The sequence below is a fragment of the Carettochelys insculpta genome, chromosome 16, assembly GCF_033958435.1.
Source record: "Carettochelys insculpta isolate YL-2023 chromosome 16, ASM3395843v1, whole genome shotgun sequence".
Lineage (NCBI taxonomy): Eukaryota > Metazoa > Chordata > Testudines > Carettochelyidae > Carettochelys > Carettochelys insculpta.
The window spans coordinates 4,255,216-4,309,261 of record NC_134152.1 but is presented as its reverse complement, the minus strand read 5'-3'; the positions used below and the strand labels follow the sequence as shown (position 1 = coordinate 4,309,261).

Below are 54,046 nucleotides of genomic sequence, written 5' to 3'. Positions count from 1 at the left end.
GCTCAGCCCACATCTCAGAACGGACACACTGACTCAGTGAGGGGACATGAGCAATCACATGGCAACCTTTCCAGCCAATCAAGCGAGGTTTTTATGCCTCTCTGCTCTGCTTGGCTGCCTGGTGAGTTACTACAGAGAATTCTTTCCCAGGTGTTGGGCCGGTGGGTTTTGCCAAAAGACTCGCAGTCTGATTGACTCCTTGTTTGGGGTTGGGAAGGAAATTTCAGTGGGTCAGATTGCAGAGGTCGGGCAGGCCAGGGTTCTTTCCTCTGCTGTATGGGGCAGGGGCTTTTTGCTGGATTGAACTACAGTAAACCCCTGAAATGTGCAATTTAAGTTGTGCTTCACTTGTGTTAACACAAGTGAAGCGCAACTCGAAACCACTCTGGGACTGTCTGCCTGCCCAGCTCCTCAGTGGATGGGGGAAGCCGGTCAGACAGACAGCCACGCCTGGCTTCCAGAGCGGCGGAGAGCTGGGAACCAGGTGGCAGCCTGGTTCCTAGTTCCCTGCTGCTGATGGGAGCCAGGAAACTGACCAGCAATATCCTGGTCACTTTCCTGGCTCCCACCAGCAGAGGGGAGCCAGGAGCAGGAGCCAGGCTGCCAGGAGTCAGGTTGCCGCCTGGTTCCCAGCGCCCCACCTCACTGTGGGAGCCAGGAAACTGACCAGGGCTGGTGTCCTCGTCAGTTTCCTGGCTCCCCCGAGTTGTGCAGGAAATTTGACTTACGGGGTGAGTCGGGGGTCTACTGTTGTGTAAATGGCAGATCCATCATAATTTTACATCTTTAAATCATGATTTGAGGACTTCAGTAACTGCATCATAGACCGTGGGTCCATTATGAGAGCAGATGAGGGTCTGTGGCCTGCAACATAGAGAAGGTCAGGCCAGATGATCATGATGGTCCTTTCTGCCCTTAAAGTCTGAGTCAATTAAACCTGTCTTTTTGCTTGCTTCCGGTTCCCTGACCTTAGCTGAGACCCATATCTTTGACTGGTACTGCTCTGACTGCTAGGCATGACTGCCCAAGCTGTGAGGCTAAGAGGGCTTTGTCTGGAGAGGTGGTGGTGGGATGCCAAACAGAAAACCTCCGTCTGTGTGTGTTGGCTGTATCTAGGATGGGGGTGGTGCTGGCACAGCTATGTTAACATAGGCTCTGGAGTGCGGCCACCCACTCAGCTTTCACGTAAAAAGTATTTCACGTCCTTAGGTTTGCTGAAAAAAGGCTGAAAACCTGACCTGGGTGTGTCCTCATGGCTCAGACAGCAAAGACCCATACGAGGGCCCCAAACGAATTACTTACTGGTTTATTCCTCTTTGGGGTGTATGGGGTGTCCAGGGCGGGGTAGCACCTCTGGTGTGGGGACTTGTCGTGTCTCTTCAGGGCAGTTTGTGCACCTTTGGTCCCCACCTGGCACCCAGCTCTCACCTGTGGCTCCAAGAAGCTTTTTTTTATTTGGCTCCTGATGTTGCTCCACCTGCGGTTGGCCGTGCTCCCAGGACGATGAAATTTGCACTGATGTTGCATCTCTCATTGGCTAAGACTCATTTTCGCTCTTCCAGGAAATTAAGGAGGAGATACCGGTGGCAAGAGACTACAGTGGTAATAGAAGGCTGTAGGCTTCGGGCTGCTACAAGTGCCATATAGATACCACGTTCTTGTTCCCGGGTAACTAACAGGTTTCTTTGCACAAAGAAGTCTATAGCCACTGAAAGCAAGATATGCTGGGATTGGTCAGGCAGACCATGCACCTGGGTTTCCCTGGCCATGACCTCCTGTCTGGTCTGCCAGTCTCCTTCCAGACAGATCTCTGAAAGATGAAAATCTTCCCTGAGGATCGACAGCCACTTCCATGGAAGTTGGGGGAAAGGGTCAGCCAAGAACTGTCGGCCGTGTTGGACCTCGGGGTTTGCAGAGGAATCCTGTAGTGCGGCATTTCTCAGCCTGGGGGTCCCACCGCAAAAGGGGGAGGCAATGCGAGTACAGGAGGGTGACTCATAGGGTCTCCATACACTTGGGTTTTCCAGCCACGACCTCTCTGCAGAAGGGAGGCAATACCGCCCCAGGCCGCCCTTCCTTGTGCGCAGCACAGACTTTCCATCTGCCCAGCTTGAAACGTAGAGCCACCACCACCAATGGCAAAGAAAGAAGAGTGACAATACCATGCCAGGCCACCCTTCCTTCTGCACTACCGCTAGCAGTGACGCTATCATCTGAGCTGGACAACCTGCCAGCAGCCACTGCTCTCTGGCCACCCAGCTCAAAAGGCAGCCCCGCCCCCAGCAGCAGGGCAGAAGGGAGGCAATGCCATATCATTCCAACCTTTCCTTCTGTGCTGTTGCTGGCAGTGAAACTGCCATCAGAACTGGATACCCAGGCAGTGGCCACTGGTCTCCAGCCACCCAGCTTGGCAGGCCAGGAAAAAAAAAATCAGACATTTTTTTAATGTTTCCAAAATCTGTCTGGAGGAAGATCTGAGGACTGAAAAAAAAAAGAGGTCACGGCTGAGAAAACCTGGATGGATAGCGGCGCTATTCACGACCCTTGTAGCCCTGCAATCCCCCTTGGGTTTGGGAGCCCCAGTTGGAGAAAGGCTGCACTAGGGTATTCCCCAATGACCCTGAGGTCCAAAACAGCCTAAAGCTGCTGTCAGACTGTTTCCCACAACTTCCACTGAACAGGTCACAGATAGGGCCCTACAAACTCACCCCGCAGTCCGATCTATTTCAGGGCCAGAGGTTTCCAAATTGGTCAGTTTCACGATTTCAAATGATTACAGCTGGTATCTCACAGCCTTCTAACCATGCGGGGCCTCTCCCAAAATAGGACTGTGCACAGTTGGTGGGGGGAGGAGAGGAGTTTGCAAAGTTGTGGGGAGAGGACCCCAAGAAGGCCACCAACACTTGTGTGCAGCCTTCAGGGCAGGGCTACAGTAGGTCCCACCCTCAGTTCTGCCAGGCCTGCCTGCTGTGGAGACAGGAGGCGGCTGGGTTGTATTGGTGGGCAGGAGCAGCTTGGAGACATCAGCTGCCTTTCTACGCCGTGCAGGCAGGAGAGGGGAAGCTGCGTCTAGTCATAGAGGAGTGGGGAGGTGGGTGGAAGAGATGACCTCTAGAAAAACCTTATCTCTGCCCCCACCCCCATTCCGCTGGAAGCATCTCCCATCCCTTTCCTGCTGCACAGAGCCAAAAGGCTGCTGCTGGCCATGTTCTGGTGTGAACCCTGACAAAAATCTGGGCAGGGTCACACAACACCTGTTGTCTTCAGAGTAAGCAGCACCAGGTACCAGGAGAGGCACATCCATCCCAGGGGCCCAGCCAAGCATGGAGGGTGGAGAGCACTGGGCAGGGGAGGCTAGATCAGCTCAGTCAGCCACCCTCATCCCCATCAGAGAAGTGTACAGGAGCGTGTTACCTTGCAGATAAGACGGCGAATACAGAGACTCCAAAGACACCAGCTCTGCAGTGGTTTTTAACAGGGGCTGTCAACTGGAGGTTAGTTTGAACGCTTGTACTGCACCGTTCTGACTGACGGCCCTTGAACTCGCTTGAATATGAGTAACTTTACCAGGTGTCCCGTATTCAGCATAGGGAAATACGGCCACCTTAGCGGGGTTGATAGCACTGGACGGAGAAAAGGGCATCTGCCAGGCGTTTGGGCCGCCTGGTGCCTGTATTGCTGGGCACAGCCCAGCAGGGGGTGTACGCGGGTCACAAGCAGTGTTCCAGGCAGGTGCAGTTCACCTTCTGCACCCATCCATTCAGGGAGGAGACATCGGCTAGGCTCAGGATGGGACCCCGGGGCAGGCCCTGCCCTGTCGCTAAGCTGGACACCTCCCCTGGCATCAGGGCACGGTTCCAGATGGCAAAGCCAGCCAGGCGTCCCACAAAGGCTTCCGAGGGATCAAACCCTCCCCCGACCACGTCCTGCTCCTGACCCAGAAGGAGCGACCCGCCGGGGGGGATCTCATAGCCCTCCTGGAACTTGGAGCCCATCGACACCAGTCTCCTGTCCACGTAGAACCAGAACTTGCCCTGGAGGGAGGACCAGATGACACACACGTGGTGCCATCCGCCGTCCAAGAGCCGCTCCACCGGCAGCTCCCGGAAAGCCGGGTCTCCGATGACGAAGTGGATGGAGCCCGCAGGCTCCGTGTTGCGGCCGTGCAGGACGAGCTTGTTGTCGTTCTCCTCGGTGGCATAGGACAGGATGGTGCCCAGGGAGCGAGAGCGGGCGCTCACCCAGCCGCAGACCGACAGCTCATGCAGGGCAGTTTGGAAGCCCCGGCCGAAGGCAGCGAAGTTTTCGGTGGAAGCATTGGGGAAAAGCAGCATGGACTCCACGTTGCAAACTGGGGACAGGGACGAAAGCCACGGTCACTGCCTGCTCCGTGCACGCGGGGCCATGGGGGTGGGTCAATTTCATGCTGCGCCGACGGCTTTCCAAGCCTCCTCCACTCACCCTCCCATTCCCTGGCACAGGAACGATCCTTCCACCCCACCCTGACAACAATCCCCAGTGCCTCTGTCTGGGGAGCCTCAGGAGCTCCATGACAGGTGAGGCCCAAGCACCGTGAGACTCCCCCCGTCCACCAAGCAGCGCGGGGTTATGCTCCATGATGTCCCAGGGATCCTGAGGCCCAGGAAGGTGAAGGGCCAGTTTCTCAGCGGCGGGAAGTGGGTCCTAATGAGGGCGAATATTCAGTTAGCCTTTAGTTTTCATTGCCACCAGACCTGGAGCAAGTATTTTCAGACAATTACCCACAGCGACTCCCGGCGCTCTTTATTGCTGGGTTCAGCTAATTCGGAACCCCCGCCCCCAACCCGTCATTTTGTATGTACATAGGGGATTATATTTTCTCACACACGTGACTTTTTTGTCACCTCAGAGGCATACGAAGCAGGGACTCCCACTCCATCCCTGCTCCTCTTCCTCAGCTGGAACACCGTGAACAGCTGATCCAGGGGATTCACGCCCTCCAAAAGTGCTGGGAGGAGCTGTGGGGCTCTAGTGCCCCACACACAAGAGGGGCATGGGGAGGGGAGAAGCCAGGGGTCTGTGGACTACAGGTTGCCCACCGCTGGTCTAAGGCACATGGACGGAGGGCTGAAAGAAGTTTGCAGAGGCAAACCTGGTGTTTCCTGACTCGGAAGCGCTGGATTTTGCAGCTGGAATAATGGAATAAAAGGGCTTTTAGCGTCATTTGCGTGTGTCATTTCCTAGGTTGTTTTTAAGAGGCAAAACAAAGTCAGGTTCTATTTTGTGAAGCGATAACGACCTGCATCAGCAGCAGGGGTTGAATCCTAAACCTTCAGCACTACACCACAGCCTGCTGCCATTCGACACTAAGTACTAGTCTAACTGGAGCAGGCTGTCGTCCCAGAGTGGGAGACAGGGGCCGTTGGCACTATCCTGGGTCCAGGGGATGGCCAGGAGGAGTCCAGCTTGGCTTGCTCACTCCTTGGCACAAAGAAAAGGCCTAAGAGGTTCCAGGCTGCTGCTGCTCAAAGGCCTGAGGCAAGCCATGGAGAGCTGAGCTTTTCCCTCCACGCACCCCTTAGAATGGAACTTGGGGGGCAGCACCCCCAGGATAACCCCACCCAGGGAAACGTGCTGAGCAGAGACAATGAAAACAGCCCTACGTACGTGTGCCTGGTTTCTTGGGTGCTGGTGGCCATGGCTGCTCTTGGGAGATCTGGGCCGTGCTGTGGAGCTGCTGCCTGGCAGCTTGTGGTTCAGGCAAGGTGGAGGTCTCTGGCTGCCTCTCTGGGCCAGGGCTCTTATTGCCATGGGGCAGGCTGCTCGTCAGCCTCCTGTTTGCAGCCTGGGCCAGGAGCTGCTGCTTCTTCTCCTCCAGCTTCTTCCTTTGTCTGTGCTTGGCATGCAGCTTCTTCACGCTGGGGCTCTGGCTTCCCCCTGCCTCCGGTTGCTTGTCCTGAGGGATCTGATTCGGCCCCTGCACCGCAGCCAGCTTAGGGGGCTCAGCTGCCAAGACCTCCCTGTGCAGCACGTTCTCCAGCCGCTGCTCCAGCACCTCCAGTTTGGTTGCTTGGTTCCGACTGGCCTCCCGGAGGCTCTCCAGCTCTTTCTGCAGGGCGTTCCTGCTGGCGCGCAGGGCAGCCAGGTCTGCTGCGTGGCCTGCAGTCTGCAGCCTCTCCCCAGAGCTCCGCTCGCGGCTTTGGCTCAGGGACTCAGCCAGCGAGGAGAGTTTCGAAGTCAGCTTCTTGGTTCTTTTCTGCAGCTTCTTCAGGCAGGTTCTCAGCTGGCCCAGGCCCTCCTGCAGGGCGGCGTGCGACGCATTGAGGGCGGCCGTGACGGTGTCGTACTGAGCCTGCAGGTGCTGGAACCTGGTGTCAATGTTGTAGGAGATGTTGTAGTTCCCAGCGATCCCCTGAAGATGCAGCAGCGTCACCTCCTGAAACCGACGAAACTGCAAAACACCCGTGATCCCGGGTCTGAGATCAGGGATCGGTTCTGGGCAGGGCTGCCAAATGCCGGCGAACCAACCCTCCTCAGCCCCCAGGGACTTACGCAAACCTTGGGCTCGGGGGAACTGAGGCACAAGCACCGAGGATTCAGCTTTTACAAGGGGGCCTGCATCAGCGTCCACCCACTTGTGAGCGCCCCTCTGGGGCAGGGGTGCCATGTAAAGTCTCTGCCTGTTCATCCTTAAGGTTCTGAGGCGAGGGTCTGACTAGCCCTGTCCACGGTGCTACCTGTTCTTGTATGAGGCTTGTGGCCAGTCTTTGGCCACTGGCCCTGGCCCTGGCCCTCAGAGCTGCCCATGGTGCTGCTGGTCTCTCAGTCAGTACAAACCTGACCCAGTCACGCTCCTGTAAGGAACTGCCAGGCCCTGGCCCAACAGCTTTTTAAATACCAGCCCGCTGGGTTCTGATCGGCAGCTGCTGCAACAGCCACTCTGTCCTGCTGGAGGACCTCTTTTCTGCTCCTCTCCCTTTGATGGGATGGGGCCAGGCCTCCGGCCTCCTGTAGAGAGCACGGGGGCTTAGTCTGCCTCATCACGGGGCCTCTTGCTGTTGCTTTGGTTGTGGTCAGCTCCCGCTGACTGCAGCTTGGAACTAGCCCCCAGGAGCCTCATCTTGAGCCCTCTAGTTCAGAGGCCCCCCAAATCTGATGCTACTTTTGTAACTATGGACCAAAATCTAAGGGCAAGGCCCTCCAGTGGGGCAGTGGCAGAGCTGGGTCTGGAATCCAACCCTGATCTGCATAACTAGACCTCACCAGCTTTTTCTGCCACTGGGTGAAACACCTGCCATGAGTCTGGACGAACCAAGTATTGCCTTCACACAGCACCACCTGGTGGAGGAGGCTCCAGAACTCAGGTGCACATTAAACACAGAGTCCTGTGGCACCTGAGAGATTAACAAACTTATTCGGTCATGAGCTTGTGCCAGCAGATGAAAATGAAGTGGAAAAATGGAATCCAGGGTTTATATAGCAGGAATGGGGGGAGGGGGAGTTATCTGTCACTAGTGAGCCCAGTTAATGAAGCAAATTAAATAGGGTATGTCTCACTGTGGTGACGATCGAAGGTGGGGAAGCCGCCCTTGTAATGCATAAGCCAGTTAAGATTTTACTCAGGCCAAGCTTAAAGGTGTCAAATTAGTAAATGAATTCCAGTTCAGACATTGCCCCCGCTTGTAATCCCCATTGTCGAGACTGAATCATCTGCACCTGCAACCCTGACTCTTGGCTCCTGCCATGCCTTGGGACCCCTGACATATCCAGTCTGGCCAGATCTTCACAGGACAGAGACATTGTCTCTGCAGTCCTTTCCTTTGAGACTCACAAAGGGCCCCAGGGCTGGCTGTGCCAATCAGTGAACAGCGCATTCGGAGGCACTGTCTCCCCTTTGCTCATTCGGCTCTGGGAAACTCCAGCCAGATTTCCAAAACTCAACCCTCTGCTGCCCCATGGAGGAGAAACAAGTTTGCAAACAGCATCAGGTCCTGGGCATCGTCGTGAACGATTGTTATTTGTACCATTGTAGCATCCAGGACCGTTAGTCCTGAACCCCAAGGTGCTGGGCAGCGCCAAACCTCTGTACATACTTTCCTCAGCAGAGGGCACAACGGTGTTCAAAAGTGAGTCCCTAAAGCCCCTCACATGGTCTAAACAAGTTAGCTGAAGATGGGGTCTGAGTGGCAGTGGTGCTGAGCAGCCACCACTGCCAGAGATCCAGCTGGGACAATGTTGGCTGCCTGTCTCTAACGGCAATCACAGATACTCACACCTCTGCACAGATCAAAGGGGGAAATAAGCCACAGCTCCCCCAGGCTCCAGCCCCGGAACTTGGGGTTGCCAGGCAGCACAGTCCCCGCCAGTCTGGTCGGCCCCAGGAGTCCAATGGCCAGGCCGTGTGGTCCCTGTTGCCCAGGCCAGCCTGGGGCATCTGGCAGCCAGGCAGCGCTGTGGCCACACTCCCCACCTGAGCTCCCCCTCACCCACTGCCCAGAGCTCACACCTCCCAACCTAACTTTCTGGCCAGAGCCCTCTCTCCACTTAGCTCAGGGCTTCTACCCTGTGGTGCAGGGTGGGACGAGGGGCTGCTGCCCTGTCGGGGGGGGCAATCTCTGGGCTTCTGCCTCGCAGGAGTTGCCTGCCAGGCAGCAGGACGTAGCCCCATCTTCCCACCACAGGGCAGAAGCCCTGACCCCAGCAGGCGCGCCCAGCTCTCATACTTCTGAAGATTCTCATACCTGGCTCAGTGGGTGAGTGAGATTGGCCACCTGGGTACAGTATATTACATCCAGACCCCTGTGCAGCTCAGTTACAGCGCTGGGACAGCTGGGTAGACAGGTACCGGGGGGGAAGCACACCGATACCTGCAGACCCTTTGGAGGAAGAGGGATTTGGTTCTGCATGTCCAATGGCAGCGTCAGGGATATTTACCTGCTCCTCGAGTCTCCTAAACCTTTCAAAGAATGGCTTTCTCTGCTCCCCAGTCCCGGCCAGCTGCGACAGGCTCCCTGGCAGACACATACCAGCGAGAAACAGGCAAACGGGCAGCATGTCCCTTGCCCAGAGCATTCTGAAGCAGCGAGTCCAGTGTCACCGATCCCTTTGGACTAGCGGGACAGCCTGGGTCAGCTCCTGTAGCCTCCTCTGCCACGTCCCTCCCAGGTGTTTGTGGCTGATCTCACTGGTTCCCCCTCTGATGCAGGGGCTCATGTCCCTCCCACCAGGCACGAAGGAGGCTCCGGCTTCTCCTCCAAAGAGATGAGATTAGCAGACTCCCTTAGCCTTCCCCAGGCGCCCCATTTAGCAGGAAGCCAGGAGCAAGTGGGGCTGGAGCCGGGACTCTGCCGCAAGTTAGTTCTGGGGGAGGGGTGATGTTTGAACCTGTTTATACCAGCGCTTGACACCCCTTGGCCCAGAGTCAGCCCTGCTGGTTTCTGGCCCGTGCTCAGCCAGATGCAGGCAGGAGACCAGATGGGTTTTGCAGAAGCGCTCCGGGCCAAGCTGCTCCCTTATCCCGCCCTGCTGTCTCCTGCTAGTGCCGCCCAGGCTTTGAGCAGAATCAGCAACGCTTGGGACGATGTCCTCTCAGCACGGCCGACCCAGCCATGAATCACACACCCGGCCACCATTGCTGGCTGGAGATCTTTGTCTTCGCACACCAGAGTGAGGCTAGAGCTGCACCAGCCCTGTCTTCCCTACAAGGTCGATGTGTCCTTCCTGCTGGGCCTCCCACCCGCCTGGGATCAAGGCGCTGGCTGCTGCTGAGCAGGAGCAGGGGGCAGGAGGAAAGGCAAACACCCAGCACTTCCCTGCACAGGCTCAGCCGGCCCTACTTCTGTAGTATTTGGGATACGGGGTATATGGAGGTTCTGGAGGAGGTATATGATGGGTGCTGCACCTGTGTGTGTCTCTACCGGGGGTGGACATCTGGGGTTGCCAGCAGCAGCAGGGCTGACAGCCATCACAGGCCACAGGGCAAGTTGGAAGGGGGACCCAATTCTGCGACCCAGACGGGGCAGGGCCTAAGGCAGTCAGCCCTTAGTGCCACTCAGATCTCAGCAGTAGGGCACCCCCTACCCATAACGGTGCAGCCAGAGCCTTCCTGTCACTCCCTGTCATGGTGGCAGGGTGGCGATGCAGGCCTGGGACACCACCAGCCCGTCCGTCAACACCTCCCTGTAGGCAACTCCCACTCCCCAAGGCAAGGAGCCAGGGTCTGCCCACGTCACCCCTCCTGACCGGGTGGCCCAGCCAAGAGGTGCTTGGCAGCTCAGCTTACCTGGTGGCATGGGTGGCCCCGCTACAGGCATCCCCCATCCCACCCCCATTGCTCGCCTAGAAAGGCTCCCGCTGGCCCATTCACTGAGTCAGGACACCTGCACTTGCTTGTTCACCCACATGGCCGAGTCACCCAATCTCGGAGGTCACACTGCAACTTGCAGCCAGGCCCAGCCACCCACCCCCTGCTTGGGGGAGACCTTGCTCCACCCGGTTCCGGGTGTGTGTGTCAACGGGCTGTCTGTGGATGTGTGTGTGAGTCTATGCACGTGCGTGTGCCTAGGAAGTGTGTCTCTGCAGGTGTGAGTTAAGTGTCAATGCAATCGTAGTATGTGTGTTTGTGCATCTGTGTGGACGGGGGAGTGAGTGCACATGGAGTGTGTCGGTGCAGGTGTGAGTGTCAGTGGAGTTTGCGTACGGGACTGTGCATGTCTACAGAGTGCATGTGTGTCTGCGCACCTGTGCGTCACTACGTGAGATGGTGTGTATACGCATCAGTGTGCTTGTGTGTGTCAATGATGTGTGCCTGTGCCCGTGTGAATGTCTCTGTGTTTGTCTCTTTCTGTGTCACTGTCTTTGTGTTTGGTGGTGTTTCTGTGTGTCGGTACGTGTTAGCTTATGAGTATTAGCACTTGTGTGTGTGTCGGTGACTCTGTGGGTCTCTTGTTGCAGCATCTGTGGGTGTCAGGGTCTGAGTGTGATACTGTCTATGGGTGTCAATGTCTCTGGCTGTTTCACAGTCCCTGGGTAACAGTCACTGCCGGTGTGTCAGTGCCTCTGAATGTCTGGGTGTGTCTGTTTTCCTGTGTCTCAGTGTCTCTGGGTGTCAGTTAGCATGTGGGTGTGTGTCAGTGTTTCTGGGTGTCAGTCAGTGTATGGGTGTATGTTGGTGTCTCTAGATGTCAGTCAGTGTGGGGGGTGTTAGTGTCTTTGGGTGTCAGTCAGTGTGTGTGGAGGTGTCAGTGTCTGGGTGTCAGTCAGTGGGTGTGTGTCAGTGTCTCTGGGTGTCAGTCAGTGTGTTCTGTTGTGTGTTGGTGTCTCTGGGTGTCAGTCAATGTGGGAGGGAGAGGTGTCAGTCAGTGGGGGGGAAGGTGTCAGTATCCAAGTGTCAGTCAGTGTGTGCTATTGTGTGTCAGTGTCTCTGGGTGTCAGTATCTCTGGGTGTCGGTCAGTGTTGGGGGGAGGTGTATCTGGGTGTTAGTCAGTGTGTGCTGTTGTGTGTTGGTGTCTCTGGGTGTTGGTGTCTCAGGATGTCAGTAGGTGTGGAGGGGTGTCAGTATCTGGGTGTCAGTCAGTGTGTCCTGTTGTGTGTTGGTGTCTCTGGGTGTCAATCAGTGTGTGTGTGGGAGGTGTCAGTATCTGGGTGTCAGTCAGTGTTAGTGTCTCTGGGTGTCAGTGTTTCTGGGTGTCAGTCAGTGGGGGGTGTCAGTCAGTGTGTGTGGGAGGTGTGTGTCAGTAACTGGTGTCAGTCAGTGTGTGTGGGTGGGTGTGTCAGTATCTGGGTGTCAGTGGTGGGGTGTCAGTCAGTCAGTGTGTGTGGGGTGTCAATATCTGGGTGTTTGCTGTGTCTCTGGGTGTCAATATCTGGGTGTCAGTCAGTGTGTGTAGGAGGTGTGTGCCAGTATCTGGGTGTCAGTCAGTGTGTGCTGTTGTCTCTGGGTGTCGGTCAGTGTGTAGGTGTCAGTCAGTGTCGTGTCAGTCATCAGTGTGGGGGTGTGTGTGTTTCTGGGTGTCAGTCAGTGGGGGGTGTCAGTCAGTCAGTAGGGGGGTGTCAGTATGTGGGTGTCAATCAGTCAGTGCGGGTGTCAGTCAGTCAGTAGGGGGGTGTCAGCATGTGGGTGTCAGTCAGTGGGGGAATATCAGTCCGTCAATGTGGGGGGGTGTCAGTATGTGGGTGTCAGTCAGTCAGTGCGGGTGTCAGTCAGTCAGTGGGGGGTGTCAGTATGTGGGTGTCAGTCAGTGGGGGGTGTCAGCATGTGGGTGTCAGTCAGTGGGGGAATATCAGTCAGTCAGTGTGGGGGGGTGTCAGTATGTGGGTGTCAGTCAGTGCGGGAATATCAGTCAGTCAGTAGGGGGGTGTCAGCATGTGGGTGTCAGTCAGTGGGGGAATATCAGTCAGTCAGTGTGGGGGGGTGTCAGCATGTGGGTGTCAGTCAGTGGGGGAATATCAGTCAGTCAGTGTGTGGGGGTGTCAGTATGTGGGTGTCAGTCAGTCAGTGCGGGTGTCAGTCAGTCAGTGGGGGGTGTCAGTATGTGGGTGTCAGTCAGTCAGTAGGGGGGTGTCAGTCAGTCAGTGGGGGGTGTCAGCATGTGGGTGTCAGTCAGTGGGGGAATATCAGTCAGTCAGTGTGGGGGGGTGTCAGCATGTGGGTGTCAGTCAGTCAGTAGGGGGGTGTCAGTCAGTGGGGGGTGTCAGCATGTGGGGGAATATCAGTCAGTCAGAATGTGGGTGTCAGTCAGTCAGTCAGTGGGGGGTGTCAGCATGTGGGTGTCAGTCAGTCAGAATGTGGGTGTCAGCATGTGGGTGTCAGTCAGTCAGTCAGTGGGGGGTGTCAGCATGTGGGTGTCAGTCAGTCAGAATGTGGGTGTCAGCATGTGGGTGTCAGTCCGTGTGGGCCGTTGTGTGTGGGTGTCTCTGGCCCCGCCCACTTGCCCTCTCGGCCCCGCCCGCCCAGCTCTGCGGCCCCGGCGCTGGGCGGGGGGCGGAGGCGCCGGCCGGGGAAGATGGCGGCGATGGCGGCGCTGACCCTGGCCCGGCGGCTGCTGCGCTCAGGTGCGGCCCGGCCCGGCCCGGCCTGGCCCGTGGGGAGCCGCCTGGGCCCCTCCCGCGCGCACTGGGCCCGGCCGGCCCGCGCCGCTCACCCGTGTGTGTCTTGCAGGGCCGCGGCCGGGGCTGAGCGGAGCCGGCGGGCGGGAGCCGGGGGCCGCCCCGCGCAGAGCGATCGGCCACGGCCGGGTGGCGGTGGAGCTGGACGGCAGCTCCGGTGAGCGGCGGCCCACGCGCGTGCGTGCGTGCGTGCGTGTGTGCGCGCGCGCGCGCGTACAGCCCCTCCTCTTGTGTGTGCGTGTGTCTGTACATGTACAGCCCCTCTGTCTGTGTGCGTGTGCATGTACAGCCCGTCTGTGTGTGCACGTGTGTGTGTACAGCCCCTCTGTGTGCATGTGTGCGTGTGTGTGCACACGTGCGTACAGCCCCTCTGACTGTGTGCGCGTGCGTGTGTGTACATGTACAGCCTCTCTGTCTGTGTGCGTGTGTGCGCGTGCATGTACATCCCGTCTGTGTGCACGCGTGTGTACAGCCCCTCTGTCTGTGTGTGCGTGTGTACAGCCCCTCTGACTGTGTGTGCGTGCATGTACATGTACAGCCCCTCTGTGTGCACATGTGTGTACAGTCTCCGTCTGTGTGTGTGTACATATACAGACCCTCCGTCTGTGTGCATGTGTGTACGTGTACAGTTCCTCCATCTGCGTGTGCGTGCGCATGTATGTGTATGTGTACAGCCTATCCATATGCGTGTGTGCATGCATGTGCATGCATGTGTACAGCCCGTCTCTGTGTGTGTGTATGCATACAGCCTGCTGCTGGGGTGTGCATGTGTGCATGTGACTGTACAACCCACCCATGTGTAAGTATACATGTACAGCTTGCCTGTCTCTGTGTGTGTGTGTGTGTGTGTGTGTGTGTACGTACGTCTACAGCCTGCCCACCCGTCTGTGTGTGTGTACATGTAGAGCCTGCTACTGCAGTGTGCGTGTGCGCGCATGACTGTACAGCCCGCCTCTGTGTGTGTGTACACTTGTATACTGCGTGCCTGGCTGAGTGTGTGTTACTCTACCACCCATGGTGTGTGTGTACACGTGTGTACTGTGTGCCAGGCCCTGTGTATGCACATGTACAGCTTGCTGTTGGAGTGTGTGCATATGCCTTGTGTGTTGCATGCCTGGCTCTGTGTGCATGTGACTGTACCACTGCTGGTCTGTGTGTACATGAGTGTACTGCGTGCCAGGCTCTGCATGGATATGTGTACAACCTGCCAGGGTATCTGTATGTGTATGTATGCACAGCCTGCTGAGGTGTCTGTTTGTGGTTGTGTACAGCATGCCAGTGTGTGTGTACATGTATGCTGCATGCCTCTGTGTGTGTATATGTGTACAGCATGCTGGTGTGTGTGTCTATGTGTACAGCATACTGGGCTCTTGTGTGTACATGTACAATGTGCTGCGTGTATGTGTGTGTGTATGTGCACACTGCACGCTAGGCTCTGTGTGTATATGTGTACAGCATGCTGGGCAGTGTGTGCGTGTGTGTACACAATGTGTACAGGCTGCCAGTGTGGGTGTGTGCACAATGCTCTGGGCTCTGTGTGCATTTGTGTGTATGTGTGGTGCTCCAGGTGTGTTTATTTTCTGTGTATGGCACTGGTATTTGTGTGTTATCTGTACAACCCTCTGGGTTCTGTTTGTGTGTTTACAGTGCGCTAGGCTGGGTGTTACAGAGCCACGTGACATTTGCTCATAGGTCCCAAAAAGCTGCTGTGCTTGTTTTAACATGCATGTTACTTGTCTCCTGCGGTGGCTTACGCCTGTGGGCTCCTGCGTGGACAGCAGCTGGTTGCAGGAGTAGACCTTCAGTCCTATCAGAGCTGCCCATGTTGATCTTCACAAGCACACCCCACATAAGCTAAACGCCCAGTAAAACAAGCAGTCCTGTAGCACCTTAAGGTCTGACAATCTTACTTATTAGGTAATGAGCTTTCGTCTCACCCGTGAAATTGAAGCCTGATGGGCCACAGGTTGTCCACCACTGATCTAGCACGTTGCAGGCCACAGAACCTCACCCCCCTAGTCCTGCAATAGACACCTAACCTCTGGGCGAGTTACTGAAGTCCTCAAGTCGTTGCTTAAAGACTCCCAAGTTCCAGAGACTCCTCCATTCGCGCTAGTGACCCAGGCTGCAGAGGAAGGTGAACGCTGCCACCACAGCCCCACATCACAGGGCCTCTGCGAATCTGATGGGAAATTCCTACTCCAGCCTCCAGGTCTGGTCTGGTCTGGTCTTGGGAACGTTCGGAGACCTGGAGTTGCTGCGCCTGTCTCCAGGGAGTTCTCATTCTTCTTTGCTGTGGTGCAGGGGTAGCTGTGATGAAGATGGAGAACCTTCCCGTGAACAGCCTGAGCCTGGGCTTTCTCACAGAGTTCCTAATAAGCCTGGAGAAACTGGAGAATGACCGAGGCTGCAAAGAGGTCGTCCTGACGTCGGTACGTGACACGCTGGACGAGGCTGCCTCGGTGTTGTTACGTATAGGGTGTGGGTGCTGGACCTCGGCCTGTTCCTTTGCCTCATGCTGAGCCATATTGCTCTCCAGCAACCAGAGCAGGTGATCCCAAGACGTGGCGTTGAGCCACCTCTGCCTAGGGAAGGGCGTTGCTATGGGGCCAGTGTTCCCAGGAAGCTGAACACTTGGGCAGCCGTCCTGAGAGATTCAGGCGCCATCCAACTGATTAGAAGAGGGCTCACAGACAGCGGCGTGTGTCTGCTGGTGGTGTACACCGGCACATGCCTTGGTACCCATAACAAAATTTATTCCACCCATGGATGGAAAAAAATAGAGGGAACCCTGGATGGGGGCTTCTGAGGATGGAAGGAAGTAAGGTGGGCTGCCAAAGAGGCTGATGTGGGAGAGAGATGCATTTTCCTCTCTCTTCTTTTAAAATCGCTTGGCATTTTCTGTTATCCAACTGGAAATAAACCACAAACGTGGCTACCTAAAACAGAATTTTTGCACAGAAATGAATTTTCCCTTTTTTTGTACGGCTCCTTGTTATTTTTCTGACCTTTGGTTAGCCATTATAACGCTTAGGAAATTGGTGAAACATGTAAAAAGTTTAGAGCCTTGCAGATCCGCAGGTATCTGTGGTTCGGTTTCGCAGCTTTGGATGGGGAGACGTATTTTCTACGCAGAACCCTGCAAATTTGGGAGTATTCCCTTTATATCTGCTGGTATCTGCCTCTGCAGATATGGACGTGGATATCCTCAGTTCACTTCTGCGGATGCAGATCCAAATTTTGCTTCTGCACAGAGCTCTAAAACCGTTGGCGTGCACACGATCAGGTCAGATTCTGCCAGACCATGTTGCTAACAGGTTGGAAGGTCGGTCGTTAGAAATTAATTGTCCGCTTGTTTATTTCCCCCCATCTTAGGGTGCCCCCAACATCTTCTCAGCTGGCCTGGATATTACGGAGATGTGTGGGAAGAGCGTGGAGCACTATACGGAGTTCTGGAGGACCGTGCAGGAGATGTGGCTCAGGCTATACCAATCCAACCTGGTGACAATAGCTGCCATCAATGCAAGTTATCTTCATACCAGACTTCCCTCCTGTCGCAGGCTGGTTCTCTTCCTGATCCTCAGAGATAGGCGTACATGAGGGATTTCGAATTTTCGTTGTTCTGAGATGGTGGTGTGCCTTACACTGAGTGGAAGGGCTTCTGTACGTTAATCATGGAATAAATTGCCTAGGGAGGTTGTGGAATCTCCATCACTGGGAATATTTAAGAGCAGGTTAGATGAAAGCCTGTCAGGGATGATTTAGATGGTGCTTGGTCCTGCCCTGGCTGCAGGGGACTGGACTTGGTGATCTCTCGAGATCCTTTCCAGTTCTAGGATTGTAGGGTTCTATAATGTACTGATGGCCATAGGTTGCCCTCAGGAGGTGCTCAGCACCTCTCGCTCCTGGTCTTACAGGACTTTCTCAGCACCGTAGGAAGCCCATCTGCCGCACATACATTTAGCCTGCTTAGCAACCTGTTTATTTAAAGTGACAGGTCGCAACAGAAGCGCCTGTTGGTCTGTACTGGGGCTGAGGGAATTCCTTGTTTCTGACCTCGCAAAGGGTGTTCGTGGCTCCGAGAAGCTCTGTGTGAGAGCAGGGTGCTGTGTGTACAGCAGAGCTTTGTGGCCAGCTGTGGAGGGCACCACGGTGGGGGTGGCTACTCATGGCGTTGTCATGGTTTTCTCCTGTCCGGAGACCATCTTTTCCTGGAGTCCATGGATTGTACCATTGCTACTTCTTGCTTAATTGTCCCTCATCCAGCTCACACTTACAAGTGGCAGTCTGGTCCGGCATTCACACTGCTAGGACTAGCACTGGCTGTGGGGGAGCCTCTGGCTGCTCCTGCCCAGCCACTGGGCGGGGGTCCAGCCAGCAATGCTGTCATGTTGCCAGGGTGAAGGAGGAGCCAGCAGAGCAGTGCTGAGGGACCAGCCCTCCAAGCTGACAGCTCCTTACAGCCTGAGTTCCCCTGTCTTCCAAGGTACTCTCCCTCCCCTTCAGCTCCCGCAAAGCCCAACCGCTGGAGGAGACGGTTGCCCAGAAACTCCGCCAAATGAGCTCTGACTTGCTTCACGGCTCCTTGCTGGGCTTCCTCTGCAGCAAAGGAGAAGCTAGTCCTCTGTCGCAAAGGGAGGGCAAAGGCAGAGCAGGGACCAGGTGACTACAGTGTGGAGAATTCTTGAAATGTGCTCGCTTCCTAGTTCCTGCTTGAGGAATTGGGTAGGTCATGGTGGCGAACGTTTGTGCTTTGTTCGTTAACACGTTACCCAATTGAGGGAGTGAAATCCAAGGGCAGGCGTTGCAGGGCAGCAGTGGTGACTGAACTCTGCTCTTAGATCCGCAGCAAGGGCCGTTGAGATGCCTGCTAGCGTACGCTCACGTGTGGGAACTGGCTGTTGTTCCTTAGGTTACGTAACCCAACTGGCCATTCTTGGCAAAAGTGGGGCGTGGCATCCAGAATCTGTGTATTTTGACATGCGATTTCTGTGTAGCGGTTGGTCACTCGCTTTCTTTTTCTCACAAAATAACTGCCGGCACCGGCTGAGTCCCTGTGGCTAGCCAGGGCTCTACGCTGTCTGGAGAGGGTGTAACCCAGGCCTGGCAGCCTCCTTAGCTCTGGGGAACCGGCCCTGACACTGACAAGCACTAAGGTGAAATTGACAAGTCCGGACTCCAAGTGGGGAAAACCACAAGAAGTCCGGGGGCACCTTATAGACTAAGGGGTATTTTGGAGCAGAAGCTTTCGTGGGCAAAGCAGGTCTGAAGAAGCGGGTCTTTGCCCATGAAAGCTTCTGCTCCAAAATACCTGTTAGTCTATAAGGAGCCCCCGGACTTCTTGTGGTTTTTGAAGATACAGACTAATACAAGCGGGAAAAGTCCAACCAGTGAACAACCTAAATAGCCTGGAGGAGGAGAGGAGAATTGAAATGGCAAGAGTTTTAAAATTAAACAATAATAATAATAATGTAGGCTTGGAATTTTTTTAATTACCTTCTTTTTCCTCTAACCCCACGTCCCTATAAATCTTCAGAGGGGCGTGTTGAAGCAAAGGACTTCTCCGTGTTTAGGCGGCTGACATTCAGCTTTATTGAATTCAATAAGGCAACAGATCAGCCAAACTGGACGCCAGTCAGACCAGGTCCAGCCAGGCTGCTTGATGCAGCTAACTGTAGTGTTTTATACCCTTACACAAACAATCCAACATCAGAGGCAGCTGGAGAAAAATCAATCGTTTTCAGAGAGAAAACTGTTGTTGGTAAGGAGGAACAGGTATCAGGGAGCAAGAGCCCCAACTCCAAACAGTTCATTAACGCATTCTGCTTAGCTCATCCTCTGTGCCATTCCCAAATAGGTCAGGAAAAGTCCAAGCTCTTGTGTACATGCAGAGGTAAGAAATGTGAAATGACTTGTATATAAGATGGCTTCCACAGATGTGACTTGAACGCTTTCTCCCCCTCTCTGTTCTGAGCACATCCTGCACGTGATAGAATGATGCTGTTATGGTGAGAGGAGCCTGAGAATTTCACAATTGGAGGTGTGTTGTGGAGATTTAACTCGACCGAATCTCTTCCTTCCTGTGCCAGGGGTCCAGCCCAGCAGGGGGCTGTCTGATGGCCATGTCATGTGACTACAGAATCATGGCGGAGAACCCAAAATATGGCATTGGACTGAATGAAACTCAGCTGGGAATTGTTGCACCTTTCTGGTAAGATGGTGGTTACGCTGTAATCAGAGAAGCATATCTATATGAGGGGATGGAAGCAGTGCTGCTGAGAGGTGTATTCAGAGACACTGGAGTCTGACAGGACAGAGCTCATGTATGAGGGGTAACGCTTATAGACTCATTGCGCTGGGCGCTGAAAATACATGGACGATTGACGCAGGCCCTGCCTTGTAGAGCTTACAGCCAAAGCATAAGGCAAGAGAATGGGTGACTGCAGACAGGGGGCCCCAAGGTGACATGTAAGATGTGACTCTGTAAAGCAAGCCCAGTGTTTGCCTCGCCCTTTTGGAGTGGTTTGAAGGTGCTCCAGCCAAGGTGAGAGCTAAGGAGAACAGGATGGTCGCTTATCATCAGCTCTTTATTTTGGGGTCTAAATGCTTCTCCCTACACTTGCTGGTGGGGCTGTGGTTCCCCAGCCTGAGAGCTGCTTCTCTCTCCTAGGTTTAAGGATACAATGGTGAACACTATTGGAAACCGAGCTACTGAGCGTTCCCTGCAGCTGGGGCTCTCATACTCCCCGGCCGAAGCCCACAGAATAGGCCTGGTAGATCAGTTAGTACCAGAGGAGAAGATGCAGAGTGCGGCTGCCGAGGTGATGTCCCAGTGGTTAGCGGTCCCAGGTAAGAGACTTCGGGCAGCTTCGGTCTGTGCTCCTGTCAGAACGGCGCACCCCTGGCCAGAGGGAGCTGCTTGCCTGGTGCGGAGCAGTGTGCATGCTGGAGCAGAATGAGGTGGAATTGGAGAACGTGGCTTAATAGTCCCCAGTTCCTCTGTGACGGTGTCAGAGGTATTGACTGATTGGTGAACAATGGGGCTGAATAATATTGGGCCAGCTCCACCAGCCTGGGGTGGTGCTAGAAGGAAGGCGAATGTCGCAGAGACTCGGGCCATTGGCTATCATACGTCAGTGCAGCCTCTGCAACCCGCTAGCGCTGGCCGACTTGTGAGCGCCTCGGGAGAATCCAGAGCCTCGCAGCCTGGCAGGGTTTGGTTCTGGGGAGTGCCTTGGAGAAGTTACCAAGTTCACAGCCTCAGCCAGCTGCCATGGAAATGGGAGGCAACGGTGCTGCCGGCTCCAGCGAGATCAGGAATACAGACAGTGCAATGAGCATACAGCTGCGGTTCCCAACCTTTGTGAGACGGGGACCCGTTCTGGCAGTTCAGTAAGACTTTGTGACCCAAGGCAATTCAAAACCCTGGGGGCAGGGAGGTTCTCCCTTGGGAAAATGTTTTTTTTTTATAAACCTTGATTCCCCCCACCCCCGGCTTAAACTTCCTCGCAGCCCCAAAACGCTCACACCCTCAGTTTAAACCCCTGGCAATCCCAAAATGCCGCCCCACCTACCTCACGCGAGCGCTGCTGCTGCGCCCTTCTGCTCCTTGGCGCGGCCACTGCTACCTCCTCCGGCGGCTCCCCACAGCCCTCCCACTGCCTTCCCCCACCTGCAGCACGGGCCGTTCCCTGCCCTGCCACGCTGAAATGGGACTCAGTCTAACCGACTTAACAGCTGGATCCCTCCTGTCGGCCCTTAAACCAATTAAATTGCGTTCCATTTCAGTGCGGCAGGCAGGGACTGGGAGCTGGAGGAGCGAGCAGCCGCAGCAGCTGCAAATGGCACTTTAAAGAGCTACATGCAGCTCGGCGCTGCCCAGCTGGCAACGTTTAGAAACTCTAATGGTGCCTCATAGGTTGGGAATCCTTGTCATCCAGGCTTGAGATGCTGCGGGTGGCAGGCAGGCTGCCCCTCTCCCCTGGCTGGCGTGGAGCTCAGACACCCAGCTTCACACAGCTGACCCTGCTGTGAGGCCGGTGAGCTGCTGGTGGGCTGAGCCAGTGCGGGGAAGGCAGTCAGAGCTCTCTGCATGACTTGGCTCGTTTGAACAGTGGCAATTTGCAGCTCAGCAAGAGATCACAAACAAGGCACAAGTCCTTCTTCCGCTCCACTCTGCACTGATTAGGCCTCGGTTGGAGTACTGTGTCCAGTTCTGGGCACCACGTTTCAGGAGAGAAGGGGACAAGTTGGAGAAGGTCTGGAGAAGAGCAAGAAAAATGATTCAAGGTCTAGAAAACCTGAGCAATGAGGGGCGGCTGAAAGAACTGGGCTTGTTTCTTCAGGAAAAGAGAAGGCGCAGAGGGGACACGATCTCAGCTTTCAAATACCTAAAAGGTTGTTACAAGGAGGAGGGAGGAAAATTCATCTCCTTCATCTCCAAGGATAGGCCAAGGAGCAATGGGTTTAAAGCACAGCAAGAGAGGTTTAGGTTGGATGTTGGGAAAAGCTTCCTAATCATCAGGCTGGCGAAGGCTGGGATAAATTACCAAGGGAGGTTGTGGAATCTCCATTGTTGGAGATTTTTAGGAGCAGGTTAGACAGACGCGTGTCAGGGATGATCTAGACGGTGCTTGGTGCCGCGTGAGGGCAGGGGCCTGGATCTGATGACCTCTCGACAGCCCTTCCAGAGCCCGTCTTCTGTGATTCAGGGAGCCGGTGGGAGGAGCGTGTGCTGTCCTACACCTGAACGCCACGGGGGGGATTTAACAGCGCTGAGCGTTTGAAACAGAAGCCGCCTGGCCAGTGGGAGACGTGCTCCGCAGGCTGAGAGAAGCAAGCCAAGCCTGGCCCTTCCCAGCCCCTCCCCCTTACACAAGAGCAGGGCGTAATGTCTAGCTGAGTCTCCCGTTCCCGCTCCTTTGCCTTCTAGAGCTTTGTGATCTGGGGCTGATGGGCAGGTCCCTGGGTTGCTCCCCCACATCCTTGGCTTGGGTGCAGGTCCCCGAGCAGCTCGTGGGCCCTGCACTCCCAGCATGGGGCGGGTGTTGGGATGCCCAGGAGTCCTGGCCCCTTATCCCACTGGGGAGCAAGTCACAGGTCACCTCTTGTCTGTCTGCCTGGAGGCTCCTGTCCACATCTCACCGTCCGCACCCTGGGGACGGACCCAGGACCTGCCCGCGCACAGTGGTTCTAAACTTGCCACACTATGGGTGTGCCTTTCCGAAGTCTGATTTGTCTTGTGTGCCCCCCAAGTCAGGGCCATCCCGGGGGTTGGGAGGGGGGCAGCTTGGGGCACCATCCTGCCCCACGTCTGCTCCACCCGCTCCCTCCCCACTCCTTTGCCAGGGTCCCCCCTCTTCTGCCCCCTCCCCTTCCTGCCCCATTGCCAAACCCCCCTCTCCTCAGTAATGGGAGCTGGGGGGCTGCAGGGGGCAGCAGCCGAGGTCTCCCTTCCCCACGCTAACCGTGGCGGTGGGAGCTGGAGTGGCCCAGCAGCCTGCCCCACCGCCCGCCGCGCCCCACTTCTCCGCAGTACTGGGAAGCAGCGCTCCCCAGGGCCGGGGTGCTCTGCTTCCTGCTGCTGTGGGGAAGCCGAGGGTGCTGGGGCAGGGTTGGAAGCAGGTGGCCAGGGAGGACAGAGCCGAGCTGGGTGCCTGACATTCTCCGCCGCCCCACGCATGTGCCCTCCTGCAGAATGGTTGAGGCAGCAGCTGTGGTGGCCCCGGACTGTCCTGCTCTGAGACAGCTCTGCCCTGGGTTTGTCTCGCTTGAAAAGCGCTCGCTGGCGAAGGTGTCCAGCACGCGGGGCCTGCGAACTCGCTGACTTCCTCGTTCTTCGCCCGCCAGAGAGAGCTTGTCGTTATAGCTCCGTGTGTAGCGGGCAGAGCAGAGCGAGTCCTTCTCTGGGTGAACCTGTATTTAGCACTGACTTTGCAAGGGCTCTTTTTGCAGCCTGTTGTAAACCTAGGCAAATACCTCGATGAGCCAACGTACCCCCTGAAGACCTCGGTATACCACCGGGGATACACGCCCTAGCTGAGAACCTACGGTGTGCGCTACCCAGGGGGCTCTGGGGGTTATCACCAAGAGGTGCCTCTGGTATGTGGGAATCGCACATCGGTTTCTCTCCCATTTTTTTTCTCGGACAAACACCTGGAAAATGAAATACCTGTTGCGCTAACGCAATCACTAGCACTCCGTGCTAGACCGACGGTATCTGCTCAGCCTGTTGCGCCTGGCAGAGCTGATTTGCATTTCCTGACTTTAACGAAGCAATCAGACCCTTGTGGGCATATGTATTTAATTAGCGTCTGAAGATCAACGTGCATGACTGCAGTCTGACTCTTGTGCAGCGAAAGCCAGCGTTTGGTTAGGAGCAGAGGTGGGGAAAGTACCCAAGAAGTTAGTGGAGTAAAAGTACAGCTGCTTTGGTGGGGGAGGGCGTACTTAAGTACAAGTCACCCGTGTCCCTTTGGAAAACTACTTGAGGAAAAGTACACCCCCAACGGCTTTATTGGCCTCGAGTATCCAGAAGTGAAAGCAGCTGCACTTTTACTCAAGTCGCTTTGGGAGTACTTTCCCCACCTCTGGTTAGGAGTATCCAGCACAGCACAAGCAGGTAGCTCCTGCTCTGGTGACAGCTCGGGGTTTGGGAGCGACTCTCGCTTCTGGAGGTCACTTCTGCAATAGGATCCTGCGGCCAGGAGAGCCTTGGGCGGAGAGGAGGTGCTGGGTGGATAATTGCTCTGAGGGAGTCTGTGAAGACCTGGCCGAGGGAGGGTCAGAGGCAGAGCAGAGGAGCTGGACAGCTGTGGAAATGGAGGAGGTGGGCCGCCATGCGGACTCCACTGCAGGGTTTGGTTTATGCAACCGGCGGCAGACAGGCTGATCTCCACCCTGGTCCCTTGCCTTCGCCCTGTGCCGGAGTGGAGATTCAGGGCTGCTTGGCCGTGCTCCCCAGGATCTCTCCAGACCAGAGGCAGGCAACAGGTTGGCGGAGAATGTCCGCGTCTTGGCACAGGCTTCGGTTGCGCTTCTGTGGCTGTAATGACTTATTTTCCTCTGCCAGCGGAGACTCTTCCAGTGAGCACAGCAGTGACTAGTGCAAGATTGAGGCTGTCCTGAGGCGAGGGGGATGAAGGGTGCCCATAGCGTGATGGGGATGGACCTCGTTAATACATCGCCTTCGCGGTGGTTGAAACCATATCCTCCGCGGCTGGTGGAGATTCCTTGAGGCCCATGGAGCACTGCTGAACGTCACCAGCTGGGAAGCTGCTCTCTTGTGCTGGTCTGGCAGCCGATGCGGGGCCGTGCCCCAGGGGATGGGGTAGTTGTTGCTTGTTCATGTGGTTATCGCTTGTGTCAAGCAGTGTTCACAGAGAGCATTGGTTTTTAAAGCCAGAAGGGAGCACAGGGATGTTTTCGTCTGATCTCCCTCACAGCACAGGCCAGAGAGGTTCACCCACTTACCTCCGTCCTGAGCCATCACGTGCATTTGGCTGACCTGTCTCCCCGAAAGGATTCCAGTCTGGTTTTGGGGCAATGGTCTCCCGAACCGTTTCCATCCATGTGTGGAATAAATTTTAAGTGCACAGAGGCATGCGTGGATGTGTACCACCAGTAAAACAACCTAGCTGTGGGCGCTCTGCCAATCAGCTGTCCAGCATTTGAATTTCTCCTGAGCAGCCACACAGGTGCCCAGCCAACAGAGAACGCTGCTTTGAGGACACCGAGAGACAGAGCATCCGCCATTTCCCCTGGGAGTTGTTGAGGTGTTTAATCACCTTCCCAGTTAAAAATTTGTGTCTTGCCTCCAACTGCTTTTGTCTGGCTTCAGCTTCTAGCTATTGGTTCTTGTTCTGCCTTTGCCTTGTTAGAATCAAGAGCATGGTAGGATCCACTTCGTTTTCCCCCACGAAGGTAACTACACCCCAGGGTCCCGCTGCCAACAGGCAGACCTCTGGCTGACCCTGCACAGCCATTATGCTAATTGTCTTTGCTTCACAGAGTACGCCCGTCAGATCACCAAGTCCATGATGAGGAAGCCGACTGCGGACCGGTTGCTTGCCCACCGAGAATCCGACATTCAGAACTTTGTCAGCTTCATCACGAAAGACTCGATTCAGAAGTCTCTCCAGACGTACATGGAGATGCTGAAACGGAAGAGGGGCTGAGGACGCAGCCTGCCCCACCGTCGGCTCGCTGGCCTGGAAGGTTGAAAACCCCTCTGCCGACCTCTGATCACCCTGCTGTAGTGGTAGATCTTTAAAATGAAATATTTTTCCATGTGATTGATTTGATTTCTCCTGGCTGTCACTTTACCTCTCACTCTGGTGCCCCGTCTCATGGTGCCTAATACTGATGCCTTCTTCCTGAAGGGCTGCAGGAAATGTTTGCTTAGATGATCGGAGTAGATAAACGAGTGGTCAGCCTACCCTCAGCTGGCCCGACTTGGTTTCCCGGCCCTCGTCTACGTGCCTTCCCAAACGAGGGGACGTTACAAATGTGAACTGCCAATAAAATGTCTTGAAACGAGGCTGGTTGAGAGAGGGAAGCTTTGTTTGCCGTGTGGGCTGTGTCGGTCCAGATGCTCCTCCAAGCTGGGGTGTGCGGCTGTAACAGCCAGACAGCTACAGGCAAAAGGTTCTCTTTCCTCCGCCTGACGCCAGGAGTTAGTCATTTTGGATAAGGAAACCCTGGGGCCGCATACGCCCTTCCAGCAAGTACTGATTGGAAGTTAGGTCACGGTTTGAATCCGGCCCAGGTTCATGGTGGCGGAAGGTTGTTGTGCTCTGATGGAGGGAGGGCAGGTGTCCTTAAGGGCTGGTTGGTTGAACCCCTCCTATGATGGGGCTGCTGCAGAGGCAGGTTGTGAAGGGGGGAGATGGGCCCGCCGGCTGCTTGTGCTGGCTCAGGCCTGACACACCTGTATCTTTTCGTTGACTTAGGCCCTGGCTGCTGCGGGAGGGCTGGTTTGGCCGGCACAGCCGGCCTGCAGGGACGGCAAAGGCTGGCGCGGAGGGTCTTTTGGAGCTGATTGTTGCAGCTGTTGGGGCTGGGCACTGCTGCGGCGAGGGAGGGCTCTGAGCAGGTGCTGCTGGAGGCAGCCTGGAGCTTCAGGGAGCCTTCAGGGTCACCTCTACAGGGAAGTGGTCACTGACAGCCAGGGCCTGTGTGGGAACAGCAAGTGGAGACACTGTATGGCACCATCAGCAGCAGGAGCAGCAGGTAACTCTCGGAGCCTTGCCCTTCCCCAGCCTCGAGACTGGCAGCATCCCTGGCTGGGCCTGAGGACGGGTGAGGATCTCTCTTGGCCCTACATACGCAGGGCTGGGAACCCCCAGGTTGGAGGCTCCCAGGGAGGCGCCCGACACCCCGATTTTCAAGCTGTTGCTCTCTCAGTAGAGAAGAGCTTGTTTGCAGGGGTATAGATGCACTAGTTACTGATGGATCACTCAGCGATGACCTGGCCTGGTCACTCCCTCTAGAGCACCTGGCCTCGGCCGCTGTCGGAAGACAGGTTGCTGGGCTGGAGGGACTGTTAGTTGGACCCACTGTGGCTGGTCTGATGTTATTCTTCGTGGTATAGTTAGGGACGCCTGGCCGCTAAACACACCTGGTGTTACCCACAAAGGGACATGAAAAATAGTACCCCCAACACCAGCAATTGCTCTCAGACACCGCAGAGTGGGGTGGGGGACTGCGGTGCAGGAGCTCCTGGGTGACCTGCAGGCCTCTGAAACTCCCTGTGATAAAGCCTGACAACCTCCCTTTCTCCTGGCTGCATTGCCAACCTCCCTGTCATTGTTTCAAAATGCTTCACGAACAAGGAAGCCTGGGCCTGCTCAGAGGCCCTGTCTGAGCTGAAGGGGCCCCTAGAGTGACCATCCCCCAGAAGGTAACAGGAAGTGCAGGGCCGTCTAAAGGAATGCAATCTTTGCTCTTTGGTCAGTTTCAGTCCGACCTACCTCCTCTTCCTCCAGTTCGAACGTGCGCTGGAAGTCGTAGACGGCAGCAGAGTTGGGCACGATGCTTTTCTTCAGCTTCGGGCCGCACGCCACAATCCTGGAACACAACCGCACGGCGCTGGGGGTTCAAGCCCTCCACTTCCCGGGGCGCCCGCTTCCCGTTTAGCCACCGACTCCAGGGATCCGGAGTTAGCGTTAGCAGGGTCGAGACAGCGCTCGGTGCCAGGCTGCTCGGCCCTTCTGGTCCCCGCCCCCAAACGCCAGCTGATCTGCCGTTGTCTGACCTCCAGGAGCAGGTGCCTGATGGGAAGCAGGCGCTAAGAACTACACCGAGAAGCCCGCACTCAAGGCTTTTGCCAGAGCTCTCCTAGCTCAGCCACGAGAGGGAATGCAGGCACAGGCAGCCCACAAAGGCTGTGTCCTGATCAGTCGCTCTGTGGAGCCGCTAGCTGGAGAATCAAGACGGCCTCTCCTGTCCCCTGTGTGGAGCGTTCCTGTTGCCCGTGCGATCAGCCTGTTGACTACAGCCGACCCTTCCCCCAACTGGCGTGCACACCCCCTCCCAAACAGCCATCCTCCTGACAGGTGAAACCACTCCGCCTGTTCTGAAACATGCTAACAGCCCACCAGGAAGTACAGCTGAAACCCTTGGAAATATGTCTGCAGGTGGGGTCTCCACCTGTTCCAGGACCCAGATCTTGCCCTGCAGGGTGGGGGGGAATGTCAAGGCAGGCCGGTGCCACGCCGGCCAGGCAAGAGGCCTTCCCATCGCGACAGTCGGCCAGGCGGCGCCTCACCTGTCGTAGGCGCAGTCTGACTTCCCGACGGTGGTGTCCTCGCTGTCGGGGATGAGCCACTCAAACACCTCGCTGGTGCGCAGGCGGATGGAGGCCCAGTCCCTTTTCCTGACGTAGGAGCAGTCGGCGTTGAAGTCTCCCAGGAATATGATGTTCTAGGGAAGGAAGGGCACAGGTGGGCGATGTGATTCACCCAGGCCTGCCAGCACCCGGCCAACCTGGCTCCCTAACACGCTCGCTGCCTGAGCATGGACGCCAGGCCTGCTGGACTGCACGGCAAGGGAGGAGCGCTGAATTTCCAGCCCAGGAAGGGCTAAAATTTCACCGGTTTCGCGTTGAGTTGGGATAAAAAGTCAAAATAACAAAGTTCTCCCCGGCCTGGAAACTCTGAGTGTTTTGGGCCGGATGTTAAAAGGCACATGCCGGAGCTGCTGCTAAGCCTCATGGGAGTTGTAGTTCAGGTGCCTTCTGCCCCCCTTCGCCCTGGGCTGTCACATTTCGGCCGGAGGGGCGGCTGGGGCGTGTCAGGGGAGATGTAGTCCATCTAGGGCAGAATGGGTGAGGAGGCACCTGAACGTCCGCTCCCAGGAGGCCCTGTTGCGGGGCGGACAGATGCAGTTCAATGCCAGACCGCACAAGGGAACGTTTTGATGCCGTTCAGGAGCCCCAGGGCATGTGTTTTGGGTCAGCACGGCTCTGCAGCAGCTGGTTCCTTTCCCTGCTGCTGCAGGAGAAGCCATGTCTGCCCCTCAGGATGCCCCCCGAGGAAGCTGCTGGTTTTGCGGTAAGTGTAACGTCCATCGGAAACACATCTTGCCAGCCACCAGCCTCGCCGAGACGAGCAACTGGCAGGGGAGCAGGGGCTCAACTCTGGCACTCTGCCTGCAGAGGCTGTCCATGCAGAGCAGCCTCCAGGACCGAGGGGAGGTCAGAGTCAATATATCTACTGCCCCGTCGGGGCCCCGCACAACCTGGCCTGCAGGAGATGGTGTTGGCCCGTGGGCTGCATCAGAGAAAGCTGCTTTTTCACAGCTCCTGACGACAGGCCCATGTCGCAGGAGAACGCAGAGGGTGAGTGTCTCCACTGCTGTCAGCGGAGCTGATCCCAGACCAGGGAGCGTTACAGCTTCTCTGGGAATCAGATCTCAGTCGCCTGCCCGGCTGGCTTGTTCCCAGCCAGAGGGGTGCCCCAGAGGCAGCAGCCGAGGGAAGCTGTGGGTTCCACAGGCATGGGATGGTCAGCACCAAGCCACCCAGGCCAGAGAGCCAGGTCCTGGGCCAAGCCCAGTGCTCCCGCCAGGGTGGGCGGGAGCACTGGGCTTGGCCCAGGACCGGGTTCTCCAGCTGGAGTGATGCAGGAGCTCAGACTGGAGGGTCGGAATGGGCCCTTTTAGCCTCAGCAGCTCAAGGCCCTCCCACGGTCACTCAGTGCTGGATCGGCACCCGGCCGCGGCCGCTTACGTCAGTGCCCCACTTGTCGATGACGTCCAGGTAGACGTCGTAGAGGGCGTCGATCTCCGACACAGCCTCGCTGGGGGGTGTGTGCAGCGGCACCAGCACGAACTCCCGCACCTCTGCCAGAGACACAAGAGAGACACACCGAGCTGGCTCCCCCGCACCGCCACGCCCAGCCAGTGCACACGTGTGGTTGTGTTGCAGGCACAAACACCTGCGGAACCTTCTGTGGTTCGCATACAAACACGCAGCTGTCTGCATGTGCGCACACTGCCTGGCACTGGGCCATGACACACCCACGTGAGCACACGCAGAGTGATCATACACACACGTGAACAGCGTGCGGAGCATACAGCCACATGTGCACACCCACAACCAGCATACACACGCGTGCGAACACACAGCGCTGTGACGTACATGCATGTGCGCACGCCCGCAGCCAGCATACACACACGTGTGAACACAGGACCATAACATCCTCATGTGCGCACCCCAGCCATCAGGCACACGTGTGAAAACAGCTGTGACATACACCCATGTGCACGCACACCCACAGCCACCATACACACCCTTGTGAACACACACACTACCGTAACATACAGCTACGTGCACACACCCACAGCCACCATACACACCCTTGTGAACACACACACTACTGTAACATACAGCTACGTGCACACACCCACAGCCAGCATACACACACGTGTGAACACACACACTACCGTAACATACAGCTACGTGCACACACCCACAGCCAGCAGACACACACGTGTGAACACACACAGCGCTGTGATGTACATCCATGTGCACACACCCACAGCCAGCAGACACACACGTGTGAACACACACAGTGCCATAACATACAGCTACATGTGCACGCCCACAGCCACCATGCACACCCTTGTGAACACACACACTACCGTAACACACAGCTATGTGCACAACCACAGCCGTCTCACTCACACACACACACACACACCATCCTGCACCGGGAGGTTGTCTGCCAGCTCAGGTAACGCCCCTGCAGGACTCCCTGGGGGGTGCGGCCGGCCTGGGGAGAAAAGAGCACCCACCAGACCTGTCCTGCTCCCTCCCTTCATCTACATCCACAAGTGTCCTGGCCCCTGGTCGCCGCCACGGCCTGAGTCCCACGCCCCATGGGACAAGTGAGAGCTGGGCGGCGGGGGCACAGCTCCCGCCAGCCCCTGTGCGGCTCTCTCCATGCAGCGTGGCAGGGTCAGGGCACAGGGCCCCCTCAGAGGGAGCCCAAACAAGCAGAGGGGCCTGCGGAGCACCAGCAGGGCAATCCCAAGCAGCTGGGCGGAAGGTGGCTCGGCCTAACTGGGGCCGGCTGGCTCCCTGGCTGGGCTAATGAGAGGCCTTTGAGCGCCAGAGAGCGTGAGCGGCGAGGAGGCCAGAGCAGTGGGAGGGAGCAGGAACCCCAGAGGGGGAACGGCAGCAGCTTGAGAGGGGGACTCGGTACAGCTGCAGCCTGGAGAAATACCAGGGGGAATTGGCTGGGGAAGTGGCCCAGGGAGAAGAGCGGCTGTGCCGAGGGCTAAGGGAGTCACCCCGTCCCACTAGCAGCTGCATAGGGTCCCTGGGCTGGAACCCAGCACGAATGGGCTGGGGCTGGGTCCCCCCCAGAGCACCCCGCACCCCAGCGAGGGCAACTGGGCCCTCAAGTGGGAGCAGTGGACTGAACAGTGGTGAGAGGCCCGGGAATAAGCCTGCCTTTGTCACAGCAGATACCCCAGGCTTGGTCCCCCAGCGGTTCCCGTGGCGGGGGGGGTGGACCCCGCAGCCACACTTCCCAGGCCTGGCAGTCTCCCCGCCCTCCAGCAGCAGGGCCAGAGCAGGAGTGCCAGGCCCCCCCTGCAGGAGATGGTGACCATGCGCCCGGCCTGGGGCCACGTATCTGCCACCCCCTCCGTGCCCCGCACGACCCCAAGAGCTCAGAGCTGCCCCTGCCTGGCTGGTCAGCCTGTCTCAGGCTGGCGGCCACCTCCAGGGCCATGCAGAGTGGGGCAGGGCCCTGCCTGGGGCCAGCCGCTCCCACCGGCGGGCTCTGCTTACTCGAGTTGGGGGACGAGAACTTCACGATGAACGGCTCCCGGCTGAAGGTGTCACTCAGGTCTGGGTATTGGTACGTGGCCACTACAGACACCGCCTGTGTCCTGCAGGGAAAGAGGGGGAGAAAGGGATGAGTGGGGGATCTGGCTGTTCCTGCCACTGGTCTGGTTTGGTAAGGGCGCCGCACGTCCTCTCAGCCCTGCCTGCCTGCCCCGGCTAGGCCAGCCTGGGCTCCCCTCCATGCCAACCCACAGCCCCTGGCTAGCCCAGCCTGGGCTGCCCTCGCCAGTTCTGCTGGGCCCCCTCCATCCTGACTGGCAGTACCCCAGTTCCCAGATATTACAGTGCAGCTTTGTGAGTACTGTACATACAGCCCAACGTGTTAGCAGAAGGAGCTGAAGTGTTTTCATTGTCATGCTGTTGCTGTTCTGTGTTGTTTGACTCCGGAGTATTGCACGGTTACAGCCCTGTGCGGTTGTCTCTAGAGCAGTGGGTCTCCGCCTGTGCTCTACAGCCCCTGGGGGTCCATGGCCTATGTCTAAGGGGGTCCCCAAAGACCAGCGGAGTAGAATTCACCTGTCTGTGGACAGTAGTTTTCCAAAGGGGTCTGCACTAGCCCCACTCTGGTATTACGAGCGTTACCTGCCCTTTGGGCTGAGGAGGCCACGCCCCTCGGCCCTACTGGGCATGCTCGGCCTGGAGACCAGGTATAAAAGGGAGTAGCTTGGCTCATTGAGGGCTGACTGCTGTGGCGGGAGGTCCAGGCTCCCAGCTGTGCTCTGGGGGATACCCAAGCTGCTGCAAGCCACCTGTGGGGCCCCCACCCACTGTGCAGCAGCAGCTGCTGGGCCAGCCCCCCCCGCGACCATCTGACCTGTAGAGGAAGAGGTACATCTCCTTGTAGTTCTCCCGGCCCAGAGGTTTGCTGACCTTGTAGCTGTATTTGTGCTTCGATGCCCTGTGAGGGACACAAGGGCCACAGCGGTGACCTCCCAGGCTGGCCTCACGCTCCGATGGTGCAATGGGGTGTCCCCAGCATACCCCAGGGGAGACACTGCCTGGGTGCAGACCTGCCAGGCATAGCTGGTGCTACCAAACCATGCCGGGCTTTACTCGCCCTCCTCCCTGCTGCCGCGGCTGGGTTCGGCCAGCCCGCCTCTGGGGCACGGAGCAGGGCCCTTTGCCGGGGGCTGCTCCACCACAGCTCCCAGGGCCTTTTGTCAGTAACGGGGACTGAGAGCCGCCCCCGAGCGACAGGTACCTGTTGAGCTGCTCCAGGAGGTTGGTCACAGCGCTGAGGTCGGCGTCCCGCACCTCCTGCACCAGGACGATGTCGTACCGCGAGAGGATCTGTGGGCGGCACAGGGGTCATGGCGTTGTCTGGCCGGCAGGGATGGGAGCAGAGTGCTGGGCTCTGAGGGCAGGGGACGGGCCGGTGCATAGCCCAGCTCCCTGGCAGCCATGGCGAGCGCTCCAGAGGGGCCCGGGCAGCTCCTGTGCCATTCTGGTCAGACGTGAGCAATGGGCCAGCCTCACGTCCAGGGCTGGAGCCCCACTGGGGGTGGACGGAGCCCCCAAGTCTCTGAGCTTGGGAGTCACGGTCCCAGCAGGCGCCGGAGCCCTGCCAGTCTGGCTGGGGCAGAGCTGTCACCTCCTCCCGTGGGGGAGCGGAACAGAGCAGCTTGGCCTCCTGCCGCCCAGCCCAGGGCCCTGCCCAGGCCCCCGCAGAGCTAACGCAGCGAGCGGGCAGCAAGCACCAACCCAGGCCCTGTGCTGGGCTGCAGGCAGAGCCTGGCTGTGCCTGGGCCGGCTCTGGAGCCCAGCCCCTGCATGCATGCACAGAGCACAGCAGTCAGGAGGCCACGGCCCCCCAGGCCCAGATGGGGGGTGGGTTGGGCCAGGCTGCACCCAGGCGTGAGCACAAGAGCGGCTGCGCCTCTTGGGCGCCAGTGCTGGGCCCTGTCCTGCGAGGAGGCAGCTGTCACACGGCTAGGGGACTGAGCGCAGCCCTGGGCACCCAGCTGGCCCACGGCCCAGGCACCTCCCAGCTCAGCGCTGCTGGAGTCAGCGCTGGGGTCGCCTGGCTGGCGGGGCTCCGCTCTCAGCAAGCCGAGGGATGCTAGCGGGTCTGCCAGCATGGGGCCTGGCGCTGCAGGTGGTGGGGTTACCCCACAGATGGGTTTGGCCCAGCCTGGCAGTCTAAGGCCTGGAACCAAGCAAGGGCCTGGCCATCCGCTGTCTGCCTGTTCCCAGCAGGAGACCCTGATCCCTGCAGCCCCGCTGCCCCGTCCACCCTAAATGCCCCCCACTGGGCGAGCGGCCCCAGCAGAGCCTGGCTGGAGCAACTGCCCCCCTTCCATCGCCCTGTCCCATCAGCGAGCGCCCCTGGTGTGAATGGCAACCGGCAGGGCAGGGCCGGGGGCTGCCCACACCAGATCCTAGAACCGGTGTGTCCCCCTTGCGGAGTCCATGCCCGGCGGGAGTGGGCACAGGGTGACCAGCAGAGGGGGGCAAAGTGTCCAAAAAGTTACTTGAGTGAAAGTGCAGCTGCTTTCACGTCTGGATTCTTGAGTATCGTGAGGGGGGGGGTACTTTTACTCAAGTAGTTTTCCAGAGGCGTGCAGGTGACTTGTACTTAAGTACACCCCCTGCAGGTGTACTTTTACTCAAGTAACTTTGTGAGTACTTTCCCCCACCACGTGTGAAAGAAGAGAGGGGGGGTAACAGGCACCTGTGAAGGAAAACCCTCGTCTGCCAGGACTCTCTAAAATCAGGACATCTGGTCACCCTAAGGGGAGGAGCACTGAGCTCCAGGACGGGGGGAGTTTGGGGGTGCCCCTGAACAGCCTGGCTCCTCCCGCTAGCCCAGATGAGAGACTGAACGAGCCCCGACCCTCTGGACCAGAGGAGGGGAAAGTACCCAAAAGGTACTCGAGTAAAAGTGCAGGGGCTGGGAGAAAGAATGTACTTAAGTACCAGTTATCGCTGGCCCTCTGGAGGAGGAGTGGAGGAGAAGTAGGAACAGGTGCGCCCGCACACCTCGCATCTAGACTGTACTCAAGTACCCAGAAGCGAAAGCTGCTGCACTTTTACTCAAGTAACTGTTGGGTACTTCTCCCAGCTCAGCTCTGGCCCCTCCCCACCCCCGGGACCTGCATCGCCCCCCACACAGCCGGTGATCCCCATGAGCTGAGTGCTGGGCGGTGCGCCCTGGAGAGCTGCGGGGGCCGGGCAGCTGCTCGGCCGCAGGGGTGCCTGAGTGGTGCACCCTCCCTGCGCACGACAACATTTCTTCCGCACCCAGGCGCAAAGGGAGAGGGCCCGCCTGCCAGGCCCTTCGGGGCCCCATCCCTGGCTGCCCTCCGGGGCCTGAACCAGCCCCCAGTGTCCCAGCCTGGGCCCCTCCCGGCCGTGCCCCGGGGCAGCCCGAGCCTGGCGCGCTCACTTTGACGATGACGGCCGCGGTGCCCTTGCTGGACAACTTGCTGTCGCCGAAGCTCTGGATGTTGAAGGCGCCGAGTCTCAGGGTGGCGGCGGAGGGCAGCAGGCAGGCCAGGGCTAGGGCCAGCGCGAACCCCATCCTGCAGGCAGGCTGGACGCAGCGCCTGGGGGGCGGCGGAGAGGTCAGGGTGGCAGCGGGAATATTTTATTAATATTCCTGTGCTGGGAAGAACACCGCAGCGGTCCAACACTCTGGCATTTAATTTCAAAAAGGGGAATGACACAAAAATGAGGCGGTTAGTTAAACAGAAATTAAAAGGTAGAATAACTAAAGTAAAATCCCCGCAGGCTGCATGGAAACTTTTCAAGCACACCATATTAGAGGCCCAACTGAAATGTATACCCCTAATTAAAAAACACAGTAAGAGACCTAAAAAAGAGCCACCGTGGCTTAACAACCATGTAAAAGAGGCAGTGAGAGATAAAAAGGCATCCTGTAAAAAGAGGCAGTCAAATCCTAGTGAGGAAAATAGAAAGGAACATAAACACTCCCAAATTAAGTGTAAAAATGCAATAAGAAAAGCCAAAAAAAGATTTTGAGGAACAATTAGCCATAAATTCAAAAAACAATAGTAAAATGTTTTTGAGTACATTAGAAGCAGGAAGCCCACTAAAAAAGCAGTGGGACCCCTGGATGATAGAGATCTAAAAGGAGCAATCAAGGAAGATGATGCCATTGCAGAGAAACTAAATGATTTCTTTGCTTCAGTCTTCACGGCTGAGGATATTACAGAGGTTCCCAAATCTGAGCTGTCCTTTGTAGGTGACAAATCTGAGGAACCGTCCCAGATTGAAGTGTCAGTAGAAGAGGTTTTGGAACTAATTGATAAGCTAAACAGTAACAAGTCTCCAGGACCAGCTGGCATTCACCCAAAGGTTCTGAAAGAACTCAACTGTGAAACTGCAGAGCTATTAATGGTGGTTTGTAACCTATCCTTTAAATCAGCTTCGGTACCCAATGACTGGAAGACGGCTAATATAATGCCAATATTTAAAAAGGGCTCTAGAGGAGACCCTGGCAATTACAGACCGGTAAGTCTAACGTCAGTACCGGGCAAATTAGTAGAAACAATAGTAAAGAATAAAATTGTCAGACAAGTAGAAGAACATGATTTGTTGGGCAAAAGTCAGCATGGTTTCTGCAGAGGGAAGTCGTGTCTAACTAATCTATTAGAGTTCTTTTAAGGGGTTAACAAACATGCAGACGGGGGGATCCAGTGGACATAATATACTTAGATTTCCAGAAAGCCTTTGACAAGGTCCCTCACCAAAGGCTCTTATGTAAATTAGGTGGTCATGGGATTGGAGGAAAGATCCTTTCATGGATCGGGAACTGGTTAAAAGACAGGAAACAAAGGGTTGGAATAAATGGTAAATTTTCACAATGGGGGGGAGTAACTAGTGGTGTTCCCCAAGGGTCAGTCCTGGGACTGATCCTGTTCAACTTGTTCATCAATGATCTAGGGAAAGCGGTAAGCAGTGAGGTGGCAAAGTTTGCAGATGACACCAAGTTGTTCAGGACAGTCAAAACCAAAGTAGATTGTGAAGAACTTCAAAAAGATCTTGGCAAACTGAGTGATTGGGCAGCAAAATGGCAAATGAAATGTAATGTGGGTACGTGTAAGGTAATGCACATTGGGAAAAATAACCCCAATTATACATACAAGGTGATGGGGGCAAATTTAGCTATGACAGATCAGGAAAGGGATCTTGGAGTTATAGTGGATAGTTCTCTGAAGACATCCACGCAGTGTGCAGCGGCAGTCAGTAAAGCAAATAGGATGTTAGGAATTATTAAAAAAGGGATAGAGAATAAGACAAAGAATATCTTACTTCCCCTGTATAAAACTATGGTACGCCCACATCTCGAGTACTGCGTGCAGATGTGGTCTCCTCACCTCAAAAAAAGATATACTGGCATTAGAAAAAGGCAACTCAAATGATTAAGGGTTTGGAACGGGTCCCATATGGGGAGAGGCGAGAGAGACTGGGACTTTTCAGCCTCGAAAAGAGGCGACTGAGGGGCGATACGATAGAGATATATAAAATCATGAATGGTGTGGAGAAAGTGAATATAGAAAAGTTATTTACTTGTTCCCGTAATACAAGAACTAGGGGACACCAAATGACATTGATGGGGAGCAGGTTCAAAACTAATCAAAGAAAGTTTTTCTTCACACAGCGCACAGTCAACCTGCGGAACTCCCTGCGGGAGGAGGCGGTGAAGGCCCGGGCTCTGACAGGGTTTAAAGAAGAGCTCGGTAAAGGTTTGGCGGTTAGGTGCACAGGGGGCTGTGAGCCGGGGGGAGGGATGGAGCCTTTTGTCGAAGGCGGGAGACGGATGGCAGGAGACAAGTCGCTTGATCCTTGTCTCCGGTTCCCCTCCTCTGGGGCACCGGCACGGGCCGCTGTCGGCAGCCGGGATGCTGGGCTGGGCGGACCCAGTAGGGCCGCTCCTCTGTTCTTATCTCCGTGGGGCGCCCTGCAGGCGCAGAGGCCCGTCCCCAGAGCCGCCCAGCGGGGAGCAGGGGCGCGGGGCTCGTCCCGCTTGGCGGTGCCCGGAGAGCTCCCAGCCTGGGCCCCTGCACCGTCACACCCGGCCGGGACGTCAGCCGGGGCCCGTGTCCCGAGCGCGCGTGCCAGGAACCCGAGGCGAAGGGCCCTGGGTCAGCGCCCCAGCTGGGAAAAGAACCCAGGAGTCCTGGCCCCCGCCCCGGCCCCCGGGGGTCTGAAGAGCCCCGAGCACCGGGCGGATTGCGCAGCCCGCCTGGGCCGGGCCCCCGAGGCCGGAGCGCGGAGAGGCGCCGCTCCTCGCCCTGCCGGTGCGCGTCGGGGTTCCAGCCCCCCCCGAGGCCCCCGGCTGGGAGCTCTCCCGCTCCCTCCCCGGTTTCTCCTTCGCTGCCCCGAATGGGACAGGGGCGGCTGCAACTTCCCCTGCGGCGCAGCGGGTGCGGCCGGGTCAGGACTGGACAGACCCCCGAGGAGACAGGGCTGGGGGCGGCCCCCAGGCGCAGCCGGCAGGAGGGGGTGCTCGGGGGGCACCTCCTTGGGGCGGGCGGGCTGCGACCTCTGTGGTCCTCGTTTATCTCGAAGGGCGACGGTCCCCTGTGAGTGTCGGGAAGGTGGGGGCTGGAAGAGACCTTACGAATGCCTTGTCTCCACAGGCGTCTGCTTAAAGGCTTCCCGAGGGCTCAGCTTGCCTGACCCTGCGAGGTAGCTGCCACCAGCTACGAGAGACAAGCCCTCCTCGGACCCAGGCAGGCACCCTCGGGACGCCTCCCTGTGGGGTGAGCCCAGCTTTCCATCCTCCCTTAGGAGAGAGCTTGAAAATGAGCAGGAAGAAGTTAAGCTGCAGCCTGATCACTGACCTGTCAGCTTAGACCTGCATCTACGCAGACCCTTCTCCAGGACACGGGGATCGACTCATTAGCTTTAAACGAAAAAGGTGATTGAGAGTCACTTTGCAGCTAGGGGGAAACAATAAAGCAGTCCAGTCGCTCTTTAAAGACTAATAAAATAACTTACTAGGTGGTGAGCTTTGGTGGGGCAGCCCCACTTCTTCAGCCCAGAGCCAGACCAGAACAGACTCAATATTTAAGGCACAGAGCACCAAAAACAGGAATCAGGGTTGACAAATAAGAAAAAAATATTATCCAGGTGAGCAAATCAGAGAGTAGAGGGGCAGAAGGGGGAGGGGAGGAGTCAAGAATTAGATTAAGCCGTGTGTGCAAACGAGCCCCTATAATGACCTAAAAAATTCCCATCCTGGTTCAAACCACGTGTTAAGTGTCAAATCTGAATATAAAGGAGAGTTCAGCAGCCTCTTTCCAAAGCAGTGTGAAAATTCCTCTTCAGTAACAACAAGAAGTCCTGCGGCACCTTACAGACTAACAGAGATTGTGGAGCATAAGCGTTCGTGGGCAAAGACGCACGAGTGTGGGGAGGGGGTTCAGAGAGGTATTTAAAGAGTGGGGTGACAGTAAAGGGGAGGGCCAGAGCTCACAAGGTCTATTCAGTCAGGGTGGAAATGGCCCATTTTCAGCAGTATGTATGAAGTCAGATCAGACGGGTGATGCAGCCCATTGTCAGAATCTATTGTGGAGATGTTAACACCCAGGTCAGAGAAGATTCTGACAATGGGGCACATCCCCTCTGTCTGATCTGACTTGTTTTTTCCTCTTTTGATACATAGTACTGATAATAGGCCATTTCCACCCTGAATGAACAGACCTTGTCAGCTCTGGCTCTCCCTTATACGGGGACCCCACTCTTTAAATATCCCTCTGAACCCCTCCACCACCACCACTCGCGCATCTGATGAAGCGGGTCTTTGCCCACGAAAGCTTCTGCTCCAAAATCTCTGTTAGTCTATAAGGTGCCGCAGGACTTCTTGTTTTGTTATGGTTGTCGCTAAAATACGCTGTGGGTGTGGGAAGCATCCAGACACCAGCTCTCCAGAGATGGTGACATGGGAGGCACTCCAGGCCCGGCTGGGGGCTAAGCAGACATCACCAGCCACTGCCCAGCAGAGGTCCTGCAATTCAGTGACTCTCTCAGAGGAATCCTGCAAGCAACCAGGCCGGTCAGGGGGCTGAAGAGCTGAAACAGAGAGGCTTTGGTTTGGTTTAGCTGTTACTCTGCCTAATGGGGTAGGAATCCAGATGACCTGCTCATAGTCCATTTACCTTGGCAACCGCGCTCACGTTTTGCCTTTCATTTATAATCACATAAATCTATCTTTGGCCTTCAATACGTTTGTTCAACTCTTTATTTTTACCAGTGCGTTCCCCTGAAGTGTTCGGTAACCCTGCTTAGTTTACCAAGGCCGTCCTTTCCACTGATGAAATGGTGATCCAATGAAAACAGGCGTATGCCCGAGATACAAGGCTGGTTGCTGGGGATATTTAGCTGGTTCCTTTTCTCTGCGTGATTTAAGGGCGACCCTATCCGTGGCCCCACAAAGTCGCGGGACCTCCTCGTCAGCCTCCTCCAGGCCATGGCCAAAATGGCCATCTGCAAAACCAGGGAGAGGAGGCTGGCAGAGGGGGCGACCTGCAACTGTGGGGCTTACGTCCGTTCCTCCCTTCGGTCACGAATCCGAGCAGAGTTCCTCTGGGCGGCTTCCACCGACTCCCTGGACACCTTCGAGGAGCGGTGGGCGCTGTCTGGGGTCCTCTGCTCGGTGTCCCCCTCTGGCTCCCTTATTTTAAACCTCTGACCCTCACTCCCGCCCCTGTTTTTAACTTTGTTGTCCCCCAAATTCATTTGGGATCGGTTGCTTTTAGTAGGTCCCCCCTCGCTGTGAGAGGAGCCTTTTAGTCTTGGGCAGGCTATGCCTGCCCACTCCCCGGTCTCCAATAGGTGATTTAAGGGTGGCTCCGGGAGCAGGCATGCAAACTAGCTGGGTGTGGGGCTCTGCATGCAGCGGGGCTGAGCGATAACAGGCCCTGGAGGGGTTTGCTGCCTGTCACTAGCAAAGCGTTGGGAGAGCCAGACCAGGCTGGGGAGGCACTGCAGTCTCACAGGCTACACCCGGGGATCCCACCACAATAACAATTAAATGTTGATCCACAGCATGCCTTCTAATAGCCGCACGTCTTTACAAACTAACTGTAGCGCCATGGAGGGTAATAAATTAGCAATGACGGCTTATCCTCAGGAGGGACAGGCACAGCTTGAATCTCGCTCATCCAGCACCCTCGGGGCCTGACCGGTGCCGGCTGAGAGAATTTGCCGGACCACACAAGATCAATATTGCCTAGCACGTTACCGATGCTACCTTTGCTTACTGGGCTCGTAGAAGCATCAGAGAGGTCGCCGTGTTAGTCTGTAGCTTCGAGAACAACAAGAAGTCCTGTGGCACCTTATAGACTAACAGAGATTTTGGAGCAGAAGCTTTCGTGGGCAAAGACCCGCTTCATATCCCCCGTGTCTTATCTGACCTGTTTTTTCCTCTCTTCCTACATACTACGGAGAATGGGCCATTTCCACCCTGCCTGAAGAGACCTTGTCAGCTCTGGCCCTCCCTTTTACTGGCACCCCACTGATTAAATACTCCTCTGAACCCCCCCCCACCACTCGTGCATCTGACGAAGCGGGTCTTTGTCCACTAAAGCTTCTGCTCCAAAATCTCTGTTAGTCTCTAAGGTGCCAAAAATCGCCCAGGGATTGTAATTCAAAGGCCCAGCAACTGTGGAGGACTTAATTTAAAGTCACAGGCGGTATCTCGGGAGTTACTGGATGATACTTTCACTCTAACAAGATTAAATTGTCTCACCTTTACCCCGACAAGGTCAAAATCAAAGATTTTAGCTCTTTTTTTATGGATTTTTAGCAGAACCCCTTGAAAGCCAATTTATTTGACACCCATTTCATGCCCAGCTTCCTTCTGAAAGAGGGTTGTATCACCGGGGAGTGTTCATTCTGGTCCTTTACATCTTTCACAATTGCACAACTTTCTTGCCTCTCGGGGGAAGCACCTCTTGTTTAACATTGGAATTAATTTCATGGATCCCTTCTGTCCCCTGATCCTCTTAATTCACACTCGTGATTCCTGGAACATGCACACCCTTGCCCCTAGGAAGCGGGTGATTCATATGAAACACGCCAATATGCCAATATCCAAAAGCATTTTATGGCGACATCAATTTTCCAACCCTTCTAGTTGCGCAGCAGGAATTTCTACTGGCTTTGTGGCCAATAGCAGAAGTATCTTTTGCAACAATGACAAAGCTTTCCCGTTCCGGTTAGTAACTCTGCTTGCTCTAGGGGTGGCGTTCGCTGGATCTACCATCCTCTGCCATCTGGGAACACTTCCTAACTCCTTAAGTTGGTGCCAAGACTGGAAGTCTAACTCTTACCCTCCTCTCACCACAGTCAATCTGACCTGCCAGGAGGTTTCGGGGTGGCTCTTCTGAGCCAGAGCCCTGTTTACACTCCTCCTGTTCTCACGAGGCATTTTCGCTCCTTCTCCGCTCCTGAAGCCTGTCTAGTCTGAGGAGACGCTGCCGCCTAGCAAGCTGCCCACAGGGGCCACCAGTTCATAATGAGCAATGATTTCAGCAGGCCTGCTGGTGGGGGGTGCGAGGGGGTCAGGAGGGCACTTGCCCCCAGGCCCAGCATTTCAAGGCTGCAGGTGGCAGGACTGAGGGCTAACTGCCCTTAGCCCCGCCTCCCCCACTCCTGGCTCCGCCCCTTCCACTTTTGGCTCCGCCCCTGAATTTCTTGGCCCTGCCCCTTCCAGGCCATGGAGCGCCCCCGCCCCCACACCTTGCCCCAGGTCCCCCAGCAGCCACGGCACAGCTTTCAGTAAGCGTCAGCTTTGTTCAGGGACCAGCGAGCTCCGCAGCCGCCAGCCTGGTTCGAGCGATGAACGAAGCTGTTAAGCCTCCCTGCCAGCCCCGGGCGTAGCGGGCCCGCTCCCTGCGGGGCTTGGGAAATCAGAAGGCCCCGGTGTTGCTTTAAGGTTTCCCGCATCTTTCCCCCAGCCCCCCCCCCCCCCCCAGAGCCGCGTGCCAGGCGGCTGGGACAGGCGAGGCGGTTCCCTCCCTGCCGGAGTGCAGCGCCGAGCACAGCGGAGGCCGGAGCAAGCTTCTCCCCGGGGCTCTCCGTCCCGGCAGCGCCCCCCGGGCACGTGCTGGGAGCAGGCAGGTCACCAGCTGCTCCGGGCAGGTCCCGGGCGAAGATCAGCCCTCGAGCAGGGCCACGGGAGCGGAGGACAAGCTGGGAGCCCACGCGTGGCCCGCGAGCCGTTGCCCACGCGCGGGGTTCCCAGCTGCGGTGCTTCTCCTGCCGGTACGGCCCACGCGACGCCCGCGCCCAGCCAGCGCCCGTGGGGCGAGGGGCGTGCGCCCACCCCACGCAGCGCGGACCGCCGGAGCCACGCGCGTGGCCGCCCGCCTGCAGCGGCCCCGGGAAATCCGAGGCGCGGGAGCACCGGCCGCGAAACTGCCCCGGCCCAGGGCGCTGTCGATCCCAGCGCGCTGGGCCCCCGCAAGGTGGGAGCTGGTCCTGGTCGGAGGGAGGTTCAGGTTTGCCCCGCCGCTGTCCCACGAGCAGGGGTGAGGCTCCCCGCTCACGGCTGGCAGGTAGCAGCAGCAGCAGCAGGAGGGGAGGGAGGCTGCGGAGGGGCTGTTCTGGCTGGGCTGCAAAGCCCCCGCCCGTGGCCCGCCGAGCACCGGGGCTGCTCTGCCCGGCTGCGCTTCCAGGCTGGCGGGCTGCAGACGGGGCTGCTCGGGCTGAGCCGGAGCCCCACCCCCACCCAGCTGCGCCCCTCCCGCTGTCTAACCGGCTGCCCGATTTGTTAGTGCTCTGGGGGGGATCTGGAAGGGACGCGGGGGAAGGAGGTTGTGGGGCGGAGGCCGACACCCCTCTGCTGTAAGTCCAGTGCGCCCCGAAGGGTGACACTCGAGGGCGGCTCCAGTTGAAGGTGGGAGCCATCACCAGGCTTTGGGAGTATCTGGGGGGGGGCGGCCCTGGCCCGTGGTCTCTATCGACAGCAGAAATGAGGCATCTCTGCCGCTTGGGTCTCTTGCCACCGGTGGCGAGGGGTCCCTGGAAGCTGAGCGCTGGGGCAGCCGCCCAGGGGAGCTTCAGGTGCCGCCCCGCTGGTTAGCAGAGCTCCCCCAGCCGGAAGCCTGTGTGTGTCTCTCGGTGGTGCACAGCCGCACAGGCCTAAGTGCGCATAAAATTTATTCCGCCCGGGAAGAAAGAAATCAGAGGGAACATCGACACGGGTGTGGCCTTAATCCCCAGCTTCCTCCTGGCGTGTTGGGGTCACAGGCTCCTGCTGGCTGACAGGGGAGAACGGGACGGGTCAGAAAAGCCTGAGGGCTCCTCCTGGCCAAGGCTCTCCAGTCTGCCCAGATAGCAGCCGCTCTCACCCCCCCCGCAATCCTGCGCTCCTTTCAGGCGGCCTCTGTCTTGCGTCCCCCCAAGTTTCAACCCTCCTAGAAAGTGCGCGCTTACGAAAGGCGCCCCAGCCTCCCCAAGGGCCCCGGCGCTGAAAACCCGAGGCCGCCGCGGGCTTCTCTCTGGCAAATCCCTCCTGTGTTAAACACGGACGCCTCTTAATGTCAGCTCCCCCGGCTGTCTCACCCAGGAGACGCCCGCGCCGGGGGGCGGCCGAGCAGAGCGCCCGGGGCTCGGTTTCCATCAGCGGTGCACGTTCGCGCAAGCCTCGGGGCCCAGAAACATTTTATTCCGCACATGGGCGGAAACAAACCCACGCCGTGGGTGGGGAAGGCCAGAAGGACCATTGCCCCCTTCTGCGGGGCGAATCTGGGGCTCAGCTTTGACCGCCGGTAATTCTGCCTCCCCCCCAAACTTTCATCCCAGCTGACTCCAAATCGTCTATAGCTGATCCCACCCAGGTGGGTGGATCCCTCCCAGCGCTCACTCCAGGGTCACCCCTTGTTAACCTGGCCTTCCCCGCCCCCCCGCTGCAGCCCAGTGCTGCTGGGAAACCTTCCGCCTGGATATTTCTCTCTCCAGCGGCTGCTAGCGCGCGTCTCGTGTTAGCAAGACACATTCATCGCCTTCGAGAATCAGAGGGGTCACCCTGTTAGTCTGCAGCTGCGAGGACCACAAGAAGTCCTGCGGCACCTCACAGACTACCAGAGATCTTGGAGCAGAGGCTCCATCAGTTGCACGGGGGGGGGGGGTTCAGAGGGGTATTTAAAGAGTGGGGTCCCAGTAGAAGGTCGGGCCAGAGCCGCCGAGGTCTGCTCGGTCAGGGTGGCAATGGCCGATTATCAGTACTATGCACCGAAAGAGTTCAAAACAAGTCCGCTCGGAGGGGGGATGCGGCCCGTTGCCAGAGCCTCGTGGGGAGGCGTTAACCCCCAGGGCGGAGAAGCGGCTTTCGGGAGGGTCAGCCGCTCCCGGTCTCTGTTTAACCCGTGGCCGGTGGAGTCAAATCTGCAGAGAAATTGCAGCTCAGAGATTTCCAAAACCAAACGGGGAGAGAAATCTCCGAGCGGGGCTGAGGCCCCAGGACCTCAAGAGCGCGGGGGGTCGCCGGTTTGAAGAGCGCAGAGCAAAGCTGCCGAGATACCCCCGCTGTGCCAGGAGGAAGAGGCCGGTACTTACCGTCTAAGCGGCTCCTCGGCACGGGCCCGGGGGAGGACGAGCAGCCAATGGCCGAGCTGGCCGCCTCTGGGCACCTGCTGGCTCCCGGCTGACGCCGCTCTGCAGCCAGGGAAGCAAACGCTCATCCCTGGGCGGGGTGGGGCCGCGTGCGGGAGTTTTTTCCTCGCAGCAGCACGGAGGGAGGATGAGCTGAAGGGGAAACCCGGCCCGTTGCCTCATCGGGAGCAGCTGCCCGGGGCCGGGGCGGCCCGGAGAGCGACGCAGGAGAAGAGAGAAGAGCCGGGGAGACCTGCTCGCTCGCCGCGCTCGTCGCAGGAGCGTGGGAACGCGCCTTGCCTGCGTGCGGGGCAGAGGGGGAGCTCGGCGCGGGGCCGTGGGAACGCGCCTTCGCTGCGTGCGGGGCAGAGGGGGAGCTCGGCGCGGGGCCGTGGGAACGCGCCTTGCCTGCGTGCGGGGCAGAGGGGGAGCTCGGCGCGGGGCCGTGGGAACGCCGGCCCGGCCCGCGGGGGCAGAGGGAAGGGGCGGCGGCCTGGCAGATCTGAGCTGGCCCAGGGGCTCTGGTGGGCGGCACAGCAGCCGGGCAGGGAGAGGAGGGCGGGGGGTTAACCCGACTGGCAGGGGGCAAACGCAGCGGGCTCACTCAGCCCTTGGGCAGCGCAGTCACCGGGCCTCATAAGCCGGAGCCAAACTTGGGTGCGGACGGTGGGGCTCGGCCCTGGCCTTGGGGCGAGCCAGGGTCCAGAGCCGGGCAGCAGCGGGGGCCGGTGTGAGGCGCCCGGCAGAGGAAGAGGGATGGATGGGCTCCCCCGAGCACGGCGGCCGGGGCCCAGGGCCAGGGCGGAGGGGCTGGAGGAGGCCCGGCGGGGGGTGACCCCTGGCCAGGCCTCCCGCCCCTCGCGGGGGTCTGAGCAGTACAGGAGCAGGGGAGAGGGGAAGAGGCTGGCGTGGCCGCCATGGAGAGAGCGGGGCTAGGTCAGGCCTGAAACAGACACACCCCAGCCTGAGCCCCCTTCTGCACCCCAGGTCCCTCAGCCCCAGCCCCCACCCACAGCTGGAGGCTCCCTGCGCCCCCCGCCAGGTGAAAGCGAGCGAGCGAGACGCGGAACAAGTGCCGGGGGCGGGGCTGAGTGAAGGGGAGGCGGGGCCTCGTTGAAGGGGCGGGGCCTTGTTGAAGGGGCGGGGCCGCGGGGCTGGGTTCTGTGCGGTGGGCCCCTTGCGGGTCTGTCTCGGAGCTGGGCGAGGCTAACCAAGACCCGGGCGGGCTGTGCCTGGCGGGCTGCTTAGCGCTGGCCGGGGGGCGGCTTGGACGGCAGGAGCCAGCCCTGCAGAGGCGACTGCGGGGAAGGGACACCGGGGCTGCCCCTCCCCACGGCGGCTCATCCCGAGGAGTGGGCGGCACCCGGGACAGCCCCTCCCCCGGGCGGCCCAGGCCCCGCCTCCTCCCGCCCTGCCCACCCCTGCACCCCTTTACCCAGATCTGGCCCCCCCCGGCCCCGGGACCAGCAGCGTGCCTGCCGCGGGGCACCCCCACCCCGCCCCGTGCAGCGACGTGGCTGGCAGCAGCAGGAGCAGCGGGAGCTGCAGAGAAGTCGCTCTGGCCCCTGCCGCCGGCGGGAAGTGTGGGGGGTGGGCCCAGCCCCTGCTGCTGGTGCTAAGTGGGGGGGTGGGCCCAGCCCCTGCTGCTGGTGCCGGGTACATCGCCAGTCCCTGGGCACCCCAAGCCCTGTGGGGGCCAGGGCGGTGGCCCTGAACTGTCTAACGGATGGGTTGGGCCTGGGTGCTGGCCCCTGGCCTCTCCCCTGTGGTGTTAGTGGGGGTGGGATAGGACTCTGGGCCCTCCCCCACATGTTGTCCCTGCTACCGCTGGGGATCAGCTTCCCTGCACTCTGCTGGCAAAAGTCCAGCCGAGCACACAGCCCTGAGGCCACAAGATCCCCCCGACGCAGCAGTCCGGCAGCTGTCCTCCCAGGAAGGAGATGCAGTGTGGACCCCTCCGAGCCGCTTTCCAAAAGCCACCCCCACATAGGTTTTGCCCCTCGGCTTGGCCTCTTGCAAGGGTCATGCTGCAATCATCCCAACCCGGCTCGTCGCTGGAGAGTTCAAAGCCAGGAGGAAAATTCTCCGCTTCGGCCCGTGACAAAGAGCGTCGGAGCCCTGAGAAGATGCTGAGAGCCTCACATCAAAGGGCAGCGCGCTTATTAAAGGTGATTCAGCCCTGGAAGGTCCATGTCAAAGGCCAGGTAGGAAGAGAAGCCAGACAGGGCGTGGTGCCGTCCTTGGCTTACTCAGGCTGAGCAGCTGCCTGGTTACCCCTGCTCAGAAGTGAAGCCCAAGAGATGTAGCACTTTAAAGATTAACAAAATGATTGGTTCAGTGATGAGCTTTGGTGGGGCAGCCCCACTTCTTCAGCCCAGAGCCACACCAGAACAGACTCAATAGCTAAGGCACAGAGAACCAAAACCAGTCATCAAGGAGGACAAATCAGAAAAAAATGGCCAACGTGAGCAAATCAGAGAGTGGAGGGGGAAGGTCAAGAATTAGATTAAGCCAAGTATGTGTAACTACCTGACAGGGCCAGACGAATACCCAGAGACCAGCTACTCCAAGATCGGCCCAAAAAAGCCAAGAACAGAACACCACTGGTCATCACCTACAGCCCCCAACTCAGACCACTGCAACGAATTATTGAAGACCTACAACCTATCCTTAATCAGGATGCTACACTCCAGAAGGCCCTGGGTGACATGCCTGTTCTCTCCTACAGACAACCTCCCAACCTTATGAGGATCCTCACAAACAGCCACAGTCTATACCCCAGGAACACCAGTCCTAGAACCTTTCCCTGCAACAAAGCCCGCTGCCAGCTTTGTCCACATATCTTCTCTGGAAATACCATCACTGGACCTAACCAGGTTACTCACAGAATCACTGGCACTTTCTCATGTTGCTCTACTAACATCGTATATGCCATCATGTGCCAACAATGCCCAGATGCTTTGTATATTGGACAGACTCCTAACTCCCTTAGGCAAAGGGTTAATGGGCACAAAACAGACATCAAAACACTCCAGATCCACAAACCAGTTAGTCAACATTTTAATTTAATGGGGCATTCTGTCAATGACCTCAAGGTATGTGTGTTACTGAAAAAAAACTTCCGCACCGTTCTCCGAAGAGAAGCAGCCGAGCTGGCTTTTATATTCAAATTTGGCACATTAACACATAGTTTGAACCGTGATGGGAACTTTCTGAGTCACTATAGGGGCTCGTCTGCACACTTGGCTCAATCTAATTCTTGACCTCCCCCCCACCCCTCCACTCTCTGATTTGCTCACCTTGATTATCTTTTTCTGATTTGTCCTCCTTGCTTACTGTTTTTGGTTCCCTGTGCCTTAAATATTGAGTCTGTTCTGGTCTGGCTCTGGTCTGAAGAAGTGGGTCAGTCCCACGAAAGCTCACCTAATAAACTATTTTGCTAGTCTTTAAAGTGCTACTTGACTGCTTTTTGTTTTGATACCTGTAAGTATGTGTATTAAGTAACGACCTCTCCGTTCCTGCTCAGAAATGCCGACTCTCCAGGAATCCAGCTCACAAACCCCCAAGCACCTGCAGAGTCGACATAAACCATCCCCTGCACGGCCCACGGGCCTGATTCTGAGCCCACTGACATGAGCGTAAATCAGGTGCTGCTCTGTTGCAAATTTTCTGGGACATTATTGGGGCTCTTTGGCATACTTGGCTTAATCTAATTCTTGACTCTTCCCCCCCCGTCCCCTCTGCTCTCTGATTTGCTCACCTTGATATTTTTGTTTCTGATTTGTCAACCTTGATTACTATTTTTGGTTCTCTGTGCCTTAAATATTGAGTCTGTTCTGGTCTGGCTATGACCTGAAGAAGTGGGTCTGTCCCACAAAAGCTCACCTTATAAACTATTTTGCTAGTCTTTAAAGTGCTACTGGACTGCTTTTTTGTTTTGAAGGAAAAGAGAGAGCACAAGCAAGCCCCCAGATCCTCTTCCACTGCCAAGAGCTGGCCCCTGGCCCTTTCCCTTGGGATCCCACTCTGAAGTGAAATGCTGTGGCTCAGTCACTCTTTTTGTACTCTGGCAGGGTATCCCATCAGGCCTTGCTTTCTTAAAGGCCCATCCTGGCCTGTTTCTGAGCCACAGGAGTCACAATGCAGATGTCCAGTGAGAACAATAGCACCAGGGAACAGGGGCAGGTCTTTGCACTGTGTCTCTTTTAGCCTCCCAAAGTAGAGGAGCTGGGGATTTTGCTAACCTCTAATGAGCCGGTCTGCCGCTTCTAGGCCTGGTCTATGATAGGAAATTAGATCCATTTAACTACATCCATCGGGGTCTGAAAAACCTCCCAGACAGCTGAATTATCCCCTCTGTCAGTACTGGGCGTGTCCCAGGAAGCTTTAACATTTTAACTGCAAGCACAGCCAGTCCTGGGCTGTTTCCCTCTAGGTAGGTGCTGCTCCCTGAAGGAACCGCACCCATCTGGCTACTTATCCTCACAGCTTCATGCAAAGGTGTTGGTTAAGAAAGAACTCACTGCCCGGTAGCATTTAAGCAGAGGAGTTTTCTTGGTGTTGAGCAACTACCCAACAGGTTGTGAAATTCTGTTGTGTCAGAGATAAATTCATGGCAGCTATTGGCACCTCAGCAGCACCCTTCTCCACCCACTGCAGGGCAGTGGAGAGCCCTGAGCCCTGGGGAATCGGTTGCCTCTGCCAGCAGAGACCACTGCTCGCTTTCTGTGTCCACCTTGTGCTTCTGGAGTCATTTCACCGAGGAGGGAGCCTCAGCCCCAGACCACAGGTGAGGAAACTGAGGCACCGAGTGGCTGGAGTGACTTGTCGCCCAGTGGCAAAGAAGCGGCGGCCCAGTGCTCTATCCCCCCGGCCGTACTGCCTCTCCCAGGTGACAGAACGCAGGGACCCCTCCACCCCCAGCACTTTGCATGCTTCCAGTGAGCTCACGCTCTCTTTCCTTCACCCGCTGGGCCAGGCCCCTCTTGGCAGGTCGCCTGCTCCCTGGCGAGGTTTGGGCCTCCTGCGTTCCACTGGCCTCTGACCCAGCCGTCGGCTGGTCCCACCAGCCACTGCTCTGGCAGGCTGCAAGCCAGTGTCCTGAGCAGCAGTGGTCAAGTTCTGACCCTTGGGACATCCCTCTTCGCATCACCCCATGCTGGGAACCGGCCAGTGGTCCCCATCAGTCCTTTACCCTCCCACCAGCTCCGCACCCCATCCCTCCCGGCCGTGTTCTCTTCCCCAGGGCTCCAAGAGACACTGGCTGCACCATCAGAGCCGGCAGCCGGTGGAGCTTTGGGGCTCTTCCTGAAGGGTTTTCCAGCAGCAGCCTGCCCTGTGTGCCTGCGGCTAGTGCTTGACAATGGCCATCACATCAGTTGGGCCCCAAGCTTCCACCCTGGCTGCAGTTTGGGACGTGGGTCGTGTTGCCTCGTGCACCCGGTCAGTGTCCCTGCCTGGTGACCATGGCCCAGGGCTGCTGCCAACGGGAGTTCCAAGCCAACACCAACAATTCTTCCTGCAAACCGCAATCCCCTATGTTGTGTGTGACAGCAGCTGCCCCCAGCCTGGTGGTTGGGCCCTCCAGAGCTAACCCCCTACTCCTGGCAGCCTGCACGAGGGACCTGAGCTCTGTGTCAGGGGCCGGAGCAAAATTACACCTGCCACAGACTGGGTGTGGAGGGGATGTGTGAGAACAGCCGTCATGGCGGGCACAGCCCGGCGTGGCCGCTCCTCGAGCTGAAGGCGGAGATTATTGCAGAGACATCTTGGTGGAGAGAGAACAAGAATGACTTGTATCCGGTCTGCGCAGGTGAGTAACTTAAAAGGACCCACGTCTGTCCTTCCAGCCACCTCTGTCCCTGTGGTTGGTCCGGGGCACCCTCCTTTGGTCCGGCAGCAACTGCAAGCTGCATGGGCCTGGGACTGCGGTGCCAAGCACCATCTCCTGGCAGGGCTGAGCGCCCTCCCCTCCCATCAGCCGTGCCCACCTGCATCCACCTTGTGCACCTCCAAGGTGAACTGAAGCCTGAGACAAGGGGTGGGGCTGGGGAATGTGTTTGAAACCAGAGAATACCCCCTGGACCAGCCTGGCCTGGCCAGGCACGAAGAGAGGCCAGGTAGGGGTTTTGGTGCCTGCTTTCAGAGAAGCTGGGGAGATCCCCCAGGGACCAGCTGCCAAGGTCCGTAACGTGCTCAGGGCTCAGAGCCTTGTCCTGCTTGGGGCAGTACAGCCGGCTGCTACTCTGGTGAGTCTGTCCGAGCCATCCGGGCCCAAGCCCGACTGATGGGGTGAGCACAAACCCAGGACAGAGAACAGCTGCTGTCTTGGGGGGCCTCCAATGGAAGGGGAACAGAGTCCGGCCCCGGGACTGCACTGCTGATATGTTAGTCAGACTCTTTGTTTTAGCTGAAACAGATGCATACGGCAACCTCTCTGGAGCCAGGCGCTGAGGGGATTTATCTGGCAGAGGTGCCAGCTGGGGAGAAAAATGGGGAGGGAGCCCGCTCCCCCGGAGCTTCATACAGGAGGTATCTGAGTGGGTCTTACCCCTGCAGGCTCATTACCTCGTAAGTACCCTTCATCCTTAAGGTGCCACAGGACTGTGTGGTTTTATGCAGGAGGTACGGGCGCTATCCATCGGGGTTCTTATCCGCGCCACAGCATCGGGGTGAGATGTGACTTTAGCAGAGGAGCAGCGCCCCGGGCAAGGAGGCGGTGTATGCTTGAGAGAGGCGGCGGGTAGCTAAGAAAGTGTCGGGGATTAAATTCAAGATCAAGCAGCTGACCCGGTAAAACAGGAATGAGGGCGGCGGGAGGTGTTTCGGAAGGAGCACAGGGGACTCCGAAAAAATACAGCCGGGCTCTTTGAGCCCAGGTTAGGTTCAGAAAAGGGGGAGCTTTGGGGGCGCAGGTGGAAGCGGGGGCCAAAGCCAGGGAAGGGGCAGGAGTGGCACAGAAAAAGGTCCATTCTGCCTGTATGCGTAGGTGGCCCCATCATCACTGTAGTATCAGTGCCAGACGGGACCCGGGTGGGGATTTTGGGGTGGCACCAGCATCGTGCCCACTCCTTCACCCTTCTCTGTCCATGCCCCACCCCCTCACTCCCCGCCCCTGCCCCTCCCCCTGCCCTCCCTCCTCCTCCTCCTCCCCCTGCTCCACCTCCTGCCTGCACCTGGGGGAGTGCTGTGCTATTTTGGTGAGTGCTGGGCAGCCCCTCCCACCTGGAGTGATGCAGCCTACGAGGACCATGGACTAGGAAGTTCATGCTGCTCTGAGGACACGCTGCTGTGCGAGAGGGGCAGCACCATCCCTCGCTCACCAAAAGCAGCACACAGGCAAAACCTTGAGGGCCACTTCTTGGAGACTCCCACACACGGTCCCAGGGGGTCAGGATGGATGTCATGGGTGACAGCAAGAAAAGCAGTGCCCAAAGCGGCCAGGAAGGCTGGAAAATGGGTGATAGATGACAGGAGGCGGTTCTGCCCCAGGCTGGGCAGTAAAGCAAGGGCTGCTGTGCAATTCCACGTTTTAACTGAAAACCATTTTCTTGCTGTATTCTGGTCCGAGTTCCAGAAGAAGGAGGGAATTGGAAAATGGCATGGATCGGCTGTGCATAAGCCTCAACTTCACAGGGTTTCAGCTGCTGCCAGGCCAATTCCAGAACAAAGAACAGAAAGTGCATCTCTAGTGTCCATAAAGTCAACGATTGTTGGTCTTATTCGTACTATTTACTGAGCACCATCTGGATGCTCAGCACCGTTCAAAATATGCCAGAAAATGTAGTCCCTGAGCCAATGGGTAGCATGACAGACTCCCCACCCCCAACCTCGGTTTATGGAAAATGGGTTATGAACGTAAATGCACATAACTTGGCTAATATGGACAAAATGCCCTTTTAACGTATCATTTTCAATGGTCCAATCAGTAGGATCTCCAAATCCTATTTTGCACAGGTGTCATTTTTGTATTTGAATTTATGAGTAGTGTCTACAAATTTGTGTTACAAATGTCTCTCTGGGAGGACCTCAGCAGGCAGTGAGATGACCCGAATGTGAGCATATGGCTTGTCAGGGGCTGGTAGTAGAAAACTGCCAAAGGGCTTGAATGGTTGTCAATTCACATCTGAAGGTCTTTCCTGTATATGCTCAGACCAACAAACAGGCAGTGGCTTATCACTTAAAAAGGACCTGGATAGGGGTCTTGCTCAGGTGACAATCTCCATCTCAGAGTATACTTTTACACAAAAACAATGGAATGCCCTCCAAAGGCGAAAGGTATTAAGAGGGCCTTGAGGGCACCTCCATCTTTGTCTTCAGCCTTCTTTGGAAATTGTCTGACCCACCCTAAGGAGAAACAGAAGAGCTTTACAGTGAACTGAAGATCCAGGCCAGGAGAAGATCATTTCTGAGCAGAAGCTTTCGCCTGATAGACGAACAGCTGTTTAGAGCAAGGACTCACAAGTAATTACATTCTTAGTGGAACAGAACAAGCGATGCATTTTCTTTTATTTTAATTTAACTCACTTTGATCTGCCTGTTTTACTTGTAACCACTTAAAATCTATGATGTTACTTAATAAAAACTCTTCTGTTTATAATCAAGCCCAGTGTAAACTGTTATTACCTGGGATGGGCTACTGCTGTGTGTATCTCCCTTCCATTGATAAAGGGGATTTACGTAACGATCCCTGCCTGTGCAAATCTGGTGCACAGAGACAAATGTATTGCGGGGGGAGTTAATCCCTTTTTGGGGGTTGATTTCAAGGTGCTGTGCCCTAAAAATGCCTCCTCCCAGAGCTGTGGTTAATTAAGATCTGCATTGCTCTGCAAGGGGGCAGGAACCCCAACCCTGTGCCTTGTCTGGGGAAGACCAGAGGATCAGGTTCAGCAGGACAGAGTGGTGGGGAGCCCGAGCGCCCTAGAAGACAGGTGTCAAGGACATGACCAGCACACAGGGAAACACCCCAAGGGGTCTTCCTTGACTGCTCCTCATCACAGGTAACCCTAGCTAGGATCACGCAGATATTTAAGTATAAG

The 54,046-nt window shown here is 57.1% G+C and overlaps 3 protein-coding genes across 4 annotated transcripts; 1 reads left to right on the top strand and 2 right to left on the bottom strand.

The window, feature by feature from the left end:
- Nucleotides 1-3,710: 3,710 nt before the first annotated feature.
- Nucleotides 3,711-9,039, bottom strand: PTX4 (pentraxin 4). The gene is made up of 3 exons (XM_075010301.1): nucleotides 8,914-9,039; nucleotides 5,647-6,430; nucleotides 3,711-4,351 (listed from the first exon to the last, which is right to left on the bottom strand). The coding sequence occupies exons 1-3, from the start codon at nucleotides 9,031-9,033 to the stop codon at nucleotides 3,711-3,713; spliced, it is 1,545 nt and encodes a 514-aa protein (XP_074866402.1). The 5' UTR covers nucleotides 9,034-9,039.
- A 3,906-nt stretch (nucleotides 9,040-12,945) lies between these two features.
- On the top strand, nucleotides 12,946-37,148 carry ECI1 (enoyl-CoA delta isomerase 1). Of its 2 annotated transcripts, none has more exons than XM_075010303.1 (7): nucleotides 12,946-13,033; nucleotides 13,140-13,244; nucleotides 15,392-15,519; nucleotides 16,463-16,609; nucleotides 19,177-19,298; nucleotides 19,758-19,936; nucleotides 37,066-37,148. In XM_075010303.1, exons 1-7 carry the CDS (start codon nucleotides 12,985-12,987, stop codon nucleotides 37,131-37,133), a joined length of 798 nt encoding a protein of 265 aa, XP_074866404.1. In that variant the 5' UTR covers nucleotides 12,946-12,984; the 3' UTR covers nucleotides 37,134-37,148. The 2 variants fall into 2 exon arrangements, with proteins under 2 accessions (XP_074866404.1, XP_074866403.1); XM_075010302.1 differs by lacking the exon at nucleotides 37,066-37,148 and adding an exon at nucleotides 25,097-25,624.
- On the bottom strand, nucleotides 26,206-35,200 carry LOC142021843 (deoxyribonuclease-1-like 2). The gene is made up of 9 exons (XM_075011092.1): nucleotides 35,196-35,200; nucleotides 34,828-34,987; nucleotides 32,644-32,732; nucleotides 32,257-32,340; nucleotides 31,386-31,486; nucleotides 29,316-29,428; nucleotides 27,855-28,009; nucleotides 27,058-27,154; nucleotides 26,206-26,259 (listed from the first exon to the last, which is right to left on the bottom strand). The coding sequence occupies exons 1-9, from the start codon at nucleotides 35,198-35,200 to the stop codon at nucleotides 26,206-26,208; spliced, it is 858 nt and encodes a 285-aa protein (XP_074867193.1).
- Nucleotides 37,149-54,046: the final 16,898 nt, after the last annotated feature.

Excerpts from the sequence above, each read along its gene's own strand:
- PTX4 (XM_075010301.1), bottom strand. The coding sequence starts at position 9,033 with ATGCTGCCCGTTTGCCTGTTTCTCGCTGGTATGTGTCTGCCAGGGAGC. Across the intron at positions 6,431-8,913 it reads TTAGGAGACTCGAGGAGCAG|TTTCGTCGGTTTCAGGAGGT; the intron begins GTAAATATCCCT and ends GGTGTTTTGCAG. Across the intron at positions 4,352-5,646 it reads ACCCAAGAAACCAGGCACAC|TTTGCAACGTGGAGTCCATG; the intron begins GTACGTAGGGCT and ends CCCTGTCCCCAG.
- ECI1 (XM_075010302.1), top strand. The coding sequence starts at position 12,985 with ATGGCGGCGATGGCGGCGCTGACCCTGGCCCGGCGGCTGCTGCGCTCA. Across the intron at positions 15,520-16,462 it reads AAGAGGTCGTCCTGACGTCG|GGTGCCCCCAACATCTTCTC; the intron begins GTACGTGACACG and ends CCCCCATCTTAG. Across the intron at positions 19,299-19,757 it reads GGAATTGTTGCACCTTTCTG|GTTTAAGGATACAATGGTGA; the intron begins GTAAGATGGTGG and ends TCTCTCTCCTAG.
- LOC142021843 (XM_075011092.1), bottom strand. Across the intron at positions 28,010-29,315 it reads TCGACAAGTGGGGCACTGAC|AACATCATATTCCTGGGAGA; the intron begins GTAAGCGGCCGC and ends TTCCTTCCCTAG. Across the intron at positions 27,155-27,854 it reads TCAGACTGCGCCTACGACAG|GATTGTGGCGTGCGGCCCGA; the intron begins GTGAGGCGCCGC and ends GTTGTGTTCCAG.